We start from the raw sequence: 72089 nt of genomic DNA on the forward strand, positions 1-72089 counted from the left end.
CCCCTCTGAAAGTCGAGAGTGAATCCGCAACCGGCATAACGCAGTTGGGAGCTCACCCCACGCATTATGGGGAAGTCGCGAATTCGATGCCCGCTTCCGATGATAGTGGATTTTTCTCGACTGGTTTATTTATCCTTGCATCACGCACAAAAAACACAAAAAAATGACAATTAACTCTTTTATTATTTGGTGCTACGAAGCACCTTGAAATAGCGGAATAGCACTAGAAATAGGTACTGCATCTTTGATGTGTATTCTAATGGGATCCCTCGTCCCACACACACACACACACACACACACATATATATATATATATATATATATATATATATATATATATATATATATATATATATATATATATATATATATATATATATATATATTGTGAGGAGGACTCAGCGAGCAATGGAACGGAAGATGATAGGTGTAACATTAAGGGTCAAGAAAAGAGCGGAGTGGGTCAGGGAACAAACGCGTGTAAGGGCATTTTAGTAGATAGAAGAGATGGACGTGGGCAGGGCATGTAATGCGAAGGCAAGATAACCATTGGTCATTAAGGGTAACAGTGGATCCCTCGAGAAGGCCAGTGTGGCAGGGGGTGGCAGAAAGTTAGATGGGCAGATGAGATCAAGAAGATTGCGGGGATAGATTGGTCGCAGTTAGCACAGGATTGGCATAATTGGAGATTAACAGGAAAGGCGGGGGAGGCGGGGGATGCGGTAGTTCATAGAAACAAATGAAGAATTTTTTGAGTCAGAAAGAACGTGATGAAAAAATGCCCGCCGGGTGGGATCCGAACCCACAATTTCCAGAATACTGGTCTTGTGCGATGACCACTACGCTACCGGCGGGGCTGTTTCCCCACCACTTTCTCGGGTATTTATGTTAAAATGTTTTTGTTGTTTAACCCCACGTGATTGTTTTTCGATGTTTGATGGTGCAAAGTCCTGGGCATGGTTGTTGAGACGGGGAAGGTCTGGCCTGGTCGGAGAGAGGCGATGTATGCGAGCTTTACCCGGTCAGCGGCGACGACGTCTTGGCGACCATTGACGGAGGTCAGCCACGTAACCGGCGGGGTCCGAAGGTCCATCAGCAGGCGGAGGTGTGAGGAAGTAGGCCGGGAAACGAAGAGGGCAACCATACACCATCTCGGCTGATGTGAAATGCAGGTCAGTCTTAAAAGCCGAGCGTAGTCCGAGCAAGACGAGGGGAAGGTGGTCGGCCCAATGTTCCCTTGGCTCGTAGGTGGTGAGAGCTGCCTTGAGTTGGCGGTGTAAACGTTCCACCATCCCGTTGCAGACGGATGGTAGGAAGTGGTGTGTATGTGGCGTACTGCCAAGATGGCAGCGAGAGCGTTGAAGATGGCGGATAGGAATTGACGCCCGCGTCCAGAGGTGACAACAGGGCAGCCGAAACGGTACATCCAACCACCAACAAATGCTTTGGCGACTGTTTGTGCCGTAATATCAGGGATCGGGATTGCCTCTGGCCAGCGCGTGAAGTGGTTCACGCACGTCAACAAGTAGGTGGCGCATCGCGACGGTAGTAGTGGGCGGACCACGTCAATGTGCCCGTGCGCGAAACGGCTGTCCGGTGGATGGGATGGCGAGGCAGGAGTGACTGTGTGCCTGGTTAACTTGACACGTTGGTACTGGAGGCAGGTGCGTGCCCACCGGCGGACATCTGCTTTCATGGAAGGCCAGAACTACCGAGCTGAGACGAAGTGTTGAGTTGCTAGGATGACGGGGTGGCTCCTTCCGTGCAGGGCGTCAAAATCGCCTAGACGAAACGCCAGTGGAACAAAAGGCCGGGAGACGCCGGTTGATGTCTCACTTGTGATTGTACCTTCGGTAAACAGCAACGGCACATCTCTGAAAGTCAGCGTGGAGGTGTCAGAGCGGCGTTGCTAGAGCTCAGCGTCTTGTTGCTGTCCACAAGCAAGCTCTTCCATGCAAATAGGTTGGGGTGAAGTCGAAAGGGCTTCAACGCGAGACAGCGCGTCAGCGACAGTGTTGATCGGACCACTGACATGGCGGAGATCGACAGTAAACTCCGATACGAAGGAGAGGTGACGGATCTCACGCGATGAGTTCGAGCTGTGGTTGCGCTGGAAGGCGAACGTCAGGGGCTTGTGATCCGTAAAGATGTAGAAGTCCCTGCCTTCTAGGAAATGCCGGAAATGTTTGATGGCAAAGTAGACCGCCAGTAGCTCGCGTCCGAAGGTGCTCTACCTTGTCTCAGCAGGTTTCAGCCTGTGGGAGTAGAAACTAAGTGGGTGCCAACCGGAGACGAACTGCTCAACCACAGCACCGACAGCCACGCTGGAGGCGTCGGTGATAAGGCGAAGTTGAGCGTCAGCAACGGGGTGTATAAGCATGCCAGCGTCGGAGAGGGCCTTTTTCGCAGCAGAAAAGGGGGACGCTGCTTGCTCGCTCCACACGAAGTGCTCTGAATGTCTTTTCTTGGTGGCCAGTTGATTAGTGAGGGGCTGGATCAGTTCGGAACATTTGGGAATGAACCGCCGGTAGGAGTTCAGCAGGCCCAAGAATTCTCTGAGCTTCTTAATTGAGGTGAGCTGTGGAAAGTCCTTGATGGCTTTCACCTTCGTGTCGAGAGGTCTGATGCGCTGTGGAGTGACGAAGTGGCCCGGGAACTCGATGGTCTGCACGCCGAAGACGCACTTTTTGGGGTTGATGACGAACCCATATTCGTCAAGCCGAGTGAAAAGGGCTCGCAAGTGCACTTCGTGCTAGGATGGTGATAGAGCTTGCGATCAGGAGGTCGTCGAGATAGGCAAAGACTAAATCTAAACCGCGGGTAACCTCGTCCATGGCACGTCGAAAGGTCTGGGCGGCGTTACGCAGGCCGAAAGGCATGCGGAAAAGCATATTCGAAGAGACCAAGTGGTGTAATGATGGCAGTCTTCGGTATGTCTGCTGGCTCCACAAGTATCTGGTGATAGGCTTTGACCAAGGGCACCTTGCTGAATATCTTGCAGCCTCGTGCCAGATTCGCGGTGAAGTCCTGCGAATGCGGGAGCGGGTACCGGTCCGGCACGGCGGTGATCGCATTGAGGGCACGATAGTCCCCGCCGGGCCTGCAGTCACCGGGGTCCTTTTGGGGTACCATATGCAAGGCTGACGCGTAGTTGCTTGAGGATTGGCGGATAATTCCCAGTTCCAGCATGTGCTCGAACTCGACGAGCAATGGCATAAAGCTATCCGGCAGGACAACGCGCTCGAGCGAAGACAGGGGGTCTCTTCGTGACGATGAGGTGGGTGATAGTGTGCTTCACCGGGTACTCTCCCGTGTGGGGTCTTGTGATTGCGGGAAAATCTGCAAGTACCTTCTGGTACACAGAAAATGGCACAAAAGCTCGAGGTCCGGTCACCGTGGCAGAGGAGAGAACGCCATGTACCGAAAGGCTCGTCGTCATGTCCACGAGGCGTCGAGAGAGCACGTACACGACCAGGCTGTAGAAAACCAGGAATTCAGCACCGAGAATGGGCTGCTTGATGTCGGCAATTGTGAAAAGCCACCCGCAGGTGCGACGTCGGCCAAAATTGACTCTGAGCGACCGCTGGCCGTAGGTGTTGATCGGCGAGTTGTTGACGGCGAATAACGGGGAGGTCATTTTTCGGCGTCGTCGGTCTAGCGAAGAGGCCGGTATGACGCTGACCTCTGCTCCCGTATCAACCAAGAAGCGGTGGCCGGCAACCTTGTCGGTGACGGAGAAGAGGCGGCTAACTGCGTGACCTGGTTCACATGCTCCCGCCAGTGTCCGGTCTCCAAGTTTCCCGTCCATGAGCAAGGCTGGCTGCACTTGCGGACGGCAGCGCCGAAGGTACGATGATACCAACAGACGCCCGGAGGGCCAGGCTCACCGCATGCTGCGGAGGAGCGTTGTTGAGAACGGGACGGAGATGGGGAGTACCGTCGGTTACGGTATGCACGTCGGCGTCGGTGCAAGAGGGGTGCGAGGGATGACAGCTGATGGCTCGTTCATCAGTGCGGGCCTCAAGTCGACCAAGCCTGAAGTCGTCCGTTGCGGTGGAGGGCGTGTCGGCGACTGCGGCGATGCTTGCGGACCGGGAATAGTCCGCGATGCGGTCAGCCAGTTCCGCTCGTTGGTCGAGGGGCATGTCAACGACTGGCGCAAGTACCAATACCGTGTTCTGTGGGAGGCGTTGAAGTAAGAGCTCCCGAAGCAGTGGATTGTTGAGGTCCTGGCCATGATCGCCCAACAGTTGCCGCATGCGATGTAGCAACTGCCAGGGTCGTCTGTCACCGAGCTCCTCGGTGTTCAGAACCTGCTGCAGCCTACTGCGCTCCGACTCTGACTTGCGTTGAGTTATCGCTGCAATTAGGTGGTCGTACGGCGCTTCAGGATGTGGAGCGTCGAGGATGTCGGCCGGCTCGTCCGCGATGCTGCCTGGGAAGGAGGTCACGACGCTGTCATATTTCGTCTCCTGGCTGGTGATTTGATGCAGACGAAAGCGCGCGTCGACTTGCGTAAACCATGTCCGCGGGTTCCGAGTCCAAAACGGGGTTAGAGTAGTGCTGTGCACAGCCGCGGTTGTAGAGTGAGCAGGCGGACTTCTTCGTGGGTGGGTGGAGCTGCTTCCTGGGCGGGCGCCAGCAGAATCGGGCGAAGCCAAAGGGTCCGACATGGCGCGGTCAGAAGAGGCGAGTTCGGTCCACGTCACCTATTCATGTCGCGACCGGCGCAGACACAATCAGCCGCCAGCCGCGAGAGCGTTTGGGCTCGAACTGATTTTTATTTCTACAGCGCGAGCGCACGTAAGCGTGTGCCTCGTGGTTCCGCCTTCATCGTCGTCGTCTCGGCACGGCGGACCCGTGCCGTTACAACCCCCTATGGCGAAGGGGGCCATTCTGATGACCTAAGTTCACGCCACGACAGAAGGGTCGCTTCCGTAGAGAGCTTCTGTCGACTTGCTCATCTTTCGTACTACAATACATATATATATACATACAGAAAGAAATGCCGGCAGTCAACAACGGCAAAGAAGGCATAGGGGAATAGTTAGGCTATTTTTACCGTTAGGGACGTTACATTATTTTTTTTATTAATTACGCGAGAAAGAAACAAAGAAAAACACGCGCCCAGAGTGGGGACCGAACCCACGCCTTTCGATCCCCACTTCGGTACCCACTCTGGGCGCGTGTTTTTCTTTCTTTCTTTCTCGCGTAATTATTAGAAAAAAATGTAACGTCACTAACGGTAAAAAATAGCCTAACCATTCCCCTATGCCTTCTTTGGCGTTGTAGACTGCCGGCATTTCTTTCTGTATTTCCTAACGAGTCCCTCATTTCCAAACCTATATATATATATATATATATATATATATATATATATATATATATATATATATATATATATATATATATATATATATATATATATATATATATATATATATATATATATATATATATATATATATATATATATATATATATATATATATATAGATAATATTGTTTTGTCTCTGCCCCCTAAGCTTTTAAAGCTGCGTCATTTTTAAATGGAGCTCTCAACTGCAGTACATTGCTTCATTGAAATGAACTTCTAATTCATTAAGTTCGCAGCTTGTTCAACGAAGATTTCTTGAACAGGTCTGGCGAAAAGCCTGGATGCTCCCTCCGGGGCCACGCAGGAGGGCGGGCTGATCTATATGAAGGTTTTGGAGGCAACGTACTCTGGCAAGGACGAGCAGCGAATGGAGGACTTCATGAGGACAGCTGACTGTGGGGCCTTCGATGTGACAGAGGACTGGTTTGAGTCACAGGTGCCCCCCTATCGCATCAATAACCTGAAACTAAGTGAAGTTGGAAAGTCGATCAATGGCACGCTACTTGTGGAAGCCACATGGACGTCGACCGGAGCCCATATGATGTCGGGAATTGGTAAGCTTTGAATTCGCTTTTCTATAGTGGAGTGCTTTCTGCTGGAAGCGCAATGACAGGCACAGAATAAATTTTAAAGATAAAGAATCAGGTGCTGATGCCAAAGCACCAGCCCAGTGGAGCGCACTCCCATCGTCAACCGTACTAAAAAACATCACAATATCGTAATGCAAAGTGACTGCTTAAAAAGCATATTCCCCGAACCACCACGCGTTGTATACCGGCGTAATAAGAATTTAGGCGACTTTCTTACTAACTCTCGTATCAACTGACCCGAAACTACTGGCTGCATGCCCTGTAATAAACCCCGATGTAAAGTATGCCCACACATGACCACTACACAGTGCGCCACCAGCACGGCTTCAGACTACTACGTAAATATAAAAGGTAACTTTAACTGTGACTCCGCTAATGTAGTATACCTTCTAGAGTGCACTGGTGTGTAGGAAACAATATATCGGCCAAACTGAAACGCCCTTCCGAATACGGTTAAATAATCACCGCTGTAATGCAAAAAGCTGCCCTTATTTGCCTCTGTCAAAACATGTGAACAGTCCCGGGCATGTATTTGAACATCTTAAAGCAACGATTTTAGAATCCGCCTTTAAAACCCACCACGACCGCGAGGTTCGGGAATCTTATCTCATTTATAAGTTTGGGTCAGCGACGCTTGGGATTAATAAGAGTTATGGAAAACTAACGTGCTTATCCCTCGATTAAAATTGGCGGCCTCATATTATTTATACTTTTTATAACTATGTTCTTTATTCCTACCCTTTAGTTTCCCATCAGAATTCGCAGAAACTCTCCAAATACAGCAGCTTTATCAGCCTAATGCGACTCAACAATCCAATTGGTCCTTGAGAAGGAGACCGCGTGGCCACCACCCATAGCTCGGCAAAACTGGATGCCACTCACTCACACTCACTCAAAAAAATATATTTATCCTAACGCCCTCACTCGCACTCGCACTCGCCACTCCGACCTCACCATGCGCACTCACTCGCACTCACGCTCGCCACTCCGCCCTTAGTACTCACACTCACTCGCGCTCACGCTGGCCACTCGTCCCCACCACCCGCACTCACTCACGTTCACGCTCACCACTCCGCTCTCACAACTTGCACTCACTCGCACTCACACTCACCCCTCCACCCTCACCACTCGCACTCACTCCCGCTCGCGCTCTCCACTCGTCCCCACCCCTCGCACTTACTCGCGCTCACGCTCACCCCTCCGCCCCACCACTCGCACTCACGCTCGCCACTCAGGCCTCACTACTCGCACTCACTCCCGTTCACGCTCACCACTCGTCATCATTCTCACTCACACGCACTCACGCTCGCCACTCCGCCCTCACCACTCTCACTCACTCCCGCTCACGCTCGCCACTCGTCCTCACCACTCGCACTCACTCACTCTCACGCTCGCCACTCGTCCTCACCACTCGCACTCCCTCACTCTCACGCTCACCACTCGTCGTCACCACTCGCACTAATCCGCGCTCACGCTCACCACTCGCATTCTACGCTTACACTCCCTCGCACTCACACTCACCACTTGCAATGGCCACTCACACTCACTCGCAATCACCACTCGCTTCCTCCACTGACACACACTTTCCACTTCCATAACCCACTCACGCTCATTCACAACCACCGCTAATTCATATTCAAACTGACTTTGTTTTTTACAGCACGGGAGTTTTAACTTTGCCGTTATTGTAAACCACACGAATCGTTTCATTTTGCGGTGACCTTCAATACAGCCCAATTGACACCGACACCACTATGTTACGTGAATCTAGAAAAAAAAGTGGGTCTTTTAAGAGATAAGCTTCACATTGGCTATGAGGCATGCCCCAAAACAATCATTAACTCCTACCAACTTCATCCAACTGTCAAAAAAAAGCCTGTATTGGGAGAATTAAAGCTCGAAGCTGTCTCCCGTGCACCTGAGTCAAAGTCACAGTTTAAAATAGAAACTGATTCAACAGTGTTAGGATAGCGCAATTCGATAGAAGTCGGCTTCATATCGCGGGAAACCCAGGTTCAATTCTTACCAAGGGAAAGAAAGGTTTTTCTTGAGGGCGCTTGATGTGCCTTCGCTTAGCATCATCGTTTTCTGAAACCCACTGTGTAAAGTTGGGTTTTCTACGGGGCTTTTACTCAGGCTCCGACGCCATCAAAGAGGTGTAAAAAGCTTCACATAAAAAAGTGGCGAAGTTTGCATTAACTTGCGCAAGGCTTGCACGACAACGAAGCTGGATGATTTCTTTCTCTGTGTAAACATTTCTTTCGATGTAAACACCACGACGCATTGCATTAGGCTTGAAATAGTTTATTTACCTGTTGCATAGTTGCTTTTCATTGCGTAAGTAGTAGCCATTGTCATATCCATCTATACCGTTCTTCATGCATGACTGGCAGGGTCGTTATGTCCGCAGAAAAAACCTACTACACGAACTGGGCGTCTGTAGCGCGAGCTGCCTTGTGCTCCCCCCTTGATGCGCCGACATACGTGAACTGTTGTCTTGGTTTTTATTTTTGCGAGCGCCATGCGCAAGCCAGGATGACGCCGGGCGCTCATCGTGAGACGATTGCTCGTGCGCTCGGTAAACAGCCGGAGTAACTATGACGAAGTTTCTTTTGATGACGCCGCACACCGCACACATTACGATCAGCAACAACAGCCTCACTGTCAAACGTACACGCTGAAAAAGGATTAACACGTAACCTCCCAAAGCGCAATGCAGCTAGTAAAGATCCGTTTCCCCGAAGTCCGGTGTCGATCAGGAACCCAATCGCCCGGGCTCCGACTGATTTGGCAGTAGGCTGGCAGGGCGATGGTGTTGAAGTTCTTGGAGACGACGGTCGAATTGACGAACTCGAGGCGTTGAGGTTGATTAAATGAAACGGAAGTTTATATAAAGCTATTTACAGTAGGAAAACTGGGTACATGAGTAATGAAAATGAAAACTCCGAACTTCCGCTAGACGCTAGGTCCGAGTGCGCACAAATCACTCGAGCTCCTCAGCTTCGTCTAACTCTCCTATTCTCGGAGCGTACACAAACCGCTCGAGAAACAACGGCCGACACCCTCTCTCGCCGCAAGATCCGTCTAGTTGCCCGGTACGGCGCTGTACCCTTAACCTCCGACGCGATCTCAACCTCGACTAGGGGGCTCCTATATCCCAACCTAGCGTTAACGGTCGAGACTCCTTGTCCCGCCGGGAACTGCCAGCTCAGCGCTCAGACAAGAACAATTTCCAACGGCCAAGTTCGGCCTTATAAAACCTCGAGATCACCCTCTCTCGGGAACGCCCCTGTAGCGTTCGTACACGCGTATGGGAGTGCCCGAATTTACGTAGACACCTGTCACTCAGCACGTCACGGAATATTCAATGAGGCGCCGCTATCTTCGGGTCAACGGCACGCTCGCAGACGAGTAAGTTCGGGCGACCCCGCGGGTTGAAAGCGAAAGTCGGTGACCGTGCGTCATGCTGACCAGGGCGCGACAACAATGGAGACGCCGGTAATCCCCCCACCTCCGCGCGTCGAGCCGATGTTCCTGGAATTCGGCGGCGCCGTCTGCTTTCTCAATGGGGGATTAACCCTGAGGTATACGGTGGGCAAGACGATCCGTCTCCTGTGCGCGCTGGGACGAATTAGCGTCGACTGCTCTGCAGTGTTGGCAGTGCTACCTCGTCAGACAGGGCGGCGGGTTCCCACGCGCAGCCCGGGCGCATGGCCGCTAATCTCATAAGTGGACTTACACAGCTGCCAAGCGCAACAGCTAAAAAAATATTTCTCTATGGCGACAGTCTTGCAGCTCTAACGGCAGACTCCAGGCAGTGGCGTCTGCTACATTTCTAGGCCGAGTATTCCGCCCCCAATACATAAAAATGAATTTCAGTTCCGTTTGGTAGAGTGCGCTTTAGGTTGCATGGTGAAAAAAATTGACACAGGAAGTGGACTGTGTGAGCGCTGCTGTAAATTGATTTATTACAAGTACATTATTTCCTTGGAGACGAAACAAGTCGGAAGGGTTACAAGATACAAATAGAAGGGTTGGAGGGGCAAGTGCATGAAACATTTTCACTAAAACTCGCAGGTGACCGGCGGCAAAGCATCATAACCTGGTAAAAGGCACTTTTCCTTTGTTTTAATTTTTAAGTAGCAGTGTATTCTCTGCAGGGCGCTTTTGATTTATTATATGGTTTAACACGCCGAAACTACACAGGTTATGAGGCGCGCCGTAGCGGAGGGCTCCGGATTAATTTTTACCACTTGGGGATTTTTAACATGCGCCTAATATCGAAAAATCAGGCGTTATTGCTTTTTGCCTTCACCAGAAAAGCGGCCGTTGGGGCCGGGAATCAAATCCGCGTTCGTGGCGCCTTTTCTTTCAATGTGTCAACTCTCTGTAAGCTGCTTTTAATTAGGTCAATCTCAGGCGCGGTCAGAATAACTGAGCATGAGTTCACGTATGCGCTCTGCTCGCTATATGTGTAATAGACTTCCCAAGTTTCGGGTGTGGTTGTTCTGTTATTTTTCCACAACAAGAATTTTCAAACATTGGTCTACACTCTCAATAATCCAGTGCAGCGACAGATTGCCTGTGGGGGCTGTTTGCTGGCATGTGTAGCGGTGTTCTTGAAGCTTCTTATTGAGGCATCTTGCTGTCCCTCATGATGTCCATGCAAATATTGTACTGGTAATAAATGAGTTAAATGCTGCGTTTGTGCTGTCCCCTTGGTTCGGGTGATCTCGCTAATTTTGTGTACCATGAAACCTAAAACGCAGCCCACAATAATACGAACCCAACTAGACCTCTCCTTGCCATTGCTGACACCTCTTTCACAACTGTTATTCCCCTCGTCACCACCGATTTCTCTTTCACAAGCTTTTCAATCAGCTGATAACGGCGGTAGCGTCCTTATGAGGCGTTACCAGAGCAACTTGCCGGCTTTCAACGCCAACGTCAGTCGATAATTTTTCAGCGTGAGAAGCTTTCCGCGCGACATTTTCGCCCGTCTGTTTTACGCCTAAGCACGGGGCCATCACCGATTGCCGGGGTATGCGTGCACTGGTTGGTGTGAAACTAGAGAGGAATCTGGCGCTAGCGTCTATGCGGCTCACATCAAAGCCGTCTGTGTCGTCATGGGCCGCATTATACATCGCGCTCGCCTTAGTTTCATCATTGGCTTGGATTGAAACGTTTTAGTGACCGAAAATTTAAACAAAGTGCCACAAAAACGCGAGGAATATTGGGCAATTATGTAAGTAGAAAATAAAAACAGGATATTTTAAAACCAAGGAAGTAAATAGTATTTTTGCCAGAGCGGTTGTGCCTGACATTCCGCAGTCCAAGGTTGTAGTTACGAACAAGGTTAATATTTGGGGGGGGGGGGAATCATTAGAAACTTCGATTTTATTAATTTTACCATTATTGCAAATATTAGGTTGCTTGAAGAGTTTGGAAAGTTCTTTTGGAGCGTGCCTATTAAAACGTTGCCTTCGTGGGGAACCGGAGCACCGCCCGCCAACTAGTTTAACAATGAAAAAGAAACCGTGGCGTTAAAGGAGCCATGAAGAGAAAATACAACTTCGTTTAATTTGAAAGAACTAGGATTCAGTATCTCACTCAGCTCCATCACAGCCCCAAAAGGTGTTTTTTAACGAACGAAAAAGCAAGAAGTATTTAAAAACTTTCAAATTTAGCGCCACATGCAGTGATGTGTTATGAGCAAGAATGACGTCATACAGGCCAACAATAAAACATAATTTTCAGTGCGTTAACTGCACGTTAGCATTCAAGTGATGCGGTCAAATGGAACTAGAGGCCCCATTACAGACGTACAGTAATGTGTCGTCACGACAGGTCAGTTAGGCGGCCGCCAATCGCACAAACAAGGTTCGGTGACGTCATAGAAAAGTTGCGAGAAATTGGCTAGGGCGTCGCGACTGCTTCACACGTTTCCTTTAATACCTCCGTTATTTGTTCGAAGATTGCGATGATATTGGTATCATTGTTATCGGGACTAAGCAGTCTTTCTAATAAACCGAACTTGTATTTTGTCTTCATGGCTCCTATAAAGAGTCGTGCACGATGACAAGATAGGACGCATACAAGCGCCCGTATCTGTCGTATCCCTGTGGTCGTATCTTGTCTTCGTCGAAGTACGTTTTGTTTCTTCTTTTCGTGGCTACAAATTTCGCGGAGGCATATTACCCACTCAGTCATGCGTCCTTAATTCTTATTTCTGTCCTATATATATATATATATATATATATATATATATATATATATATATATATATATATATATATAGGACAGAAATAAGAATTAACGAGTGTGTGTGTGTGTGTGTGTATAATAATCGAGTTGGCAGTCAAGAAAACCGTGGTTTTCTTTACTGCCAACTCTTATTTCTGTCTTATTTTCAACGAGCCCCTCATTTCCTATTCTGATTCGCTACATGCATAGCGAGGGCCTCTGTTCTGGCAGTCTTGGGGTATAGGAAGCTTAAGAGGGTTCAACGCTGGTCGACCACTCTCGACATGTCGTAGACACTCGATTCACGGCCCGGGGGTTCAAATGAAGGTCCCCGTCACCCCGAGTAGTCCGAGTGGCGCTGGCTACCACCCCCAAGCATAGGAAACAAAAATACCTTAAAGGTGTACTGATACCAAATTTTGACGCCTAAAAAATCACATATATAAAAATCAGTAGTTTGTACAGATGCCTCACAGAAATTTTTGCAGCGATCCGTGGTCGGAATCACATCTAAAACCGATATTGATTGTCCCGGCCGCGAGCTTCCAGAAATCGGCAGCACTAGCGAAATCGCTTTCGGCGTGACCAAACATCGGCCGGCGTGTCTGGCTGGTTCAGGGTGACGTCATATAGTCGTTTTCGGAACCGGAACGGTGACGTCATATAGTCGTTTTCGGAATATAGTCGTTTTCGGAATCCGGTGTTGTCGGTGGTATTCGTTTAAGCAGGAGACGTGGATGTACCTGTGTGAACAATGCTTGTAAACTTTGCGCCCTTTGCGTGTTCGACGTCTTTGCTCTTCAGTTCGTGGCCGGCGCATGGTGTTCCCTTGCACAGGTGCCAAAAACTGCGCGGTGCCAACCCCGCGTGGTGCGCGATGTCGACGCGCATCGCGGCGGTGCGCGTCACCGAGCTCGCCCAGGTTGTGCTTGGCAAGCTCGCGGAATGGGAAGTACTGCTCGTGGAAGCCTGTCCGAGCAAATCGACGACGATGCCAAGATGCATTATTTTCCACGCGACGACATGCAGCGCTAAACGTGGACTGAGTTCGTGCGCGGCGGCAGCCGCAAGAACTGTTGCCCAAGCCAGCGGGCTCGGCGTTGCTCGGGTCAGCTTGGGTGTTGGGAACTTTAGGCTTAGTATCGTGGGAAATTTTTGATCGTCGGTAACTGTACAACTGCGATTGACCATTCCTTGCACAACTTCTCACCAAACTATCATCCCCTTTTTCGCATATGGAGCTTTATTTTGGCAATAATTGCCGTTTCAGCGATCGGTGACCGAAGCATCTGCCGTGGCCTGTTTTGATTCTAGCGCGCAGGTGGCGGCATCTTTCGGCCGCTCGCCGCACCGCGGTGCCGGCACTGCTGGGTCGGAGCGCCGAACCTCCGCGGCCGGTCAGCGTAGGCTTACCACCGCGGCAAATATCTGAATGCCACTTTTAAATTCTGCGCTGATAACACCACCTAAAACAATTTTTACCACACTAACATCTACTTTCTCGCATGTGGAACTTCTTTTTCGCGATCAGATTGGTTAGAAGAGTGCCGACAAGCTGTTGCTATCACGGTCTGCGCCGGTTGGAGCCGCAGTGATATTAAAAAACGGACGACGGTGATGACATCGCAGGCCTAATCGCCTGGCCAAATAAAGTTATTCTGTCTGCCTGTCGGGTGGCAGCGACTCATCCGAGTCTGACGATTCAGACGACATGTCGACTGCGCGGGCGAGTGCGGGCCATGTGCAATCGTAGCAGACGATGCGGCGAATGTCCCTCACGTCACGGGTGAGATCGTGACGTGAGACTGGCCCGCTTGCAGGCTGGCCTTCGAACGGCCATTACCCCACGCGGCGACCGAATTTGAAACTGGTTGCAATACACGTGCTATAATTAATTCTATGTTGGCGGCTGACGGCTTTCGGTTCGATTTTCGTAATTACTGAGCCAATAGGTATTCTTTAAAACATAAAAACTGAAAGCGAAAAATTTAGTGTCAGTATTCCTTCCAAATAAATACCCCAGAAAGTGGAGGGGAAAATCGCCCCGCCGGTAGCGTAGTGGTCATTACACCATGACGGTACTCTGGAGGATATGGGTTCGGATCCCACCTGGCGGGCAATTGTTCTCCACTTTCTTTCTTTCCAAATTCTTTATCTGTTTCAATGACCTACCACATCCTCCCCTTTCCTTTCCGAGGTTTCCTTGACTGCCAACTCTTATTTCTCTTATTTCAACGAGCCCTTCATTTCCTATACTGATTCGCTACATGCATAGCGAGGACCTCTGTTCTGGCAGTCTTGGTGCCATAGGAAGCTTAAGAGGGTTCAACGCTGGTCGACCACTCTTGACATGTCGTAGAAACTCGAGTCATGGGGGGGGGGGGGGGTTAAAAAGAAGGTCCCCTTCACCCCGAGTAGTCCGAGGGGCGCTGGCTACCATCCCCAAGCACAGGAAACGAAAATTCCTTAACGTAAATACCCCAGAAAGTGGAGGAGAAAATCGCCCCGCCGGTAGCGTAGGGGTCATCGCACAAGACCGGTATTCTGGAAGTCGTGGGTTCGTATCCCACCTGGAGGGCAGTTTTTCTCCACTTTCTCTCTTTCCAAATGCTTGATCTGTTTCAATGACCTAGCACATCCTATCCCTTGGCTTTCCGAGGTTTTCTTGACTGCCAACTCATATTTCTGTCTTATCTCAACGAGCACCTCATTCCATATTCTGATTCGCTATATTTATATATTCCCGTAGAAGACTTGTCTCGAAGTCTAAACCTCGAAATAAACCCTCCGCTGTTGCGGTTACCGAGGTTTCTTACTACTTTGTATATATATATATATATATATATATATATATATATATATATATATATATATATATATTAAATTAGAGTCACCACGAAAAACATAACAATATTTAATACGACGTTTCGGCTGGAAACCAGCCTTTTTCAAGTGAAGAACATAGGTCAAATACAGGGTATATGTAGGCTCGCAAGGAGCGCTGTGAGCACGTGGGCACATTATTTCAAAAGTGTGCAAGAAGGAAATACAGCAAAAAACAAGTAGACAAAAAAAAAAAAAAAAACGTACTGCACGACTGGGCGCGCAGGTCATACATCTCAATATACAACGCGGCGAAAAGCAAAAGCGAGGCACTTAGGAAGCTTGTTTCCGTCAGCCACCGCCCACCCACGCACAGCAATATTAAGAAAAGTAAACAAATAAGGAAGGGGTACTGGGCATCTTACTCCAAAGGAGCGGAAACAACCTGCCGCATAAGGCGGAAGCGTAGAATCGACAATTAGTCATCCAGACACTGGGGAACGCAAAATGGCAGAAGGCGACGTTCAATTTCAAGAATGCAGGTGGGAGGATTAGCGAGGGGGCCGCGTCCTCAAAGGAAAGTGCCGCCGCTTTGGGAGGAGACCAGATAATAGCCACAAATGGCTTATCCGCGGCCCGCGTCCGGGGCACAAGGCGGACAATGACGACTCCTCGAAGGGCGCCGACGCGGACAGAGCTGTGCGTGAGCCACCCAAGAAGAGCGCAGGCTGTGCGAGGATTTTGAGAAATGACACACAAGGCAGGAAATAAACAAAGAAAACAGCACACAGAAAAAAGCAGTTGAACGAGCCCCCGGCTCATGACATGAAGTGGATAGATACAACAAATTGTCAGCTTACATTTGATATTTTTGCAAGTAACATGGGTTTGCACATTATGAAAAAAGTAAAAGAAAGATGTGGCGCACGTACGAGAACAAATCTCCAATGATCTAGGAAAAAAAAAAAAAAAGACACTATGTAGCTAGTCATCAATGGCAGTATAAATTCGCACACAGCATTCTTTAAACAAACTGACAAACGTAAGAATACAAAGAATACACGTGTACAAATCGTAGAACATGGGGAACCATAGCAGTGAACAAAAATAGCTTACAAAGTGACATTTCGGGCAAAAGAGCAATGAAGCATACGGAGAAAATAAGTTATTCACAACACTAGACCAAATAGTGCTTGGAAAGTGTAATGATGGGATACAGCAAGATTTCGTGCAGGAGAAGCATTAAAGCATATATATATATATATATATATATATATATGTAAGGGGTTAGTACAGACCGAGACACACGAGAAAGTCGTAGAAAATAGAAATAAGTTTACTGACGTTTCAGGAAGAGGACTTCCTTCAGACGAAGTCCTCTTCCTGAAACCTCCGTAAACGTATTTCTATTTTCTACGACTTTCTCGTGTGTCTCTTTCTCTACTAACCTGATTTTTTCGCGCTCTGTGTGAGTTTTTATCTTTCTAGACTATATATGGATATATAAACATATATATATATATATATATTATATAGATATGTGTGTGTGCGTGTGTGTGTGTATGCGAAAACGACACGCGCCAAGAAAGGAATTGTTTTTAATGGTCCCGGCCTTCGTCAGAATAACGTTTTAGATGCGACGCATCTCTTTAACTCGCCTTGTCAGTCCATGCATGCATCCTGCGTCCATCCGCACTCCTCTCCCCCATCCTCCTCGCCACGCCAGCTACGCGGTAACGCCGCTCTCACCGCAGCGCCATCTTGCGTTAGCGCTCGTTCCCCTCGCCATGCCAGCTGTACGTCAGCGCGCGTTAGTTCTCGGTTAACACATCCGCATGCGCTACTCTCTCTCATTCCCCTCACCGTTAACGCGCGGTACATATAAACGCGATAACTGCGCTGCTCCGCTCAGTCGCTCCACCTCCACAGCTCCAATGACATACGATGGCCACCGATAATTTGAATGGAGACTAACGGGTCTGCTATCGCGATGGTCGGCGCAACCGTAACAAGCACCGCCCAGATGCGTCTCATCACCCCATGGTTTCCCCCGCGGAAAGATGTGGTCAATTTTTTTCTGGTTATTCTGACGAAGGCCCGTCCCACGGCCGAAACGTTAAACACCATTCCTTTTTTGATGTGTCTTTTTTTCATAAATTTGGCCGGTGTCCAGAACACTGTTTCTTGCAACTATATATATATACAGGGTGTTTCACCTAACTTTAGCCAGAGTTTAAAAATATGTCGATGCACTCAAGACGACGCAATTAAATGCATGGTGCTCACGTTTGTATATAGTTTCTCATGCTATTTTTTGTAGTTTACTTAATTTGATAATTAGTCAATTTTCATTACCCAACTTTCGAACTAGCAAAGCTAGACGAAAAATCCCAAAAAGAAAGTTGCGGAGCGGCTTCCAAAACGTCCCAATGAACAGTTTGTCGTTTTATCTAATAAGTATGAGTGTTTTTCAGCTTGAATCGACGTCCGAGTCTGAAGACATGCGCATTTTTGCAAATGGGCATCTTTGCACTTACCCTAAAAGGCTTTTGAGAATGGCCGTGGCCCGAAAGCGTGAGCACAACTGGCGCTATGTATGGACAAAAAAAAAAACACCTTCTTCCCGTGGGGAACCCTGATGAGGATGCGAAGCATCGTGGCGGTTCCGTGTGGTTCCATTGTGTTTCCGTTATGTTGAGGGCAGATTTTTACCAGGGCAGGGCAGGGCGCAGGGCAGGGCGCCGGGCAGATTTTTACCAGCGCCAGAGAGAATTCCGCGTCCGGGTCCACACCGGTGGCAAAGGCACGCAAGTACTGTTGTGTTACGGTGAGTAGGTGGTGGTTCTCGAGGCGCCGAAACTCGTCCATCATGTTCTTTTCGATGTTGTCTCTGTGGTAGAATCGGTAGTCTCCGTCAGCTTTGGTGAGGTAAAGGTTGTTGACATTGGTGCACCGGCTGAGAGCAATGTACACGACCTCCTCTTCACAGCTTTCTCTTCTCCTTCTTCTTCGGCGGTTCCTCTACGGGAAGATGACGACGGTGGTTGAACGCGAACCTATCTCGTGAGGGATTCTTTGGTTGGCCAATCCCTATGGACATCCTGCCACAATCAGCATCAGAGGCGCTGCGGACGGGCTGGTTGAGCTGCAAGGCGCGTGGCGCTTCCCGCCACAGCTTTCCCACGGGATATTCAACATCCTCCTCTAAAGTTTTCAGTTCGTCGTTTCCGTTGACGTTCAGCTTCGCGTGCTTTCGTTGTATCAGCAGCTTCTTGACGTAGTTTGAATAAGCCAAGGACATAAGGCGCGTTCGTAGCACTTGCTCCTGTCCAGGATTGGTAACGTAGAGTGAAGAGCACCGCGTACCTCCCGTTGCGACCAGAGAGTCGTGGGATCGAAACCGGGGGCCGCTAACTATTTCTTTTTTTATAGTGTAGTATCGCGCAGCTGTGGGTGTAAGGAGAAGAGTTGCGCATGCGCAGTGTGAGTGCGGACGCCGACGACGCCGACGCTGACGCGGGACAGGCCACCGCTATAAGATGCTCCACATCTAAAACGGACGCATTTTCGCCCGCCGCACTGACTGTTCCGATGCCGTATCAATTCAACATGAAGGTGACCTCGACAAAATATTCAGGGAAATTCGAAGCGAGCACCCATAAAATCACCCAGTCCGTTCCTCTTGTCGTGTGAAGATATGGCGGTTTGCATTCTCCCGAAAGATTTGCCACATATCGTATCAGCAAATCATGCTGTAAAGTGGTTGAAGTTAATTCACTTCAATCTTGCCTAAGCGAGACGAAGCGTTTTTTTTATTAGAATCTTGCGGCATCTCATTCGATATACCATTTTTCACGGAGACGTGGTACACTGAAGATTCTGATGACGTTGTACTGCCGGGCTATAGCTATTACCGCTTGGATCGCTCAGACACGAGGGGTGGAGGGGTGGCCATTCAAAGCGCAGTCTCAGGCTTTGAAATTCTTAAAGTTCACACTGCAATGACCAACGACTAGGAAGTGCTATCAATCAAGAACAAAAAAAAAAACTATTTTTACGGTCCTATACAGACCACCGAACGGAAGTTTCTCAGGATTTTTAAGCGACATTGACAGCCCGCTTTCTTTTGCTGCAGAAAATCAGTATGCGCTTTAATGATTGGGGGGTATCTAAACAACGATATGACGAAAGACACCACTCTCTCTCTTGACGTTCTGGTCATTTTGCAATGCGATAATTTCCGCATTGCCATAGCTACACACTAAACTTTTTAACACCCTTAAAGGTGCTAAAAGGGTGCACTCAACATTTTGCACCCTGTTTGCACCTTTTAAGGACTAAAACATTGCTCCGGCACCCAATCATGAGGGTGCCACATATTAAGGGGTGTAAATCTTAACATTTTTACACCCTTTAAGGTGCAAGGAGGGTGTACTGAACATTTTGCACCCTTTTTGCACCTTTCAAGCACCCAAATATTGCTCGGGCACCCCACCTCGAGGGTGCCGAAATTCAGGGGTGTAATCAACAGTTTCATAGGGTGCTACGACCGTTACAGGGGTGCTAAAAAGTATTTCTTCTCGATTGGGGTGTTACCACGGCACCTTATCGTTAGGGTGCCTAAAAGAACGGTGTGTGAATGCAAGCATGCAAAATTGCACAAAAACAGGCTGAATGTTTAAACCGCACATTGCACTATTTCACCGCCCGTTGAGAGAATAAATATGAACTCTCCACATAGACCAGGGGAAAGGTTCTAAAATTGCTGTTCGTAAATTGAACAAAACGTGCTGAATGTTTAAATTCCACTCTGCACTAATCTACTGCTTCGAGTGTATCACAAGGTTCGTTTCGATGTCTGGCTGCACGGGAAGGAAAGGCTACAAAATGCCTCTTGTAGTCCTATAAATAAAACTTTTACGCGAGGCATCGGTGTCCTCAACGAAATCGAATTTACCTAAGAATTTGTTCCCGTATTATTATGCCCCGGGCAAAAATTCCAACAAGACTTTCTTGTTGGGCTCACAGCACGCCTGTGGGGCCAATACGAAGTTCTGTCGGCACTCTATCGTTCCAATAGCCTAGTCTTCCAACAGGGAGTTTAACCTTGATGGCGTTTGTGGGGCCAATAAGAAGCTCTGTCGGCACTCTATCGTCCCAACAGCGTAGTCTTCCAACAGGGAGTTTAACCGTGATGGCGTTTACCGGCTCGCCAACACGATAAGTCAACGCCAACAGACGCCTCGTTCGTAATCAGCGGCGCGAGCGCGCCATCAGACAGAACCGACAGACGCCCTGTAGGTGGTTTTTAGGGCCTAAACAGCAGCGTCTATGTCTGGCATAGACGCTAGACGTCAACGTTTGTGTTCTGAATTTTCCCTTCAGTAAGTAACAGTCAGACGGACGATAACATAACTATGTGAAGATATGCTTTGGCTCATACCACGGCAAGCGCAATCGTTTGTGGCTGCAGCCTCGGTTGCTCTTCGTCCACAACAAACTGAATCGGCTGTACAGCTTTCTTCGAGGGCGTGTATGCAGGGGTTCTATCTTCCTTTTTTGCGCAGGCCGACGGGGGCGGTCGTGTAAAATCATTTTCGCTCGTCGCTTCCGTAGGGTTGCCACCTTCCTGGTTTTGGACCGGCCCGACCGGTTTTTTAAACAGCGGGCCGGTTGCCGGTCCATATCTAAAACCAGTCGTCATCAGCCGGTTTTTTGGCTTTTGTGCCGTGATTATGCCCGTTTTGGCGTTTTATAAGCGTCAATTCAACAACTAAGACGATAAATACGTGTCGACAAGCATAGGCGTGCGCACAGGGGGGGCAGGGGGGGCGGCCGCCCCCCCTAATCATCTGAAGGAAGCGCCAAATTTGCCCCATGCCTGCCTTGCCGATGTAACACATGAAAGTAAAATTTCTGCTCAGAAATATTTTGTGTGTGTTGCAATTCCATCACATTGAAATAAAAATTTTATAACCATCCCTCTTTGCACTGCGTTCGCACCGCAAGGCCTTCAGTGAGAAGAGGTCGGGAGTTGCTCTGGGGGGGGGGGGGGGCGCAGCGGTAAGACTTTGCCCCCCCAAATTGAGAACTCTGCGCACGCCTATGTCGACAAGCTGCGCAAAGACACGCGAGCAGAGAAAATACGCGGGCGAGCGCGCTGCCTCAGATGGAGGGGGACCTAAGGGAAGAACAAAATAACAAAATTCTACCGCCGCGGTCAGCAATTGCGGTTACTTTTCAGTGAAGCACATGCAGAGCGATTAACCAAGCTCTCAATCACTTTCAGTACAAACGTTATGTTGATTTCTCTCTAAGAAAACACTACAATAAATGGCACTGCATGTTAAAAAACATGGCGTCTTTTTTCAACACAATCCCCCCTCCCCCCCCCCTCCCCCCCCCGGAAGACGCGTTTTTTTTTCGGGGAAAGGTTGTAACCCTACGCTGCTGTTCTGCCTACCTGCTTGCTGTACCTATTACGTCGCCGCCACCGCAAATCCCCACTTGTTACAAACTCAGAGGTTTTCGCACTGTTAGCAGTCGTTTTACACGATGGGTTTGATGCGCCTGACATGCCAGGAGTGACATCGCTTGTAGTATTAGAGCGACGTTGCTTGTCTGCAAGACGGTGCCGGTCAAACAAGCGTTATCAACGCCATAATTCTAACGGCACATTCCATTTATTTCGAGGCTGCCGTGGCTTGCGCAGAAAAGGTCGGGTTGACTGCGATAGCTTTGCTTGAGTCAAATAATGGAGCTTTGGCTCAATCGCTTGCAGCGCTAGCAATGCGGCCTCGTCTGCAAGACCGGTGCGTGAGAAACAAGCGTTAGGACAGCCAGAATTTCAAAAATGCAGCATAAACTAGACCATCGTTAAAGGAGGCGATGACTAGACACAAGCAACAATATTCGTTGACAACTTACGTAAGTATAGAGTTGTTTTAGGCGTCTTGAGCACGCCCGCCGACATAGCTGTTTGTTAACGCGTCCGTTTACTGTTTTGTAGGTCAATGGTTCGATTCCTCGTCGAACGTTTTTTTTTTCTTTTTTCTTTTTTTTTTTTACGTGAGGGTTTCATTAGCTCCTTTTTTAACGACCAGGGTAAGCACCTGTTCCTTGCTTTCTATCACGCCGACATTTACCGCCCTCTTCCTAAACCCAAAGTAGCTCGTTTTCTCGCACGTTCTCTCTTGAGAAGCCCGCCGTGAAAACAAAACCAAAACAAACGTCAAACCTCTTTACAATATCAGTATATATGTCAATTACTTTATGTGTATTCACTTTTTGTGTTTAAAAACCTTAAATTTAAGTTATAAACACATTTCAGACTTTGAAAGCAGAAAGATAATTACCAACAATACAGTAGTAACACAATTTTCGTCAAACATCGAGGTGCTGCATTTGAAGTCTGGCAACTATCTCTCACTTTTGTGTGTGTTTTTTCATGGCGTTTTGTGCCGAGTGGTTGGTGGCGTGATTTAATCTGTTTTATCTATTTCAAGCTTAAATCATAGTTATAGAAGCTTTATGGGTGATGTCTACCCTTCTAACCTACGCGTGTGTTGAACATGGGGACCCCGGAAGAACGATCATCGCCGGATAAAATACTGCGCGTCAAAAGTGGATGACATTGCATCAGAACAAAGCGTGTTCGTGTGTCCGCGAGATGAAGACGACAGTGAAGGAGAATTTTACGTTGGAAACATCGTTTTTGCTCGGGTAAGTACGCATTTTTTATTATTCTGTATTTGGTTGGAATGAGTTCTGGTGTTTATGGGTCAGTAATTCGCTAGACCCCCATCTCGTTTGCTCTGAGAGCCTACGTGAGTTAGTATACTTGTTTGGCGCCCAGTCCACCGTTTCCGCAGAAGTCAGCATCAATTTACGCTGAAGCTAGACCTTGGCTACGATGCTCGCGCTATGGTACACGGCTGCTAATAATTTCACATCACGCAAGGCTCTTTAACACCGGGGCGTTTGTTTATGTGTCTCTCAAACAGTGCCTTTGCGGTTGCAGATCGCAGTCGCAATTTCGCGTGAGTGGCACAACGCTGTGATTAGTCCTCCCTCGTGAATACCCGCGGTATACCAAGAAATAACATGAACAGGAGGTTCCCTGGAAGTGCATGTGAAAACGCTTACACGTGATTCCATGGCTGGCGTCTCGTAGGTGTTGTGAAATCTCTCCCCCCCCCCCCCCCCCCCCCCCCCCCCCTTCACGAATTCCGTGCAGTGCGCTTCGCAGCTATTGCGCTCGCGAGACCGGCGACCGTACGCCTCGCGGTCTTCGGGCCGCGATATGTGTGCTGTTCTCGTGAAGCTCGACAACAGCGAAATTGCCGTACTCGCTCGCCAACGCGCCCCGACAGCGTACGCGTCGACCGGGTGCTGACGGAGTTGTGCTGGAAGAAAAGCAGGCAAGAGATGAGGGCGCACGAGGTGTAGTTAAACATGAGAATTTACAAAGTGCAAGGTGGAGAAAATAGTATGCAAGGGCCGGAAACGGTGAGAGAGTTCGGGCCGCGTGCCAGCGAACGAGTGCGGTAATTTACGTTGCCGAGTTTCACGAGTCCGGCACGAATATGACGACGCCCGTCTGAGAGTTCATAGAGGTATAGAATTCACATACGTGCAAATTGAAGGTGAAATGCGCGCATGTGGCCTCGCAGGGAGTTAGCATAGTCTCGGGGTAGTGGGGGAGATTTCACAACGCCTGCGAGGCGCCTGCCGATTCTGTCAGAGTAGCTCTCGTGAAGTCTGGGGCTTGATATCAGAGGCATATGTATTGTTTAAATTAGTGCAGAAAATTGAGCCAATTCGCAAGTTCTCATTTTCGCAAAACCGCAGGCCATACAGAGACTAACAAAAAAGCTGTAGGCACTCACTCAACTCGATTTATATTGGAGAATTGAACGTGCAGATACAAGTCAGACATTGAAATGGAGGAGCCTCAACTATCACACACCAGTTCTGATTGAAAGCAAGGGATACAGATGAGCTGCTAGCCTGCGTTCCATGCAAATTAGCTCAGGAGTGAGCTTTGCATATATCATGCATACCCCACTCACAGTACCTGCGGGTCTAATAAATACATTCTTACTGTGACCTAAATTTCACTTGGGGTGTTCCGGGAACGTTCTTATTAGTGCCTTGGAGGTTACTGTCTTTAAACGATTAAAAATCTACTTGATGTAAGCATTCGTGCTTTGTGTGTGCTCTTCTTGTATTTCAACAAGTGTCAGCACACTCACAGATTATGCACCTGCAGGTGCTGCTGCTGGCTGTCCTGGGTCAGCTGCCTTCCAGTCCAGTTTCAAAGGCTTTGCCAGGGCCTCCCTTGGCCAACCGACATTGCACCTGCTGTACCCAAGTACTGCCTGGCCTTTCGTTGGTGCTCCGTACGCTTTGCCGCCAGGAATGGTCATTCATCCATCATATGGCCGCTTGGACCACCCGTTCAGAAGTCAGCGCATTTGCTCGACACATCGGTCCAGGCACTGCTGCCATATCGGTGCACCCACCGATTATGTATTTTCAGGTTAGTTATTGCATGTTGTGGAACTTGCCATGATGTATACCTGTTAGCAGTGCTGTGGCCTCTGATTATTTGAAACATTTTCATGAAGCAGTGCTGTGCGTATGGAGCGTGTCATTGCTTAGCAGAGATATTGAAGAGAATCTGGGGCTGACGACTAAAGGGCAAGAAGAGAAATTGAACTGACTTTGAAGCAAGTATTCGTATGTAATCAAGCCAAGCAAACATTTAGGATCTTTCGATATGGTTTTAAACTTGCAATACAAACTGGTCTACTTCAGATCATACTGGTAATAATCATACTATACCGAAAAGTACATCCCGCAGTCTGTAGAATTCTGACAGCGCTTTTTTCGCAGTCTCTCATGACAGGCACTAATCTCAATGGTTGGAAGATAGTCGAGGTAGCACCAGTCTTTAAATCAGGAGACGGTACTTCACCATTAAATTTCCCTAACAAGCACCATATGCAAGGTCAGGAAACATTTCATCCACTCTCAGGTCGCTAATTATTTATAAAATCACAATATCACATTCGAGTATCACCACGGTTTTCACAAGGGTTACTTGAGAAACACAACTTTCAGGATTTGTTCACGATCTACATTGATCCATTGACACAGGCTTACAAACTGCGGTAGTTTTTCTCGATTTTTCTAAAGCATTCAATCGCATTGCACACCACAGACTACTTCTCAAACTTCACCCTAATGTCCTCACTTGAGCAAAAGATTTTCATTCTTCTCAAATGCAGTTTACTTCTAATAACTATATACTTCTTTTGCTCGTGCCACTTTGTTGTCCCCCCAGGCAGGTTGCTTGGTCTATCTTCCATGTTGCATATCCTCCCATGTAAGTCTATTTGCAGATGATGTTGTAATTTATCACACAATTTCTTTCAACTACTACCGTCAATGCTTTCAATCTGATCTTAGCACAATTAACTCCTGGTGCTGCAAATGGCTAATGTCGCTTATCTCTAAAACAAAGTGCATGACTTTAACGGTGGCAAGTCTCGGATTGTAAATACTTACTTCATTAACAACAGCCTGATTACCTCTTGAGACAAAGGTGTTTTGGTAGGCCGGTAGGGGAGGGGGGATTGCATGGTGGATTTCAAAAGGTACATCGATTGGGAAAATAAGACGTGTGATTAATATTTTCATTTGCACTCCGAAACTCGCTTTATTTCATATGTTTAACCCACTGCCGTGGCTAGGGTGGTGTGCTGTGGAGGCGAATGTCGGTTAGATACCGCTTGGTGTAGCCGCTTTTCAGATGGAGGCAACACGTAAAGACGCCCGTGTTTGGAGATTTCGATGCGCACAAAAATACCCAGATGGTCAAAATTAATGCGAAGCCTTCCCCTACAGTGCTCCCCATATCCCAAGTGTAGCTTTGGCGTGTTAAACCACCGTTTTTTTTTTCATGTTTTTGGTATAGTACCAGCTGCTGTAGCAGGTGCAACTTAAAGGTAAAATTATACATAATGTTTCCAAGAGCTAAATATAAAGGCCATATTGAAGTGCGTTTATGGGTCTATCTCATAGCAGTAGTGAAAGGTTATATACTCTGGTGCAGGTTAAGAACGCCAATGGCTCATGTGGTGTAGTCCAGTGTTTGACGGAATGCCGTGTAGGCAGGTAGAAGCATTATTGCAGTGATGAAACGTAGGTCACCGACCAAGTCAAGAAAGCCATTTAACGGTTTGTTGCTTGTTCACGGTGAGCATGTGTCGTGGAAAACGAAGCTATATATTGGGCATTACGCGGCGCAATGAGTTTGCATAGATATGGTGCAGATTGCCATCCATTATGTTGATAATGTTGGGCGTCGTCTGAACAATGAGGGACTCGAGCAGTAATCGAGAAGATAGATTGCACTCAGTTGTCAGTAATTTTGTCTTGTTCCAGTCGACCACGTGTCCCGTCCTCTCACGGTGCTCTGCCAGTGGACTTGTTTTTGCATGGCCCTTGTTCACTTCGTTCCAGTGCTGCATTAATCTTCTGTGCAGATTGCCCGTTTCGCCAATGTACACTGATTTGCATTCAGCGCATGGAATCTAATAAACAATACCCGGAAGCTTGGAGCGTGAGAGGGGGTCTCTCACGCTGACAATGTCAGAACGCAGCTTGCTAGTGGGCACATGCACAATGTATGCACTGCGTGTCTTGAAAATGTGTGCGAGAGTTTCACCGATGTGTGGGACGTAGGTAATTGCTGCACGTTTTGATGCAGTCGTTGTCCTGAATATAATGCCTAAAGCATTATATTCAGAAAGAAGCGAAGAGGGCGACTAGCAAGAATCCACATTGACATTAGCAGGCAGAAGCGTCCACAAGGCCTGTGTCAAAACGTGCTGCAATTCTCGTCCTACACATCAATCAAACTTTCGCACGCATTTTCAAGAAACACATTGTGCACATCGTGCAGGTGCCCACTAGCAAGCTATGTTCTGACATTGTCAACGTGAAAGACCCCCTCTCACGCTTCAAGCTTCCAGGTGTTTATGTTTTGAACAAAAAAAGTGCCATTTAAACGTGACACCTCCTTCCTTGGCGATTTCTGATGCCTGATTTTTCAGTTTGTGGGGATACGTTTAGCAGATTGCTCACATGTCTAACCTGTATTTGTGCTTGAGCAGTCAAACGCTGATGTTAGCAGTGAAGTAGGGGAAAATTGTACTTTGATTGTAGTTGTGTGCAGATTACCTACATTGTGTTAATTCGTAGAAAAGCAAAATTGAGGTAACCCTGCTAACTGTTCTGCATTGCAGCATTTTATTATGCGAACGTTAAGGAGTTCAGCTACTTGTTAAAGGTGAAATAAACAGTGGTACAAAAAGAAGAGCATCTACTAAACAGAAATATCTTCACAATCGCAGGATGCCTACGGTCCGCCTACCAACTTGTGTCCTGCATCGTTTCTGCTGGCTGGAGCGGTTCATGGAGCATTTTCCAGCTTCTCAAAGTTTGTGGTCAAGCGCTCCTCCAAGTGAAAGATGCCGCAGAGGGATCTTTTGTTTTAATGCCACAATTTCACGTGCTCAGCAGCAAATTTACTCGTAAGGCTTTTTAAATATTCATCACCCAAGAGGGCATGTTACCTTCGTCTTCGGTGGAATGTGTCTGCACTCAGGTTATTTGTGACAGAAACAAGTGGACCACGTCATGAGAGTCATTGAGGCCTTGTTGATTGTGCATGCTTCTGAAATGACATTTTCATTAAGCTGAATACTTTCCACATATTACGATTTGTGAACAAATTATGGTAAAAGTCATGATTATTTGTACTACACTGCAGGAAGGAAATGCCAACATACGTTTTAAGCACATCTGATATTTCAGATCGTTGGCTGGTGAGCAATAAAACAAAACTGAAATTTTTTTAAAGTAAAATCAAATATTCGTTGTCACCAGTGCATGACCATAGTAAAAGCTATCTAGTCACCAAATTTAGAATTAGACACGAAATGCCAAGAAAAATAGGGAAATAAACTAGACAGCTGGCTACAATAAACCAATTCGTAAAATTCCTCAATGTCTATCAAGTGATGATTCAGGCGGGTTAGTTAAGATGTCAGTGGGTTTACACACCCAACTTGCAGGGAAGCACATGAGCTCCCAATATTAACATGTTTTTAGTGAAGACCGTCTTCCTTCATTAAGCTGCTTTGCACATTGATGCCAGTCTGATAAATGTCCTGAATTTTTGTTATGATCAATCTTTGTATGGGAACCATATATTTTTATATGATGTCGCTGTGTATTTCTGAAACTGTATCTAGTCACTAATTCCAATTTGTCGTGGTCAGGTTTTTCAACTGATTCGTAGCTTTTTTAACAATTATGGTATATTTTGTGTGCCTAAAGGAATGCCTCATTGCATGTTTAGCCTATGTAGTGTTGAAAGCGGACATTTTGCTTCAAAGTGGAATGTCGGGCTAGCAACAAGGTACTTCGCGTGCTGCTCACTTTCATTCATGCCATTATTTTTTATATTATCATTTAAAATTAAAAGCCAACCAATTTGCTGTCGTTTTAATTTTGTCACCTACTTTATACTTTCTTTTTTTTCAACTTTGTGTAAGGATTGACTATCCATATTTTTATGATACCAAGGCGTTGGACTGGGCTAGCTGGTACATGTTTGAATGGATGAAAAACCATAGGAAAACCCAGGACACAGAAGAGAACGACGGGACAAACTTGTGCCGTCATTCTGTTTTAACTGTTTCCTGTGTTTACCACTGGTTTCTTATGCATTCAAACATTTTTTATGAGTTTGTTGAACAGTGATTAGTTTAGGTGTGTTCAAACAATTGTTGGCTGTGAAAGCTCCCTGTAGCATTTGTATAAGTGCTCTCTGCTTTTTTTTTTGAGCCAATACCCCACCACCAGTCTTCATGAGGTGGTCTTTTGTAGAAATAAGTTGAAATAAATATTTGTTTGCATTGCTTTACATGTTTTGAAAGAATTTCTTGTTCATTCTTGTTTCATTCAACCCCGTTTCAGAATCCTGCTTAAGGCATTTCCTCTGTTATTTTTTTTCAGAACCAGGAAGGGTGCTCATCCTCGGTTCTTGCTGAAGCAGCAGTATCCATACTTCACACGTGAGCTCTGAACACACAGTAATTATGGTATGAAACATTCCACCAGTATAAGCCTGCTTTGTAGACGTCATTGTAGATGTCAAAGCTCTTGACAGTGTAGTCCAATGTCTGGTGTAACGGGCAATGTCTACAACTTGTAAAAATTAATTTTGTGGCTATAATGTTTGTGATTATTTTAAAATGCACGTCAACTACTATTTAGAATCGCTGTCTAAATTGGCAGCCATTTTCCTGGTGGATACAGAAAGTGAAAAAGCGCATGTGTAGCGATTTCAGTGCACCTTAAATGTCCCAAATTTGCTAAAGCTAATCCAAAGCCCTCCTTGTGGTGCACTTCATATCCCATGTACAGTTTTGCGTAAAAACAGCGAAAAATTTATGATCAATTTAAACTTATTTGAATGTTTTTAAATGCAAATATTCTCAGTTTAAGCTGCCATATTTAGAGTAAAATATTTTGTAACAATTATATAGCTACCAAAGGTTTACAGAAAAGCTTTTTGCTTTTGGTTGTGCACCTTCTTATCAAAAGAAAAATGTTGTTAAGAAAGGCAGAAGAAACCCAACTATGGAAATTAGCAAACCCTAAAGCTGCGGATAGAATGAATGTTTTGTAGAGAATCTTTTGCTGATTTCAGTTCTAGTCAACTCTAAAAAAGTCTATCGACGTAGAATACTTACCGTGAGGCACCTCGTAATACTAGCCAAAACTAATGGGCCCTGGCTGTTGGCTTTTCATTTGCAACAGTGACAAGTGACCCCACATCCACCGGCAGGGACATAATGCAAGGCACCATGTACAAGCTAGCCTCATGATAAAATAATGTTTTCTGAACAATGGCATTACATTTCAACCATGGGCTTCACCAGGGAACTTGTATGCATTGTTCTGTGATGTTTGCAGTTCTTGTTATTGCTATGTGGGGTCATTTAGTCTAAAGGTATGTTTATAAAACTCCAAATACCACCAAACCTTGCAAGTGCTGTACCATATGAATATTTTTCCGTAAAGCAAAAACAATAATGCAAACGAAAATAAATGGCTTGGGTACCCAACTTTTATAAGTAGATTATGAGCCGCAGTACGGAGGGAACTATATTATGAGCCGCATTACGGAGGAAACTATACATTTTGCATTTGGTCTTCCTTGATATTGAACCTTCCTGCTCAGCTCAAGAATAAGGCACTAAACATTGCAGGTAGCTACCTTGATTGGAAGTTTGATGCAATACTAAGAAGCCAAGGGTTTTAAGGTTCAAGGAAGTTTTGTGTGGTTGAAGTGTTGCACACCTAATTGCTTTCACTGCACAGCATGGTTAGGCTCTGCAGTGAATCTCGAAGGATGTGTACTGCAGTTCGGCAAAGTGAACATATAATTGGTTTTTTACGAAGTTTTGGGTAATCAACTACCTCTAAAGTTATAACTGTACTGAGATGTGGCTCCTGACTTTTTAAATTGATGTTTTAACAATCGGTGACACAAGTTCAAGGAAATTATCAGCTGATGTTGAGCTTCAATGGAATGTCTCACAGAACCGAGCTTGGAAAGCACGAATGTTTCATACCATAATCGTGTGTGATATTGTGCAATATGTGGTCTCACACCTGCTGCACCTGTGAACCGAGGATGACGCACCCGTTTTGTACCCCTTTAGGTGGGTGCTTTTGCAGAAGATGCTCCTACAGATTGGGGTGCTAAGTAGCACCCTAGGATACTTTTAGGCGGACAAGGGTGTTTATAAGGCACCTGTCTTCTGGGGTGCTTCACAGAGGGTGCTCCTGCGGCGACAAAATCCAAGCACCCTAAAGGGCGTAAAATATTCAGTTTTTAGGGTGCTCCTGTGGCGACAAGCTGAAGCACCCTTTTGGGCGTAAAAATTTTTAGTGTGTACGCTCACGCGTGTTTCTTCCATGGTGTCATCTGTGCTTGATCTGTTTATCACAAATGCACCTTCAGATAAACCCATGTCAGGTACAATACGCGTCGACATCAGTGACCACTTGCCTATGTGTCTAATGTTAGAACGCAAAAAATCATGGAAGCAAAAAAAAAAAAAAAAGGAAGAACGTTTAGCGCGAAATATCATCCACCACTCTGCAAAACTTCCGTGAGACGCTTATGCAGGACGACTGGCAGGCCGTAACGACACTATGTGGTGCAAATGAGGCATATGAAAAATTCCTCTATATATTTAAACCCCACTATTTTGCGTTTTTCCCTCTAAAAACCCGCCAACCCACGAAGTCCCGGAAGCCCTGGGTAACCAGGGAACACATCCGATTAATAAATGAGAAATTAAGACTTTATTGATCTTTTATTCAATCACGTGACCCAACTAAATTGAAAAAGTTTAAGGCGTTCCGAAACAAGTTAAATAAAATTAAACCAAGCAAAAATAGAATACTACAACCGCGTTTTGGACAGCACTTGCTTACGGAATTCTGAAGTGGTATTGAAAAAACTAAACAACATTATTAACCCCAACAAAGGCAATGATCCAATTAATAGTCTTGTTGTTGACAGCCAAGAAATAGGCGGTAAAGAACTAGCAGATCGTTTTAATGACGTTTTTTTCGAAATAGTAGAAGGCGTATACCCTCCCGAAGCTGCGGCCAACATTTCAAGTTTAAGCGGAAGCATATTTTTCTGCCCAACCCACCCTTATGAAATAATAATGTTGTTTCAAAAGATTAAAAACAGCTATTGTTGCGATGCTGATGACGTGGAAATCAAACCAATAAAGCATGTGTTGGACTTGATCGTCCCGACACTAATGCATGTTTTTAACGCGGCACTTTTAACAGGGGTCTCTCCTAACAAAAGGAAGACTGCGAAGTTCGTAATTATCCACAAAGGTAGAGACAAAAACATGTTTAGCGACTATCGCCCGGTCTAAATTTTGCCAGTTTTCTCGAAATGTTTAGAAAAGATATCATTATTGTTCGCATTGACAGTTTTTTAGGTAAGCATAATCTCATAAACGATTCTCAATTCGGTTTCAGAAAAGGCCTCTCCACAGAAAGCGCTCTTCTGGCCCAAAAAGAAATAATATTAGAAAATTTAGAAAATAAACTTCTGACACTAGGAGTGTACCTTGACTTCAGTAAAGCATTCGATCGTGGGGATCATTTAACTCTAGTTGCCAAATTACAAAACTACGGTTTCCGTGGATTAGCTCACAGCCTAATTCAGTGGTATCTCTCGAACCGTTACCAGTTTGTAGAAATAAACAAATGCAAATCAGAGTTGAGAACTATTCAATCAGGTGTCCCTCAAGGTAGTATTCTTGGACCGATCCTTTTTCTGTTTTATATTAATGATATTGTCATGCTAGATAAAACTTGCAAATTTGTTTTTTACGCAGGTGACTGCGCAGTGTTCACTAGTGGCAAGGATATAGAAGCAATAACACGAATGGCTGGTAATTTCTGCCACCAGCTGCAAGAATGATGTCGAAAAAAACAGCTTAACACTGAATCAAGCAAAAACAAAATTCGTATTGTATAGGACCCAAAATACCGATGTATCCGGTTCAGACAGTATTACTCTAGGCCCCTTCAGTATTGCGGTAGAAAAATCTATAAAAACACTGGGCGTTACTTTTACCCAGCACATGTCGTGATCACGTTAGGAATTTATCGATAAGGCTCAGCAAAGTAATCGGCATGTTAAACCGCATTAGGCACTTGCTACCATGTAGGATTAAAAAAGCTCCTGTACAACCCACTTTTTTACTCGAAACTCTGTTACTGGGCACTAGTGTGGGCTAAAACAACTTCATCTAAACCACACAGAATTTATTTACTATGAAAAAAAGCTATTCGCATTATAGCAAATGTTCCATACCTACACCACACAGAACCACTCTTTGAAAAACATGCGATAATGAAAGCGCAACATTTATATGCATAATCAGACTTTTGCGTACCTACAAAAGTGCCGCACCAGAGAAGGCTGTACATGTTTCTAGAGCATGCTCAGCTCAATATACATAACAATATATGTATACACTATACTACACTACCACTACCTACACTACAGACCATCATGGCAGATACCATTTTCTCGCACTACGTACGGAACGGAAAGAATTCGGCACGCATTACCCGCTCCACTTAACTACCTGGATGTAAGATGCATAGACATCCTAAACACGCCTCGTAAATGTATTTTTGCATTGTTCTTATGAGGACATTTGTCAGTAAAAAATGTCATTTTTATTTTTACCAATTTATGCTTTCATCACATGTTTGAAAGAATGTATAATGCCTGAAAATACTTTGCTGTACCGCAAGCATCCTGGAGTATACCTTGTCACGGTGCTCAGTTATTGCTCTTGTTTTGTTTGTTTTCTGGTTGTTTATTGCTTGTTTAACGAAGTTATGTGAGTTGTATGCCCTGTGACATTCTCCGATATTCAATAGCTTGTTTGAATGGCGTGTGAGTTGCGGCACTTGCTGTATATATATATATATATATATATATATAGCGTTTGGAAATGAGGGGCTCGTTAGGAAAATACAGAAAGAAATGCCGGCAGTCTACAACGCCAAAGAAGGCATAGGGAAATGATTAAACTGTTAGTGACGTTACGTTATTATTTTTTATTATTATTAATTACGCGAGAAAGAAAGAAAAACACGCGCCCAGAGTGGGGACCGAACCGAACCGAAAGGCGTGGGTTCGGTCCGCACTCTGGGCGCGTGTTTTTCTTTCTTTCTCACGTAATTAATAAAAAATAATAACGTAACGTCACTAACGGGTTAATCATTCCCCTATGCCTTCTTTGGCGTTGTAGACTGCCGGCATTTCTTTCTGTATATATATATATATATATATATATATATATATATATATATATATGGTTTGGAAATGAGGGGCTCGTTAGGAAAATGCAGAAAGAAATGCCGGCAGTCCACAACGCCAAAGAAGGCATAGGAGAACAGTTAGACGATTTATTACCGTCAGTGACGTTCCATTATTTTTTTATTTTATTATAATTACGTGAGAAAGAATGAAAGAAAAACACGCGCCCAGAGTGGGGACCGAACCCACGCCTTTCGATTAGATCTCGAATGCCTTACCAATTCGGCTATCTGGGCGACTGTGTTCTCCTTCGCTTTCTGGGCTATTTATATTCACTACAACTGTATCTGACGCTTGAGGATGGTAGCCAGCGCCACTCAGACTACACGGGGAGAAGGGGACCTTCTTTTTAACCCCCGGGGCGTGACGTGAAGGTCTACAGCCTGTCATTAGCGGGTAACTGGCGGGAAACCCTCTTATGCTACCTTGGCATCAAGGCTGCCAGAACCGAGGCCCTCGTTAAGCTTTCGCAAGATAATATGGTTTGGAAATGAGGGGCTCGTTAGGAAAATACAGAAAGAAATGCCGGCAGTCCACAACGCCAAAGAAGGCATAGGGGAACAGTTAGACGATTTATTACCGTTAGTGACGTTCCATTATTTTTTTATCAAGGATGAGGGGGTCGTGACGACCTCAACAGCTCGACTCAGTTCTTTCTGGAGCTGGGGGTCCGAACGGCCTAACGCCTCTATCCACTGGTCAGGGGAATTAATGGGAGGGAATGGGTCCTCTGCACAAGCCAAATTTGGTGCTAGACCGTGGCTCTTTCACCGCCGCAGGAGCAGAGTGAGGGTGGGTAGAGGGAAGGGTGTACATGATGGACGGCTCGGCAGGGTAGAGATTACGTGTGGAGTTGACGCCAGAGGCGTTCAACCTCGAGAGTGAGGGATGAATGAGCGGGGGGAAGCTTGCGGTTGGAGAGGCGGTAATGCTCTGTAACTTCTATATGTGAGGAGACTGTCCCTGGTCGCTCTGGCTCCATGGAGGGAAGTCCACATCGTACGCCCGGGTGACACGTGCTTGGGCTACCATCCGGGCTGTCTCTATCCCTCAAATGCCCGTGTGAGCCGAGCCGGGAGCCATTAGAGTTTGACCGTGTGGGTTGGCGTATTTAGGCAGATAATGTTGTGAGCCTGGGCCAAAAGCAGACCTTTGGCGAAGTTTTGGACGGCCGTTTTCGAATCGGAGAATATAATTTTCGGGGTGGGCCTTCGTGTAAATGGCAGCGCGATTGCCGCCTCTTCTGTTATATGCGTGTGACGGGTGTGAAGGGGGAAGGTGGCCAGAAGAGATGTGGAGGAATTTATAGCAATAGCGAATGCCTCTTTGTGCTGTAATTCGGCGGCATCGACATGGAGGGTCGCTCAAGAAGGGGGACATTTTTATCTAGTATCGTGGGTCGATGAATCCACCTTTGAGTGTGAAATGTTGGATGCATGATTTTGGGAATCATTCGGGCGCCTATATGATTTCTGATTGATAATTTGATGCAGCTCACTGATTCAGAGCTTTGAGCCGGGCCCATCGTGAGTCTCTGCAAGAGGAGGCTGCCGCTGGAGCAGCGCATAAGGTGGTTGTACTTGGCTAGTGCGGTGACCTTCGATTAGTTCTGCTGCCGTATTGTATGTCCTTGTTGCCTCAGTCTGGCAGGTGGATGCGTTCGGTGGTAACTGCAAGGCGGTTCGGTATGCTTTGCGGATGAGGCCGTCTACTTTCCTCATTTCGCTGTCATTGAGCGGAACATGGGGAAGAGCATATGTCAGTCGGCTGATAACAAACGCTTGTACGAGTCTCAAGCGGTATTGCACTTTCAGGCGGTGCCCTCGGGTGATGAAACTACAGAGCAGGACAATTATTTGGGTAACATACGGCGACAGCTTTTCGATTACCCCCGTATTACGCCGATTACTGTGTAGCATATGTTCTAGAATTTTGGGGCTTGTGACAAGCGGTACAAGCTTTCCGTCCACTAAAACATGGGTGGAAGCCCCTCGCGAAGGTCCAGATGTTTTTGCTGGCAAGACAAGCATCTCTGATTTGGTTGGAGAGCATTGCAGACCCGCTACTCGGGCTCCTTGCACGACGGCTGTTGAAGGGTTTCTTCTATGTATGCATCACTTCCTCGAGTGACCCATAGGGTTATATCGTCTGCATACATGATGTATTGAACGTCGCGCTCTCGATCCAGAGCGGAGGCTGTGTGACACTGCTAGATTAAAATGTACGGAGACATGACCGACTCCTGTGGTGTGCCACATGATGGTAGTGGTATTTCAGGAGATTAAGGAGTGAAGACTACGAGAGGGCCGGGGGGGAGGAGAGGAAGAAGGAAGGAAGGGTTTAAGTTATGCTGTAGTGGTGCCGGGGGACTTCAAAAAAGGCTTCCGGGAAATCGGGGGCCAAAGGGGCGCCTTGAGGGTGCCATTGCGAAGATACTGAAACGTGTTTCAGAGAGAAAACTCGTAAAAAAGCACCGCCCGTATATACCGAATAATCCGAAGAAGAATGCCATGTGGGAAGGCCAGTTTCTGTAGATTAGAAGGGGCATCCCCAGGTCCTACCCACGAGAAGCTTTGCAGAAGGTTTAAAGACCTTTTTGTGCATGGGTAAAGTAGATAATAAGGCGAAATGCCGAAAGCCGGAAGGAGGCGAGTATGCGTGCTATTCCGGAATATGTTAAGAGAAGATAGGGAAAAGGCAAAAAAAAACGGTTGTATCAAAGTAAGTCTTGGGAATGGGCGAGTGCGTTGTTACGATGCTAGATGCCCACTTTTTGTAAGGGCCTTATTGTTCTGTCTGATAGATACCGGAAGGTTTATAGGCTGCCTTTAGAAGCATTGACTTCAGCAGGGTGAAGGGAATTCAATTGATGGATTAAGTGCCATTCTCTGTATTTCGTCTCCCTTGAAGGCTTAAAGTTTGACTGCACAATATAGACCTTGAGGACATCGAAATTTGGTTCGGCTGGTTAAAATGTTGCGCCACTGCTATGGACGCCCTGTTATGTCGGCCCAATGTCCATTCAGGCGTACGTTCATAAGCTGACTCCTTTCTCTGTTGTACTGCTTTTGACAGAACAAACATTCCAGCATATACACAATTTTGGAATAACTGCACGTGAAACTTCAATTTTTCTTATGAACCTATTCGCTGGCAGTGCTATTAACAATGTAGTCCGTCTGCAGATGTTTGCAAGTCTTGCATCTAGGACAGAAGCAGGGGCTTATGCCTGGTTGCAGGGAAGCAGCAGTTGTTGCATGCACTAAAATATCTTGTAGCTTTTTATTTCTTCTGCAGCTGACTCCTGGTCTTTTTAAGAACGTCTTTATCAGTCGGTCATTACGGGACACATTAGGGTAGTATTTCGCAGGATGTTGTTTATCTTAGGGAGCGCGTTTGTGAATTTGGTTATTAGGGCTGGTGGCCGGGCACTTCCATTTCAACGCTCTTGAAATGGAAGCTGACCGGGTGGTTACTTCTGGCCAGGGTGGATTTTTGTTCATTGATATGTTTATATAGTCTCCGTGATCATTGCATACTCTTAGTCTGATAGCCTGTTCTACAAAGATACATTGTTTGCAGTGTCGTGGGTGATGGTGGGTTTAGTGTAGGTACTGCTGCCTGTCCGTCGGTTTCCTATAGAGCGTGGTTTTCAGTTTACCATTGTCTAGAACGAGAGTAGTGTGTAGGACGTTCGCTAGTTTATTCGAGTACTGGCATGAGAATGCAATGGTCGGGTGCTTACAATTAAGCTGCAAAATGAAACTTTCTAGGGCAGGGTGTCCATGCTCCCAAATTGTGAATTTGTCATCTATTTATCCAAGGTAAACTTTGAGATTGTGGGGGAAAGACTAAGAGGGAAACTTAAGTAGCCCCATAAAAACGTTGCGTTAGGTTGGCGCGAAAGGAGTGCACATCCTGGTTGTAACATTTGCAAGTAGTAAGATGAGTCAAAGTCGAAATAGTTGAGGGCTGGAACTAATTTTCGCAATGCTGTGTAGACTTCTAACGCATGTTCGTGCCCGTTTTTTGAGAAGTCCTTTGATGCAGCTGTTTGTCACAGTGTTGTCTCACACTGAGAGGGAAAGCAAAGCACATTTCAAAGTGTCCTGCCATTTAGCTTCTAGTTCAGGGGGAGAAATCCAGGGGAACAAATAGCTTCTAGGCGGAGGCCATTGGGAATTTTCTTGGTTTGGAGGTTAGATGAACAGTGTTGACGTGGAATTTGTAGTGCGTTTCTTTGCGGCGAGTTTTTTAACTCTGAGGAAAGTGCAGGATTGGGGGGGCAGGGCATCCGGTCTACTCGGTGTAGGTCATTCGCGTTTCTTGCAGGCGGACCTGCGGGAAGGGTCTGCTTTGTTAGGAGTCGGTTGTTTAGGGGGGCTGTTGGGGGCGAAATCCACGTCGATGTCTGTTTGGGTGCTTGTTTGCGTTCTAGTGCGCGTTGGGGTCTGCGTGAACACTGAGCGGGATGTCCTCGGTGGGTCGGGATGTTGTTCTACGTGCTGGATGTTGTTCTATAGTTGGTGTTGTACATGCGTCGCATGTGGTGTTCTTAGGGGGACGGGGTGTTTCGCTACTGTTGGAAAAGTCGTGTTCTGTCTGCTGCTCAGTGCTCGCCACTGATGGGGCGGGGATGCATGTAGCGGGAAATGTGACATCCAATGACTTCCTCAGCCGGTACTTGATGTTTTTAGACATTAACCAGTTGCCTCGGAAGTTCAGGTGTAAACCGTTTTATAAAATATTGCGGTAAAGGAGACTACAGAAGGGGCACACAGACATCATGCTCAGCGCCTTGTCTGTGTGCCCTCTCTCTAGTCTCGTTTCCTGCGCTGTGTCATAACTCAGTTATGTACCAACTGGCCCGCCTTCAACCCGTGCCTCGGTGTAAACCGTGTTTGGCCAGATATCGCTGGAGGTCGTGCTATATTTCTGTGTGGTGGTATATGTAAACGTTTTGTTGAGTCAGTTCTAGGTGAAGGAGAGAGTTCTTGAACTTAACTGTTCGCTCTTAGTACATGTGTATATATATATATATATCTTGCAAGGGCCTTGAAGAACAGCTGCCGCAGGACGTTTATTAAAGGGCTGGTGAAGAGCTTTTAAAAAAACTTTTGTTGGGGACATTACATTGTGATTTTCCTGACGCTGATTTCGAAAAACATGTTTATTTGATGTGTAAATACACCCAAACCATCTTTTTTCGTCAAAACGAACGACCCCTGCCCGCGGGAGCGGTGGGAGCCCTGGCTGCCTTTCGCGATTGGCTTTTCGCGATATTCGGAAGTGCTGGCGCTTCGGGGACAGCTCGGCTTGAAGATCTCATTCTGTTCTTGTTCACATACGGGCTAGAAGGTCCTCTGGTGAATGTAGGGCTCACAAAATCTTTTCTTACAACAGGATAGCCTGAGGGAAGTATAAACGCAACAGGTTCGCACGCGGCGAGCTTTAGAAAGGGGTTCTCCCCCGACGACTCATGGCCGACTTGTTTCTCGGGTGCAGGGAAGTTGAGCAGATATTGGTTCGCCGCCTTCACTGCCAGCGCTAGTCAAGATTCCTGGCACAATTTTTCAACCCACCATCATCCCCATCCTCAGGTTACGTGGCCTCAACTACGTGGAACCTCCTGGCTCAACACGCCCCCAACAGGAAGATCGACATTGTGTGGACCCCGGGACACTCCTCACTAACGGGCAATAATTTTGCCCATAGACAAGCCTGCAAACTCTCCTCCCAGGCCTCTGACGAAACACCAAGTCTCGCTCCCCTTCTCACATTTCAAGACATCACCCAACATTACCGCACATCAAGACAACATTTTCCCCCTCCTCACGCGCAGCTTACTAAAACAGAAGTAATACTCCGGAGGCGTCAAACAAACACCTTTCCTCACCCAACTTGGCTACATTGGATGTACCCCACCCTATACCCTGCCACATGTAAATTCTGCCCTAACCCATGTACCCCCATACACATGATGTTGGGGTTCGCACACAACCCAGCCCTCCCACCTTTACCACTTCCCTTCCCCTCCCTGACTGTGGGAGAACCTGACGACCAGCGCCGGCTTGGATGCACAGCAGCTCCTGGTGTCCAGGGCTGAGACAGCAAGGTCGTCCCATGGTCTCCTGGACCGAGGAGCCACTCTCACATCACCACGCTCACAATAAAGTTTTTCCTCCTCCTCCTCGAATGTGAAACTTTGTTTTTACATTTGGAGGGGCCGCAACAAGCTCCGTGCATCGGCCTGCGATGCGCACAGGCAGCGCGGCCGCCGCCGGTCGCCGCGTAGCGCAGAGGTGCTGGTGCCGGGTCGCTGCTCGGCCGGTCAGCGGAACGTGGCATTTCTGCACATACGCATGATTTAGAATAGCGGACCCATTTGTTGGTCGCCCCCCAAAAGGTAGAGGAACCCAAGCGCAGCAAGCTGGTCCCCGACGAGCTTTGGAACGCCTTCCCCTACAGCTCCAGCCGGCACAGGTTGCACGGATCGCCGCTGATGTTGGGAACTTTAGGCTTAGCACCAAGGGAGATAGTTGGTCGCTGCTATCTCTACAGTTGCGAATGACTATCCTTAACACAGTTTTTCACCACACTATCATCCCCTTTCTCGCATGTGAAACCTTATTCCTACGTTGATAGTAGTCATTCTAGCGAACGGTGCTGTGCTCATTTTTGCGCGCAGGTAACGCCATCCATCGGCCTCTCGCCGCATCTTGTGCTCGGGCAGGTTGGTTTGCTGCCATCGACGAGCCACCGCGACCGGTCGGCGCTCCGCATCGCGATACAAATTCCATCACCTCTTTCGAAATCACCTTGGATGACAACCCCTAGCACAAGTTTTCACCACACTAGCATCCTCTCTTGCACGTTTACTTTGCTTTCGCGACGACCTTGATTCGGGACGTGGTGTGGTGCGAGCCGTTTCGTGCGCCGTAGGGCCATGCACGACCGGCGAGTGTGCGGAGCGCTTCCGCGTGCTGAAAACGTTTCATACTTTCAGCTTGCTTGATTCCTTCTTAAAATCCAGCTATTCAGCTAAGCTGTAGTCACAGCCAACAACGTTGATCGGGAAAACGAGCAAGAAGTTCGGGAATCCCAGAGCGCTGTAGTCCCACAAATTTTCTAATTCCCTTAAAATAATGCATCAGGAACTTGGGGTACCTCCGTATTTGTTGGAGACCGTCGCTTCGCGTATGAAGCACAGAGCAGCCGACGACACGGCCGGCCCCACGACTACTCGTGAAGGCAATGTATTAGCCACGGGCGCTCGGGTAGGAAATCTCTGGCATCTCGGAGTCGCTTTAGGGAATCACGCAGTAGCATTACGGTTAAAATAGACGCGGAAGCAACTCTAGAAAAGGATGATTAATAAAGTGCATATTACACGCCTGCCTAATTCGAAACTTCGCCCAGAAAACTGGGACACAGCGAAGCGGCGGCGCACGGCGCTAGCCGTCTTCCGAATATGGCGCTACTTCCGGTCACTGCCGCCCAGTTTCTAGCTCTTCCGGCGATGCGGCATGGAGCAGTCGGCGGGGCGTAGGGTCAAATTTAACGACGAATACCGCTGTCCCCAAGCTAAAAATGACGAAAAAAAATTTACAGGCATAAACTGACCCATGTAATAATTGTAAAAAGCAGAGTTTTGCCCGCTTTTAAAAGCGCTTCAGTAGCCCTTTAAGCGTAGCAGCCCTCGCGGAACACACACTCAGCTGACGGTGAAGAGAAGGACACGAGCCCAAGGGATGGAAGGTGATGATGAGGATGACTATCAGAGAAAGATGACGTACGGGATAGTAGCCACTGGGTAACTGTAGGAGCTGTCACGGTCTCAAAGGGATGGCGCATGACTAAGTGCTCACAATATATATAAAGCCACTGTCCTCGATGCGCCCAAATAGAGAAACAATAAATTAATAAATATTCGGTTATATTGTACTGCAACATAAAATGATGCTGCAGCATGCCAGTACAAAGTCGCGGAGAACTTGCTCCAGTGACTGGAAGCGAATGCAACGGCTGGTGGCCATACCAGTACACGGCCATAAACCAAAGCAATGAGTTACGACACAGACGTTTCCTCAGTGACCAGAGCAGGTTCTTCTGAAGTAATTTGGCGTTCTTATGACAATTTCTGAGGTTGCGTGTCCCCAACTCATAAGTGCAAGCGGCGGGAAAATTTCTTACAAAGTCAGCACACGCACCTTACGTAGTATTACAGTCTACGGTGTGATAGCGGTAATCGTTGTATCCCTGATGAATTGCCAAGGAAATGTTCCCAACAAAGACTATAATTATGTGGGATTCTAAGCCTGTTAAGATAGTGGTGGAAAGGTCGCACATTTCAGAATTTCGTAGTTATATGTATATATGTGTCTCGTATCATGCTTGACCCAGTATAGGCCGGGGCTTCAATTACAATTTTTCTTTCCATCTGTCTGCACCTTACTTTCTGAAGGAAAGGTTTATTTCTCTAGCAATAGATTTCCCAGGAACAGTAATTCTTCCAACTTGCAATCGTACTACATACTTATCAGAGATTTACCTAAAAGCGAAACATAGCCCATTTGAAGCCACATTCCAAGAATAAGTTGATAAATGACGTCAACCTGAGCGAGCTTTCATGTTAGTTTCAATCCCGGTTTTTTGAATTCCTCATTTTTTGTGGCACTGCAGGGTTATGGTCATCCTTACTTTTTCCGAGAATTGTACAACAATGCGTCTTTCTTTGATACCAGAAATAATCAGCATGATGTACATGCTGCGTTTAATTCAAAAAATATTTTGCGTAAAAGCTGCCAGCTGCAACTCTGTTTGCTATGAAGACGTGCTTTTGCCAACCTAAATGAGTTTTTCATTTTTCAGCCTCTTCTGCAGAAATCCGAGCCAGCTGGGATTTCGACAAGCTGAAAGCAAACTTCGAGAGCGGAACTCCAATCCCGCAGGCCAACATTGTGAAAGGGGACTTGAACCCGCGGCCGCCTTACACCGAACACAGAGTGACATTCATCACACTACCCCAATTTTCCGCTCCTGGAACGGATGTTTATGACACATTTTTCGCAGTTCGCGTCTCAAACAGTGGTGGTTTTAAGAGTGTGTCGAACATTGCATTTATTCAGGGAGTGCCTAGTGATGGAATACTGAACATAGTGACACCCGAAGACATCACCACGAGCGAAGCTAGCACAACCGCTACCACGAAGGACCCGACAACCCAGTTGAACATAGTGACAACCAAAGACATCACCACGAGCAAAGCTAGCCGTACCGCTATCACGAAGGCCCCGACAACCAAGTCTACCAAAGTATCCGAAGCAACAACGAAAACGTCTGCCTGGAAACAAAATCAAAAGCAGAAATCATGGGTGGCGATAATGATTGCCGGAGTAATCATGCTCTTCATCGTCATCTCTGTGACATTTGTAATCAGACAGTACTGCACGACACCTGTCCTTGATCAGTCTGCATGAAATTGAATTGGAACTGCCAAGGGAAGCCACCCGTCCATATATAGTGCTGCACAAATTCCACCATAAAATAGGCCCCGAATAAACCGGTGGTTTGTTTTCTTTAGACGGGTATTTTCTTTGTTGTTATATGGTATACACACAAAGGGGCTTGAATGGCATTTACGTGTATATATAGCAATATTTTAGCACTGTCTTTTGAGTCCCAATGATACCTTGTGGATGTTGCAATAATAAAAATGTGTGCAGGGCTTCGATGCCTGCGTCTGATGTTAGAGAGACAAGCGATTTTTGTGAAGTAATTTTCTTCTAGCTCAACTAAAAACTCAAAGTTTTATACCGTGGGATAACCACAAGAATTTCTGAATAACTTATCTGAAATATTTTGAATTTCGTACTAAACCTTCGGAAGTAGGAAAGGTATGCGGTGCGTGTCTAAATCTGACGCTACCGTACGTTTAAAAACGCCCATGTCGATATCAACGCGTAATTCAACAACCGCATAACAGAATGCAAAAGGCTACATTTTATTACTGTTTCAAGTGGGGACCAGTTTTTAAATCCCACTTTTCATCTTACATGCAGTGAATTGTATGTCGGTGCGCGGCTCAAAATGTAAGGTTGCCAGCATTCCTTTGTGCCGCCTACATCAAGAAATCCGCTTTCAAACGATCTATGGCCCTATGAAGAATACTGTGTCGGTTAAAGGTGTTTTAAGTTATCCCTTTAAGCAATAAAAGCATAACAATGATAGAAACGGTATACTTTCCATACTTACATCTATGAATTGTTTTTCAACAGCGCAGCCGTTGTTATAGGCCGTTAATTCGGGCCCGCAGAAAACTACCCGAGAGGAACGCTATCGTGCAGCAGTGCGCAGCTCTCGGAATAGCTGCTAGACAGTGGAAAGGAGCTATTGCAGCCGGCGCAGCACTGGAGAGGGGTGTTGGAAATCGTAGAGGAAGATGATGTGGCTCCTGGCTCGAGTGCACAAGTATCATCATCATTGTAACCAAGTCCTCGCCATTAAAAGGGTCGTTTGATCAGGGGTCCCACGGATTCGTTTCCTGGCGGCGCACCCGCAACGAAGTGTCCGATCCGTAACAAGGGGTGTTTCGCCGTAATTCGTCACTATACCTGCTGGGAACGAGAAAGGCACGCCATAGCGTGTGCCCCCGGGGTTCGGTCTTAGATGCGCCTCTCCTCGTGTCGTCGTGCGCATGCGCTCAGCATCGTATAAGACGCCTTCGCGCGCCAGCGTCTGCTCAGTTCTCTACATGGGCCGGCGCGGATAGTTTGCCCGGCCGAGGAAGAAACCCGGATTTGAGAACCTCGGTGTGCTACATACCGGGAACGACAACGTCTACTAAGAAATAAACAATGGTACTGAAACATAACTATGCTTCCTTCAATGCTCACCTACAACTTCTCCATTCAAGTATTGGGCTTGAGTGCAAGCTACCTCTGATTTTTCTTGAATTCGGAACCAGAACACTGAGAAGTTCTGCCACATGTCACTCTATTTAACGTGCGGTAGTTTTTTGATCTGCCATTTCGAATTTGCTTTCTCTACCGCTGTTTTGAAGACATTTTATCTAATACGTTCAGCATGCATAATCAGGAATGAAGGTTATACCAAACTTTAAAGGTGCGTGCAAAAGCAAGGATCGCAAAGCACATGCCCCGACGAGGGAGGTGTGTTTGTGCTTCTTTTTAACATCTGAACATTTCTATGGCAATTGTGCATGTAATCGTGGCTACAAGCTCAAAGAAATGTGGAACCCATACGGTGCTTCTTGCTAATTTCGTACGAACAACCGTCGTGTATAGGTAGATTTTAGCAAGCACAAACAGACCTGCACATAAGGTCACACTCTGATCCAGCAAACGTCATCGGACCGCTCTAAAATGCCAATGAAGTGGGGCAACTCCTAAAATTAAGGGTAGAAGGGTGGCGCTGCGGTCGCCGAAACGAGCGAACGTGTGTCGCGTTGGCTCCGTGGATTATGCTTAATTGCGCAGTGCTAATTAGCCTCGCCGATGGAATTCTTTCACTAGTCGACGCAGGTCAGTGAGGGGCATCGACCGATACCAAAATTTGTGAGGTGCACAGAATTTTTACCGGATTTTCTGAGTGTGAAAGTTTCCCAGCGCGGTTGTCCAGCTAAGCCTAACCGAGTCACCTCTCGGTCTCGGGGCTGGGCGGGCCGGAGTCGGCGGCGAGCGGCGGGAGATGGCTTCTACGGACGGCGAAGCGGCAGCGATGGACACGGGTGTAGGCCCGGTGGACGGAGACGATTTTCGACCCACGACAACGAACGTGCGCTACCACGATGGAAGGACAACGGTGGTGGTTGACGGCACCGAGTTGCTCTCCACGGACACGGAGGGATGGCAAGCGGCCGGCAAGCGACTTCGGCAGCGAGCGGCCAGCGCGGCAATCGGTCAGTCGGTTCCTGCTTCCCATGCAGCCCCTAAGGTTAACAATGCGCAATTCGCAAAGAGGGTATCGGCTAGGATAGGCAGGGCAGCGCGCATGGCGCGGACGTTGCCCCGCGAGGAGATTAAGGTTGTACTTCGGCCGCGCGATGGGCTCAACGTGGGCCGCACCGAAGTGTCCAGGTTGATGACCGCAATTTTGGCGGCGGCGGGGACTACGATTCAGGAGTCGAAAGAGGACACCATGTGTACAAACGTGGCGCAGAATATCATAGTCATCAGCACCCCGCACGAGGGAAGGGTAACCAAATATGCAGGGATCCGGTCGCTCCGGGTCGGGGACAACGACCACGAGGTTAACGCTTACTTGTCCGCGCCAAACGGCACGGCGAAGGGGGTCATTCGGGGGATATCCCTGGCTGATTCGTGCCAAGAGCTCCAGGGTAACATAGTGAATGACGCTAACCCAGTCGCGTTAGACGCGCACATGATCGGGAACACCACGACGGTGATTGGGGTGTTTGAGGGCAAGAAGGTGCCGAATTATGTGAAGTATGGTGCTATGCTCGTAAAGTGTAGTCTGTACGGCGAACAGGAGGCTGGCGGCGGTGGAGGCGACGACGGCCGACATCGTCGTACGACTAACGAAGCTGGAGCAGATGTTCCAGGCGGTCCAAGAGACCCTGGTGCAAATGCAAGAGGCCATAGCAAGACTAAGCGCGGGATTCCAACAAATGTGCCCTGACCAGCGCCCAATATGGCCAGTACAGCAATAAGACACGAACTCGTAGTGTGGCAGTGGAACGCGAACGGCCTGCGCGGCAAGAAGGCGTCGCTACAACAATACATTGAAAGGGCGAGCCGGCGGCCGGACGTGATTCTACTGCAGGAAACACACAGCGAGACGCCCCCGAGCATGCCGGGGTACCGCTCGTACGCAAGCCCCCCCCCCCCACCTTAGCGCGCGAACGCTCGGGAGGAGCGCCGGACAAGGGGTGTGCACGCTGATCAAGAAGGGACACATGTACGTGGAGCACGAGCTGCTGCGCAACAGCGCGGTGGAGCACCGAGCGATCGAGATCGTGGTAGGCCGCAAGAAGGAGGAGAGCGTGTTCGTGATAAATGTGTATAGTAACCCGAAGCAGTTCCAGCAGAAGTTTCGAACATTGGTGCACAAGGTGGATCAGCTAGCGGGGCCGACGTCGCACTGCTGTGCGGGGACTTTAATGCGCCGCACGTGGCGTGGGGCTACCCGAAGACAAGAGCGAAGGGGCGCACACTGTTTGAAGAAACGACGGACGCCGGGTACCAACTGCTGAACGACCCGACGGCACACACGCGACACGGGACGTCGGAGCACGGGAGAGAGGTTGGGTAGTGACCACTGTGTGTTGGAGATGATGGTGCCGATGCGTGGGAGGGCACCGCAGCCACGAAAACAGCAGTTGACGGACTGGAGTGCGTACAGTGAAGCTCTGAGCGAAGTGCCTGGGGAGATTGGCGACATCGACGAGTGGGCAAGCGCGATCAACGAGGCGACGCGCAAAGCGACGACGGAGATAGAGGCGGGCGACGAGACCCCGCAGGTGGACAGCCGACTTGCGCACCTTATGGAGGCGCGGAACTCGCTGAGGGAAAGATGGAAACGGCAACGACACAACCGGGCGCTGCGCAAGCGGGTGGCCCAGCTGAACCGTGAGATAGAGCGGCACAGCGCGGCTCTCTGCAGGCAGCAGTGGCACGCGGTCTGCCAGGAGGCGGACGGTCAAATTCATAAAAGTCGCACCTGGCAGCTGCTGCGCCACTTGCTGGACGAAAGTAAGACGAAGGGAACGCACCACCACATCTTGGCGCGCATGTTGCACAAGGCGAAGCGGGAGCTCGGCGAGGCCGAGGTCCGGAGGCGATTGAACAACAAGTACCTGCCAGTCACCCCACCGGACCCCCTCCCGAGCTACACGGGCACGGCCAACAGCCAGCTCGACGCAGACATCGAGGAGTGGTAAGTCCGCGCGGTGATCCAAACAATCAACGGCAGATCGGCGGCGGGGCCGGACAAGGTGTCGAACAAGGCGCTGCGGAACCTCGGCGACGCGGCGGCGACTGCACTGACGGGCTACTACAACAAGTGCTGGCGCGCAGACAAGCTGCCGGAGAATTGGAAGGACGCGCGGACGGTGCTGACCCCGAAACCGAGCAAGCCGCCGGACATTGACAACCTGCGGCCGATGTCGCTGACGTCGTGCGTCGGTAAGGTATTTGAACATGCGCTACTCAACCGCTGGCAGACGTACCTGGAAGAAGGGCTCTACCCCTACACAATGCTGGGCTTTCGGGCCAAGTTGAGCACGCAAGACGCGATGCTGTTGATCAAGCACGAGGTCCTGGACCAGCACATCCGTTACATGGACAACAAGGCGGTGCTGGGCCTGGACTTGCAAAGCGCGTTTTACAAGGTCCATTACTCGGCAATCCTGAAGCAGGTGTCTCGACTGAACATAGGAGAGCGCACGTTTGCCTACATCAAAGACTTCCTGACCTACCGCACGGCGACGATCGTGGCGGGCGACATCGAACTACCCGCGGCGGCCGCTTTTCTGATGGAGGCGAAAAGCAAAAACGCCCATGTGTACGAGATTTCGGCGCACGTTAAAGATCCCCAGGTGGTCAAAATTAATCCGGAGCCCTCCACTACGGCGCGCCTCATGGCCTACGTTGCGTCGGCGCGTTAAACCCTACGATCAATCAATCACATCGAACTACCGAGCAAAACGCTGGGGAGCGTGGGCACGCCGCAAGGCGCCGTGATCTCGCCGGTGCTGTTCAATCTGGTAATGATCGGGGTGGCCGAGCGCCTGCAGAGCCTCCCGGGAGTCAGCCACACGATATGCGCCGATGACATAACGATATGGATGACGGGCGGCAGCGACGGCGAGATCGAGGCGCCGCTGCAGCGGGCAGTCGACGAACGAGATCGAGGACCAGCTACGGGGAACGGGACTTGTGTGCTATCCGACAAAGTCGGAGCTGCTGATCGTGCCACCGCGAGGAGTAAGAAGGAGCAGGACGGCGGAACCGGACATCACACTACGAACGAGCGACGGAACGACCATCCCAGGGATGAAAACGCTGCGAGTGCTCGGGCTGCACATGGACGCCAGGCGCAGCAACGGACTAACGATTGCAAAGCTGGACGCGAAGGTGTCGGCGGCGATCCGATTCTTCCGCAGAGTGTCGACGAGATATGCGGGCATGAAGGAAGCCAGTCTGCTAAACTTGGTACAATCATTTGCAGTCAGCCACGTGACCTACGTCGCAGCTTTCCACGACTGGAAGGCGGCGGAGCGCCAGAAGGTGGGCGCGCTTATACGCAGGGCATACAAGGCAGCGTTGGGGCTTTACACGTACACTAGTACAGAGCGACTCTTTGAGCTTGGGGTCCATAACACGCTGGACGAGGTGGCCGAGGCGCAGTGGACGGCGCAGCGGGTCAGGTTAGCGAGTACCAAGACTGGGCGGTACATACTAGAAAGAGTGGGATATCGCGGAGGGCTGCAGGGAAGTGCGGGCCGATCGCCGTTGCCGCGCGGTTTGCTCAGCTCGTTGCAGGTGCCGCCGATCCCGCGCCACATGCACCCAGAGCTGGATCGAGGGCGACGGCTGGCGAGGGTTAAGGCCCTCACGGCCGCGCATGCGACGGACAACGGAGCACGATACGTCGACGTGGCGAGGTACCCGGACAAGCCGTGAGCCTACGCCGTGGCGGTGAGTGCGGCGACAACCGGAGAGCTACGAGCGTCATGCAGCGTGCGGGCGCGAAGCCCGGGACAAGCGGAGGAGCTGGCCATCGCGTTGGCCCTGATGGACCCACACTGTACCACGGTGCTGAGTGATTCGAGGAGCGCGATCATGAACTTTGCAACGGACAATGTGTCCCCGCGCGCGGCCAGGGTGTGCGGGGCCCTAAGACACAGAACGATGCCGGTCACCGTGAAGTGGTTACCGGCCCACATGGGGCCGGTGACCACCGGAGGGAACCGAAATGAGGGAGCGGACCGGGCGGCGCGTGCGCTCACAAGTCGCGACGCGTGCCCGAGCCCCCGACATGTGGAAGACGAAGACCACGACGAGGTGCTCCCGATCACCTCCTACCGGGAGGTGTTGGAGTGGTACCGGGAGGGCAGGCGAGTGTACCCGCCGCCCCACCGAAAACTCACGAGGCAGGAGGCGACGACGCTACGTCAACTACAGACCCGAGCGGTGTGGACACCGGTAGTTGCAAAACACGTGTGCCCTGAGGTGTACGCGAGTGATGTGTGCGCGGTGTGCGGCAAGGGCCTGGCGACCATGGCGCACATACCGTGGAACTGCAAAGTGAACGAAGGGACTACGGACGCGTTGCAACCGAGCCTGGAAAAGGCGGTGGCAAAGGTTGACTAGGACGCCCAGCGCGAGGCCGTGCAGCAGACGTTGGTGGCCCTCGAGCTACAGAGGCCGAAAGCGCAGCCCTGCGAAGGGGCGGTGCGAATAGGCAGCTGAAGCCGAGCGGCCCGCCAACGTGACATTTAGGCCGCGTCACAACTTGCCGGAAATAAAGATGTTGTTTCTCTCTCTCTCTAAAATTAAGGGTAGGCGGTGCATTGTACAGTCACGAACAGAATAGGTTGAAAGAAAATGAAAGCACACGGCTGATACTCGTAACACGGCCCGGCCACCAGAACGGAAAGCTGCAGCGTGATACAACGTGTTCGAAACATAGTTTTATAGTAACATGCACTACAGGGGAAACTGGCGGTAGTGTCAATGCAAGCCGAACAAGGGCGGCTTCAACACCCATAGAGGTGGCCATGCCTAGACGATGCCTAATTTCCGAACTTGGCTTGACGCAGCCGTCATCTAGAGTTGATTCAGTGGGCTTTATTTAAATGCAAATGTGGACTATAGTGTATAAATTATTAGTCGTTAAATCAACTTGTACTTTGCAATAAATTGAAATTGAGGTTTTAAATTGTTTTTCTATTACAGGGGAAGAGATTTATAAACTGTATACACGAATGAATTTAGCGGAGGCGATGAAGTGCTTTTGTTTTTTGTGTGCGAGTTGGCGATGGCGTGCGACCGAAGCGGGGAAGCTGTGTGGCGTTTAATTTCCATCTGGACTTTCAGTGGCGCTCTTTGCTCTTAGTTGGGCTTGCGCTATATAAACCCAACCATCATCACATCACCTTCTGGAAGACTGCGAGGAGGGAGCGACACTTCAGATAACCCCAGGTAAGTAATCACGGTTGTTATTCATTTCCGCTCACAAGTGTGTTATCGCTTCTCTTGACGTGCGGTCGACTTGCTGGAAAAGTCGTGAATAGGCGCATTGTTTACGCTGAGCAAAAGATGATCGTTCAATCTGGTGCTTTAACGAAGCGATGACGGCCAGCTCGAACATATGCGCCACTGCTTTTTGGCAATAACATGAAGACGATGTTTTATGGAGTGGATGGCTCATCTTGGTTTTTGTTTGTTTGTTTGTTCTACTTTTTGTGTGTTCTTGTAAGTACTGAGTCAGTGTTGAGCCGTTGCTGTGCCCAAATGTTAAGTTATAAAGTGATAGCGATAAACGTAGGATGCAGGTTACGTTATCTAGGCCGACTGCAAAAATTATGTTCGTATTTCTTCGTAACTTTACAAGCGAAAGTCGCCTCTTGTCAACGGAGGCAGGCAGGCAGGTTGTTAAATTTGAGGAGAGGACTGCAATTTACTGGAGTTCTTAATTTTGCCAATATTCTCATGCGTAATGTTCCATTGGATGACCAATGATGCCCACTCCTACTGCTAAGCACCACGGGTGTGCATTACACACCCACAACACTGCTGTCCTGCGATAAGTGCTCAAAGACTGCGTGGCATCGATGTTTCCCGCCCATGTGTAGCCAGGCGCGCGTTTGCTATTGAATGCTCACGCTATTTGCCAGTGCCTATCGTACAAGCGTTCCGAAACGAAGGAAAAGATTTAAGTTAAGTACGAAGCTGTCAAACATGTAAATGTTGCTGATCAGGCAATGCTTCCTTAAATAGCAAGAACTAAACAGTGCTTCTGCAATATCGTTTTCATGATACACAAGCTGCCTACTTGCACTCGTTATTCTGAAGCTGTTCCGGAATAAGCTCAAAACAGCTCCCCAACTTGTGTGGTGTATTTTTAGTCTTGAGTAATCAAAATGCTAAATTCATGTCTTCTTGAAACCACAACCCTTTGGCAACGTTTTTGGCCCTTTGTGTACTTTCTGCGTGTTTTTTTGCGATTCTCATAAGAAAGCCAGAGCCATTGCATATCTTATGTTGCTCGATCCCGTTGTGCAGATAAACAAATTAGCGTGCTAGATGATGAAAGAGTATAATTGTAATATAAACATCTGTACACACATCTCTGGAAGCGTAAAACCATGCCATCCAGTTCGCTACAGGTACCAGCTGTCTGGGCAACAAGCGGACCAGCAGACAGCGCAAGAGGCTGCACCAGGCATGGTACCAGTTTTCAAGGCAGGATCATTAGATGGATGACAGGCAGTGCAATAAGAGGCAGGCATGCCGCCAACACGGGACAAAAATTAGAATTCTAGCAAGAACCCCCTCAAGGAAAAAGCCAAAGGGCTTGCGGATAGGTTGATGGCCGCCTACGATATGTAAATAGTAAAACAATTCCTGTAGATTCAGCTGTGCAACAAAGGGTAAAAATTGGTGAGGAGAGTGTCTTGCAGTGCCATGGAAAATGTTCTCTGAATCAAGTGTTAACCACTGGGGTAAGTGCTAGGAAATTAGTTGCTGAAGACCATTCATTCTATAAATGACTTATAGCAGTGACTTCACTTTGCGATATCCTAGGCACAACACGATACCAACTTCGTCGAACTACTGGTAGCACGAACAACCATTTGAAGACTTGTGGACGTGCTTACTGCACTGAAAGAATAAAGAGGAATTATTTGCGTGGTATTTACTCTATTGTGTTTCCCAAGCGTTATTCACATGACGGACCCTGCTGCGGAGGGATGTGCATGGTGGCAAAGCTTTCACCCCGTGAATGTCGCTTGAAACTGACAGTCTGCGCTGTGGCTCTAGCATTTTTGTTATTCATCTGTGATACATCTGCACTTAATGAATTCAAAGATGTTAAGCTTCCCTCTCCCATCTTGAACTGGTCGAAAGGTTCAAAAGATTCTCATCACAGGGCAGTAGGCTGCCTCACGTACTTCTGGGTGTTGTTAAATGGAAAATTGTGTCCACCCATGGCTGCTCATGGTGGCTAGATATTGCCGTGCCGAGTGTACGCCGGTTTGAGAACCTTGTTCTGTTCGAGGATCAAATAACACTGGCTTGTTTCTATTGCGCTGGCAGATGCTGGTTGGTGCTTAGTTCTAAGCTTTTTCAGGGTTCCTTTCTTTTTACCGTAGCCTAGCATACGCATATTCTCACCGCTTAAAGTAACCATTTTGTGGTTCCTGCAATAAACCCCGGCTTCCATGGTTATGTTTGGTGCGAAAATGGATATGCAGGTAGGCAGCCACAAAGTACATCCTGGTACCGATATATTGATGGCCGCTCTTGCTTGCACGATAAATACACCCATCCAACCGCATCTGCTCGCACTCAATATCACTGCGTAGAGCGCGTATTTGCTGCTTACTAGCCTTAAAACTATCTAAAATCTTCCCCAAAGTAAGTTGGCCCTCTTCCTTTTCTTGTAATGAAAGGGAAGGTGAAGAGGTTTTAGAAATAAAATAAAAGTTGACTAGCAGCAACTACATATTGAATAGTTCCAGTGTACGAAATATTTTCGCAATACATACAATAAAGTGGCGCAATACGCAAAAAAAATATGGCACGATGCCCTGCCCCCCATCTAGGCGCGTGATGCCGAAAGACTGAAGAGCGGAGGCGAAAACCAGCAGGAAAACGTCATACCTGGACTTCCGACCGGATCGGCCACCTCTGCCATGCACTTTTCGCCGTGTTTCGTGTAGAGGCTCGCCACAGGAACAATGGTACTTGTAGTTGTTGTCGTTGATAGCAGTTATCTAAAATTTTCATGTTCAAAAAGTATGCACGAACTCCAAACGAGGCATACGTTACCATGCCGTATTCCTAAGCAGGATAATATCATGCCGGGATGTTTATTAACATGTTGAAGCGACAGCCGAGGTTGCTGTGCTTGATGACCGAGAATATACTACATTACGTGAGATACTTTGTAAAATGCTCCAGTTCTTTTTCCGATTTTTTTCTATTTTGCGACGGGCACGAATGTTCACATTAAATTCTAGATTTACGAAGGATGGTTAATACTGCTGTACTTTCAACCGGGATGCTTCATTCAGTTCCATAAACCAAGTCGCATTTGTTCTGGAAATACCTGTTTTATTAAACGCGTCGGTTGTTTTTCCCTATGGGCTTAGAACAGTGTTCAAAAACCCAATTTTTTGAGAAACTGAAACAAGGTGCCAATTCTGATAGTTCTCTCCCGGGTAATAGGTAAACAGCTAGTATTCCTACAAAGTAAAAGAACCAAGACCACCACATTACTTATTTCGAAAGTATTCATGCCACGAGAAGGTAATATTTGTCTTTGTCAGGAATGAAAAAACACCGCTCCGAACCACCACGTACCATAATTTGTGAGTGACTGCGGGGGCCTTATTCTTTGCCCAAGATTCTGTGTACCTGCATATTACAACCTGGCAAGCACTTAATGCCGCTGAACCTCAACTGTGCTCCAGCGATAGTCGTTGATATATATAACGATGATACTAAAAATAGTAGGCGCGAAGAGTAAATATACGGCCTTTGTCTGACTAGCGAGGTAAATGCTTAACTCTAGAAATGTTGAAACAGGCCAATGATTTATTATCACAAACGTTTGGTGATTGTTACCTAAAGTAATGTAACTACAACGTAACTGGCTTGTCCGACTGGTCTGTTAATTATAACGAGGTGGCCGTAATATTGTAGGTGAAAGTGCAAAGCACACGCGAAAATCAAGCCCTACTAGAGCCGATAATGCTGCGGAGGCACCAGTAAGCTACAATGTTTTCAGAATAAATGCAAGTTAAGTAGTAAGACGCCACTCATCGAAGTGAAGCTAGCGATCAAGGAGGCGCCTTAGCGCTGCTGCCCAAATGCGACACGCGAACGCGTGTGGGGGTGTGTGTATGGGGATGAGTAAGCGGGGGTGTGGTGGGCGACAACGAACAAAGGAAATTCGGAAGCAGTGTCCGCTTGTTGGCTTATGGGTGTACCGGCAACATATATCTCGCAAATACGTCTACAGCGCAAGAACGCGATGCTTTCGCGCAGTACACGTACGTGCTTTTCTCTGGTACACTGTTTATAAAATGCCGCTTAATCTTGGGCATAAATGGCTTCGTATATGGTAACAAACAGTTCAGGCAGTACCTAATAACATGAGGAATACAAATCCTCTATGCTGGTTGCCCGGTTCAGAAATATTCTGATGGGACCCTTTAGCCGACGCCACAGTCATTGCTGGGGTTCTCGGTCGTGATGATGATGATGATGATGGTTAGATTTTTTTGGCGCAAGGCCAGCTGGGGAAAACAGCGCCAAACAAAGGTATACTACATAAAACTGTGGCTACTAAAATGTGTAAGCCAGAATAACAGTAAAATCAATTAAAAGCAATGGTGATGGCTGGTGTATTGGGTCAGTGTTGATTACGCATGATAGGATATGAGGTTTAAGAAGTTAACATCAGACAAATATTTAAAAACGCGTTGCACAAAAACCATGGCATTGTCACCCAAAAACAAGGAAGGGTGTAGCGGAATGTGTTGTCTGTATAATTCCTTGAAGTGTCTGTGTCTTGTGTCGAGTGCCTTGCATGTGATTAAGATGTGGACTACGGATAGGCCCTCCCCACACCTGCTACACATGGATCTTAGAGAGCCAGTGAGCAGGTGTGAGTGTGTTACACGTGTATGGCCTATCCGCAACCTAGCTAAGGTAACTTCAAGGTGTCTGTTGTGTGAGTCAGTAGTGTATGGTCCCAAGTGTGGTTTTATTACGTGTAACTTGTTATCGTCTGTTCACTCCAGTGTGTTTGCCATGCGTTGTGAAGTTGGTGTCTAATGTGTTGCTTTATGTCTGCGTACGGCACTGTTGCTATGTCCACAGTATTCAAGAGTGTAGCAGCACTGGCCATCTGATCTGCGGTTTCCTTCCAGGCTATTCCACAGTGGCCTGGAAACCAACATATTGTTATGTCAAGACTTGAGGCGTATGCCGACATAAGGGCCTTAAAAACAAGATTGATTACATAGTTTTTTTAGCGTTTTCTGGATAAAAGTCACGTACAACACTAAGAGAATCTGTAAACACGATGGACCTTGAAATTTGATGTCGAAAGATTTGATGTAAAACAAGTAAAATGCCCTGTGCTTCAGCCTTAAGATTGCTGTTGTGGGAGTTCATTCTTTTTGCCACGTTAAAGTTCATTCGTGCGCAGCACAAGACACAGCATCAGCTGTCTTTGATGCGTCGGAGTAAAACTATGCACACTGGTGCTTGTCCTCCAGGAAGCGGAAATTCTGCATAATAGCTGCCCTTGGTGTTCTGTGTTTCTCGAACTGCACAACGGACAGGTCACAAGAAACATCCCTGACCGGCCATGGTGCAATAAACTCAATGATGGGTGTCTTGTGGATGTATGAAAATGACACCGCTGGCTCAGAAGCCTCTGCTCTCACTCTGAGATGGAACGGCATGGGACTAGATGGACGGTTTAAAAAGCTGCTGTGAGGATGCATCATGAATGGTCGAGTCGAGAGGATGATTTGTCAGAGACATGATTGTAGAGGCATACAACAAGTCAGTGTATATCCTCTGGTGATACTGGGTCTGGGACCATTTGTGGCACTCTGCATAGAGGCTTTCAACAGGGCTGGTGCGAAAGGCGCGACAAGCAAGGCGAAGCCCCAAATGCAGAACTGGGTCAACCATTTGAAGTGCCGTTTTTGTTGCCGACCCATACACAACGCTGCCGTAGTCCAAACGAGATCCTACAAGTGCAGTATAAATACCCAGGAGGAGATGCTTGTCTGCACCGTAGATTGATGAGAGACCACTTTCTGGATACTCATTGTTTTTATTCATTTTTGCTTAAGCATTTTCAGATGCGGAAGAAATGTTACTTTGTTGTCCAATATTAGGCCTAAAAACGTGTGCTCCTTTTAACAGGAATCGGCAGGCCGTTTATAGTAATGTTAGGGTTCACATGGATCCCGCGCACACGGGTGAACACAACGCAAGCACCTTTTACGGGGTTCATCTTAAAACCGTTTTGTTCACGAGCAAGTTTGTTCACGCCGAGCTGGACTTAACGTTCACATATTGACATATTACATGATTTAAAAGATATTTGGACATCATCTACATAAACTAAACAAGAAATGGTTGGTGGCAATGCCTTACAAAGCGAGTTCATCTTCACTATGAACAGTGTGCAGCTCAAAACACCGCCTTCAGGCACGCCAGTTTCCTTAACATGTACATTAGAAAGTAAACTACCAATTCTTACCCGGAACGTTCGTTAAGACATGTAGCTAGAAATAGTGTTAAGCATGTTGCCCGAAACACCGAATGAGTGTCTGTGTATGAGTTTATGGGTGTTATGAATGAGCACCAACTATCTCTTTTTGCCTGACGGCGCACACGTTTTCCGGACGCCTTGGCCCGTTTGAACAAAATGCGCTTTCCCGACGAGGGGTACCGACGGAGGATGCCCCACGCCTTCTTCTGGGCCTCTTGCGCTCGCCTACAGTCCTCATTCCACCACGGCCTCCGCTGGTTGCGCGGGGCACCAGAGGCGTGGGTAATGGACTTTTCGGCGGCATCGAGGATGTGCACCGTGAGTAGTTGAGCGGCTTCATCTACGTGTGGGTTTCTTATGGTTGTATACTGTAGTTTCTATGTCTCTGTAAATGTCTTCCAGTTAGCTCGGGCTTCATTGAAACTATTATAGGAAGATGAACTGCTTGGGCCTTTACCTATATATGTTAATGAGGTGGGGAAGTGGTCACTTCCATATGGGTCAGTGCCCACACCCCACTCGAGAAAAAGAAAAAGGACCGCGGAGCCAATAGCCAAGTCAAGATATGAGTATGTGTTTGGTCTTATGTTATGGTATGTAGGCTGTTTACTGTTGAAAAGGCATGCTCCAGATGATGTTAGAAACCTCTCTATTAGGTGACCCCGGGCTTCCGTACAAGAAGAGCCCCAAAGAGAATTGTGTGCATTAAGGTCGCCTGTGAGGATGTATGGTTCGGGCAGCTGGTCAACCAGCACCTCAAAGTCAGAGCTCGAAAGTGCAAGATCAGGAGGAATATATATGGAGCATACCGTTATCAACCTATTAAATATTATTGTTCGAATTGCTACAGCCTCAAGGACAGTGTTCAGAGTGACAGGGGGGGACGCTAAAGTTTTCGGGGCTATTACGGCCACACCTCCAGAAGAGTCCCAGCAAGCCACTAACATCTCTGCGACGTCCCAAAAAGATCCGAACGTCTATGTCCCAGCAGTATCTCCATTAGACGTCCGTACAACGTGCAATATTTTTATGAAAATTTTTGGATGTTGAGATAACGTTTCTGGTACCTTAATGTGGGACGTTATTTCAACTATGCTGAAGACGTACTCTAGATGTTGCTGCTGCTTCATTTGTGGACGGTATTTAGACATATTTTTCTGACGTTGTTCAGATGTTGCTGGTATGTCTGCTTGTTACTTCGTACATGTCTATTACAGTTACATATTTTTAGCTATATCTGCTATACCTTATTTTCAAACTCTCCGCAGCCGCAACCTTTTCATGTTACCGAGGGTTTTGTATGTGTTTTGTGTGGGTTTTGTACCGAGGGGTTTTGTGCAAGTTTTGTTATCCCCGAGTATTGCTTTTACAGAAATATAAATGCGGAGGACATAATAAATAAATTATCATCAACATATGCCTGAACAAAATTTGATGCCTAAAGGAGTTTTCATTCACTGAAACTACCATTTTACTTGGTCCTTGTGCTCGCTCTCTCCGATGTTTCTTTGCGCGCGGTTGAGATTTTGTGCTTGTCAGCAGCAGATCTCGCGTATGCGCAACTTTTTTCGTAACAAAAGACTTAAAATAGCGTAAACTAGCTCAAGGCGGGATTTTAAGTATAGTTTGTGATACCGCTCCGGAAAAAAACATTGCCGGCGTCGCCCATGCATTGCTGTGAAGCTGGCCCCGTGAGGAGCGCGAAGAGTCTGAGCTAGGCGTCAGCCTCTGTATGCGGCTGTCTTTCAAACAAACGTAAAAGCCGGGGGCTGATAACCGACAACAGCGAAAATGGAGGACCAAAACAAATTCCAATCCTTCAGGGCTGTCGGCTTTGGCAGAAGGCATTACGATTCCAGTTAATCGTATATGTAAGGTAAAACAGATTTGGCAACCTTGCCTAACGCTCGAAACTATTGTATAAAGTCACTTTACGTTGTCACGGCATGAGAGTGTGCCGACATGCACTATGGGGAACAAATAATGTAGGTTGGTTTCCAAACAACCTTCTGTGTGTATAGGCGCGTGCTGGTTTTATACCAGGGAGTATGCAGGCTTATTGAATATGCGGTATGCAGGCTTATTGAGCAAGACGAGTAACCGGTATTGCAAACATACAGTAAGGCATTTTTGTTCAAATTTGGAGGGATATTTTGGTACATTTGCCACAGCCATATTATCCCAATGTTCAGGTAGGCGTTATAGTAGAACTGCACTCAAGAGGAGGAGGACAAGCCGGAGGAGAAAACTTTAACAGTAAAATCGAGCTGGTTAGTGGGCAGGCTCCTCAGTCCCAGACGAGAGAGAAAGATTAATTCTTCAATTCACCGAACGTCACCCCGAGTTGCCCAGGATTTGTTCTTTGCGCCTGAAGTGGTTGGAAAACAATAAAAAGCTGCCTGGACTTATTCATTGGTTTCGAATTGTGTTATACTGAAAATTGGCATGTACACTATTTATTGCGTTGGTTAGCGAGTATATCAAGTTTTCAACACCGTAATCATGGCATAACTGTTCGGGTTGAGATTGAGTTCGTTACGATAACGATGGTTCGATAGAAATTAGGTGCGCAAACGCTTTTTTCGAGTACTGTGGACAACATTATCTGCGGCGTAGCACAAATCTCATTGCATTGCATATCCACACGAACTTTGTGAGCCTTGAAAACATCTCCAAACCTCCTGGGACGTTTGGGACGGTGGAGAAAAATGAATGCGTTGGGCACAGAAAAAAAAAAGTTTCATCTAACACAAGTCAACAAAAACGAAAGAAATGGAAAACACCCGTTTTCTTTCCTGCCGTGCGCCCCGCTGCTTCATACGTAGCATTCATACGTAGTCTTCATACGCTGCTTCATACGTAGTCTTCATAAGAGCATCTCAGAAATATTTCGGGGAAGCTTACGCATTTTCAATACTTACCAAGGAGCTCTGAGCACTGAAACTCTCAGATACGCTAGGTGGGACGCGTTACGCACGATCGTCTGAGCGGTGCTCTCTGAAAGACGTTATCGCTCTCCTCGTGTGTTGTAAACTTGTGCGGGATAAAGCTTGACATTATTCAGAGCTGTCGGAATCTAAATAAAAACACGCTTTTTAAGGCCCCAGAGCATCAAAGCGGGCGATTTCTAGCAAAGGCACTGCTGCCGGACGATCGCGGCGCTTATGTAGCAGACGACAGAGGAGCGGGTCCCTCAGACGTCACGTCCAGGGGGCGCCACTCAAATATCTCACCGTCATTTCCCGCAGTGCCCAAAGTTGAGTATAAATTCCTCCCGCTAAGATAAAAACTACATAAAATACACTAAATGTGTACTAACGCTACAGTTCGACCTATTGAAAAGTTTATTGTTGTATATGCTGTTTTGAGACCGCAAAACCGCAAAATAACGACGGTGCTATAAAGCCAGATCATATGAGCCAATCCAATCCACTAGTCATGACCTTCGGCGTTCAACCGGTTCAACGAGTGCAACGGCCAGCCGCGTGCTGCGCCGTTCAGTTTAAACGTGTTACAGGATGAAAGCCTTGAATGTTACTCAAGTGTCTACTGTTACTACCGTGAATGAAAGAAGACTGTGTGCAGCCGTGTGAATTGTGTTGTGAACTCAATTCGTCTGGAAGAGCTCAGCGAGCCGAAAGTGCGACGGCAGTTGTCACCGATGCCACGCTATTTAGACCGTTGCAGTTGCGACCTTGTTCATCGCCTTCCCCTCGTGAGTATTGTGCATTTCAACGTCATTACTAATGAAATATCACGGTTTATTAGTTTTGCCAGCATATCTCTGAAAAGGCATATGGGTTGTACAGTGTGCGTCAGGCTTGTCTAGGGCAAGCGAGCGCACGGCTCCGGAGCGTGCTGGCGACATCTGCTGATAACTGCTGGGTTAGAGATAGCTTGCCATTGCGCGTGCGCGGATCTCGGACAGGGTCGGGCCGGTCGTCATTTCGCATGGGCCACTGTTATTTGCAGACGCCACCACCCACGAGGGGCACTGGTCTTCCCCAGTGCCAGCCATGAGCGGTGACAGGCCAGATAGACGCGCCGTTTGACGCGTTTATCGCAGGCAGTTACGTAATCGCATAAAGCAACGAGCGCCAATCTTCTGCATCTTAAGCGCACCAAACGGAAAGCACGCAACAAGAATTCACTGCAGGGATTTCGGTCGAACCTGTTGTGCGATTACGTAAGTCCCTGGGGTGATAATGCACCGCGTCAAATTACGCACTGATCTCCGGCGTCACCGCTCACGGCTGGCACGAAGAAAAGAAGCACCCGTTGCGGGTGGTGGTGTCTCCAAATTTTAGAGGCCAAAGCTGAACGACGACCGGCCAGGGCCTGTCCGAGATCCACGCACGCGCAATGGCAAGCTATCTCTAACCCAGCAGTTATCAGCAGATGTCGCCAGCATGCTCCGAAGCCGCGTGCTCGCTTGCCCTTGACAAGCCTGACGCGCACTGTACGTTGTTGCTGCGTTGTGGGAAACGTGCCTTCGAAATAAAGCGGTGGCGTTACAGACGCGGCGGAGCGATAAGCAGATAAACACTTGCGCTTTGTTCACCGCAGAAGCACAACGTCGCATCTCATCGCGAACGCGGCCACAACACACACACACCCACACCACTTCGTTGGCTGGCCTGGCTACAAAGCTTTGTTTGGACAGTCAGCGATGTCACGACGATACAGAGCTGTGCGAGGGAGATGTGCTAAGCACTCGTAAAGCAAGGAACTTTCTCCATCGGAGGCAAATTACTGTAGACAGAAAGGCGGAACCGTGGATGCTTGTCGCGCTACTTGCCGCCTGTTGGAAACGCAAGCGGCCTTACGTAGGCACGCTATTTCGCTTCCGTTCGCCAAATGCAGAAGCGGCTTAACGTACGGCGCATGCGCAGTGAGAACGACGCAAAGAATAAGCGTTCGCTAACTTTTTACATACGGTTGCGTACGTTATTCTAAAACTCTCTAGTTTCCGCCCCGTCCGCTCCGTCCGCCCCGTCCGCTCCTACGCCTTCCCTCGAACCTACCAGTCGAAGTTCAAACTCCTGTGAAGCATGCCTCAACAAAAGCAGTTCTTGGCGACGCGATCTTCAATGGATTTACAGCGCACGTAGACGAGAACATAAGAAGAGAAAATAGGACAAAGCGGTGAACTCTGAGTTTTATTCAGACACGAAAGACATAAACCGGGACACATCCGATAGGAATGGCAACACCACCTGACGTAAACATCATCTTGCGCCCTGCCAGCTACACCCGTTGCTCCTACTGGCTCCGAAATGCTGATTTGCCAAAGGGAACTAGCTGTGTGGAGGTTTGGTCCATACTCTTTAGCACAGCCTCGTTTCCCACTCGTGCGTGAAGGCACAACGCCTCAGAAGTGTCATCGGGATTTGTTTGCGTTCGCAGCGTAGAAGGCGCCTTTTGTACAGTCAGTAAAAAAACAGAACGAGAGATTGTGCACCTGAACGGGAAAACTCTGATGTGCAGCAGTGATTTAATGAACACGAGTAGCAGGAATTTTCATTGTTATATCCTGTGCGTATATATTTCTGCGATTTGGGCAGAGAAACTGTAGAATGACAAAATTTGTGCGATGATACTCAGCACGCCATGGAACGGAAGCACCCAACCACTAAGTGCGCAATTGAACGGAAGATGATAGGTATAACATTAAGCGACAAGAAGAGAACGGAGTGGATCAGGGAACGAACGCGTGTTAATGATATATTAGTAGAAATTAAGAAATGGAGGTGGGCAAGGCATGTAATGCGAAAGAAAGATAACCGTTGGTCATTAAGCGTTACAGAGTGGATCCCTAGTGAAGGCAAGCGTGGCAGGGGGCGGCAGAAATTAAGTTAGATGAGCAGATGAGGGGAAGCTTGCGGGGGTAAATTGATCGCAGTTAGCGGAGGACCGGGATAATTGACGATCTATGGGAAAGACCTTTGCCCTGCAGTGAGCGTAGATTGGTGGGTGAAGATGATGACTCATTCCTAAAAGAACGCAAAAAAACTCAGCTGAGCCTCAAAGAATGAAATTGTAACTTTTGTATTTTTAACACGCCGTTCTGCTTAATATAGCAACCTTGTTTTCGCGCAAGTTGGTGTCTCTTTTATGTCTAGCGCTGAACTGCAAATGCAACACCAAACTCGTAACGAGACTGACTGCCAACTTTCACTTGGGGAAGGCCTACCCCAATAGAATTGCTATACAGTCAATTCATCACACCTATGCAACGAACAAAGCCTGCTGTATGCCGTAAAATTGAGCCAGTATCAATTGCAGATTGCGTGTATCATGTTTTACTTCACGTGCGTCTTGTTTGCGTCCTGATTATCCCGTCTACCAGTCATGTTTGTTGGTCGCCTAAATGCCACCTAAGTCTTTATATTTTGCATGTGCTTCATTGCTGAGACGAATATTTTTAAACTTGTTTATCTCCTGGTGCAAGCCAATGCCATCCATGCCCCACCCTTCACTGCATTGTAGGATCGTGCGGTGTGGCCTCATTAACTGTATATTGATGCAAAGTTGAATTGTAAAAATATTCGGCTGGCTTGTGTTCAGGGCATAGTAGGTGCAGTAATAACCAAAGTGAGTGGGGGAATCTATTATTTTGGTTTCATTCCTACCTGTTTTTAAGCAATGCCGCAGCCACCACTGTCACATGTCTGTTGTTTAAACGCTAACGCCACTGAAAGAACATAAGCAAAATGCACTTCATTTAATGAAAGCCTGCCAAAACAACTCACTACAATAGAATTCTAACCTCAGAAATTCGAATACAGTGGCCACTGGAAATTTTACATAGAGTTTAAATTAAGGGAAGTCTATGTTTAACTTTGAGTGTGCAGTAAATATTTCTTGCACTACCTTGATGTTTCCTGCTGTACAACGTATATTTCAAATAAAAATGTAAGCCTAACAAGACAAGCGAACAGGACAACAGGACGAGTTTTTCAGTGATGTGGTTTTTGAAGGTTTAGTTCTGCATATATTCCAACTAGCCCACCTCGCCATTCTGCTGCAGGATGTATACGTCCATGGCAGTGACACTGTCCGGGTTTGTGCATGTTTCCTTTTGCCACATTTTGTGGACATGGCTTCATCCGTGTATCTATTTTCACTTCAATCAAAAAAGTGGTTAACATAGACACAGAAAAATATTTTGCAAGTTCAGGTCGGACCCATTGCTGAGCTAAAATGTCCTCAGAGTCCCGATTCACGAAATATAGTGCGTATAAATAGTGGTACCTCACATTAGCACTCATAATTTTAAGGTTGCCTTAGTAGTGCCAATGCTGCATTAAATTACATTGACTCCGCTCTCTTCCTTTCCCTTAATGTTACACCCATCATCTAACGTTCTACGGCCTGCTAAGTAGTCCCTAATTTCAGTTAGACCCTTTTATTGACCCTGGAAGTATCTGCCCCGTAGGTGAGTACTGGTAAGCTGCAGCTGTCATACAATGTACTTTTCAAGGACAATGGTAGGCGGCCACTCTGTATTATACCAGCCTTAAAAGCTGTATTAACAACATAGATTTTCCTGTACCCATGCCTAGATTGAAGAACTGGCTTGCAAGGGAGGTGCTACTGCAACAGTGCACAAGGCGCCTGCTCAAGCTACTGTTGACGGTCAACTTGGCGCAGGAGTTCTCCTGGTTTGGGAAAAAGAGAAGCACCCTTTTTTCCACCTACGAACGACATCCTGAATTTTGTGTAACTAGATATCTTCGTGTTGTTACAGACATCAAATTCTTTCATTAGACAATGTATAGGGCCCAGATTTTTATTGTCAGTCACATCCTGCGCAAATATCAACATTGTCGACAACCTGCGGCTTCTTAGTTTTTATTGCTAGAAGAGGCATTTAATTTCCTTCAGCCTTTGGATCATGAAATTTCTACTCACTTTCCAACCAATCCGGTCCGCAACTATTTTGACAGTTTTTGGCACCACAACGAAGAATGAAAACTGTTCAAGAATCCCTACCATAACTGATGATGGAGGCATGCACCATAGAACCACCATTGAATTCTTTCCTTGCTTCGATGCATTTTTATTTTGTGTTATTGTTCCTTGAGCGTATCACTTGGTGTGAATCATGTAGTTGTGTATATCTGTCTTGTTGTAAATATTACAGTCGAACACGGATATATCGAACTCCAAGGGGATCGCGAAATAGTTCGATATATGAAAAATTCGATATAAAAAATATGGGCTCTGAGACCTCACCTATGGCGGACGATCACTTACCGATCGTCGCATTCAAGAATGACGACTAATTCCGCACTCACGACGCAACAGGACGCTTTATTTCCGTAAAAAAAATCGCTGATCTTGGCCTGCTTCTTAGTCCTCGAAATGAAATTAAAGACGCTGTTCTTGATCTTCTCGAGGCTGCACAACTAGAAAATTCCAGCAGTACGCTGCGCCTTCGCACACCATGCACAACACACGCGCAAAAGAACAACGCGCACGTACCACAAGAACTTTGAAGGTAACAATTCCAAGGCTTTCTGAACAGACTCCAACAAAGCGCTCGCGATGGTCATCTCCGAGAGAAACAGTGATCTCCGTAAGGTGCGGGACAACTCGCCAAACAGCAGCAACCGCATCAAAATGCAAAAGAAGGAGGAGGCCGCCAGCGCCTTCGTTCCCTCTTCCCTTTCCCGAGACGACATCGGGGGAAGACAGACCCAGAGAGAGAGAAAAAAAAACTCTTTTTCGGCAAGCCGGCGAACGTACGCAGCCGCAAAAAAAAAAAAAAAAAAAGAAAAAAGAACAACAAATGGACGTGCCCAGTCGGGTCATCCCTACCTCGCACTGTCACATTTTCTTAGCGTTCAAGCTTGTGTGCCTAGAGAGATTTAGCATACCGGGCTCCGTCCGCTAACGCTACGGCGGCCGGTAGCGGGGCCTGACTGGGCAAGCGCAAATTCCTTCCGGTAGGGGGGATTAGTTCCGCGAGCCAGTCTTCGCCCTGCCCGCGCATTCCTCGACATCCTTCTCAACCTCAATCGGGGGTGCAGCGACCGCCGAAGAGCACCTTCCAGCTCGCGCGGCGTTCGATATACCCAATGTCGGGAAAAATACGGTTCGATATAAATGTACGAATTCCTATACTTTTACAGAGAATTTTCGAGGGGATAATTTATGAGTTCGATATAGACAATAATTCGATATACCCGTGTTCGATATATCCGTGTTCGACTGTATTCAATCATTTCCGTGTTCCCTGTTTTTTCGTTTGTTGCAAAATCATATCACTTTGTGTGAAATATTGAAATAGTGTAACATTGTATTGTTTTCCTATCCAGACTTGAATAAGTTGTTGCTAAAGTTTTTTGTTGTTTTATTGTTGTCCTGCCATTTCGCTAAGTGTGAATTATTTCATCACGTAAATTACTACTGCTCTTGTAACCGCCGTACACTCATTTCTGTATACTCACCTTTTCTAGTGTCTATAACCATTTCCCTAGATGTTGGTTTGTTTAAAGTATCTCAAATTTGTATGGCACTCACACCCACCACTCAACACCACGTTTGTGTTTCCAAGGTGCTTTTGGTGTATTGTTCCACAAATTGTTCACTAGATTTGAACTATTTAGTTCCGTAAATTTGCTTTGTTTTTGTAACCACCATTCAATCATTTTTTTTTTTGTTTCCACACTGTTTTTTTTCCACACTGCTGTTTTTCACCCATTTCACTTAATGTGAGATACTTCAAGTTGCATAACTATCTTGTGCTTGTACGCTAGGGTTTACATGTTTGCTTTTTTTATATTTTTGTCAACCTTTTTGCTGTGTTTGACTTATTTAATTTGTCATGAATATTTTTACTATTCTTGCAAATATACAATGTGTACCCTGTGGGCCAGGGCAAATAGGAACCAAAATAAAGTGGTTGTGTTGCGAAAGCATATTACATAATTTTGTGAAGTCAACATAAACTGTGTTACTGAACTCTTGTGTTTTATGTGTGCATTGAAAGCTTTCTTACTACCCAGCTGCACTTACTTACAGGTTGGCAAGACTGTCATTTTATAGTTTAATTTTTGAATTGTTTCCCTGATAGTTTATTTGCAGAAGGCCTGAACAGCCATGCTGGTGGTACAATTCGATGACGCTACTGTTGTTGCCTTAGTGTCAAGGTCACTTGTGCTGAGCAGGACTGGTTTGCTGTTACTTACTGCCATTTGTTTTCGATGCGACATTTCTTGTTTAGAGCAGTGCTTCATGTGCTTCTGCAAGAGTGTGTGGTCAGCTTGTTACCTCACATATAAGACTTCATGCAGTACGCAGCACTTCAAAAGTGGAAACATTATTCTAGAAACCAGGTGACAAGTAACAGCAAACAGTGCTGAATAGCTAGTAATACATGTATTTGAAATATTATTGCCTACAACACGTAGGCAGCCTTGAAAAGGGGGCTGGCCAAACATCCAGATAATGTATAAAGAATGTAAATTTCCATTATACAGGTTCATCTCTACAATATCATACTAACGTACACTAGTCATGAATATAACAAACTAATGCTTGTGCCGAAGACAGAAAAATAATGTAGAACAGACGTCTATAAACGTCTTGCATGCGTACCACTACAATATCCATACGACGTACCACTAAGGTAACGTCCCGCAAACAGCGTATAAAAGTACCATGAGACGTCTACAGTACGTAATCCTTCGTGTTATTTGGATGGGTTTTTGCAGTTGTGGGGACGTTGATTATATGTAACTCTGACCCCAACAGTACGTCTCCTGGACATCTGCAATGTCTATTGCTGACGTCTCCGGGATATCTGCACGACGTAACGTGGTTTGCTGGGGTGTGTGCAGCCATCCCTGTCCTTTCTGAAGACCATCTAACTATCCAAGAAATTTCTTTGCTTAGAATTCAGATGTGTTTCTTGAACACACATTACACTTGGCTAATTGATTAGCATGCAGTATTTCGTATACATCGTCAAAACTTTTAAGGAGGCCTCCACAGTTGTATTGAATCATGTTTTCTCTTCCCATTATTTAGTGTGAGAGCTACTGGAGTGTGTATGTTTATGTGTCGTTTTTCGGGCCTGTGACTCTAGTCTTTTTTGGCTTGTCGGGAGGCTTTAGCGTCGGGACGCGTTCCTTATGGTGCACCGCAGACAAAAATGGCCCGACGTCCATTTCATCCTCGGATATCCTCGGAGCGCCTGAGGGATCAGGCTCCTTGGACCGCGGACCCTTTGGGGCGCGCATTTCCTTGCCCGCCACCGCCGAGGGATCAGGAACGCCTCGGATGGCGCAGGCGGTGCGGTGGAGGTGGGAGCTGCCACTGCTTCCCCCATCTCCATCTCCTCCGTGCCCTCGCATGTGGTTTGGGACGGTGGAGTGGAAGTGGAGGATGCAGCATCACTCCCACCGGACCTTGATGCCACCACAACCGCTGCTGGTTCAGCGAGCGGTGCAGAGGCGGGTTGGGCTGCCAGAGGCAACCTGGTAGGGGGCGGAGCGGGACCAAGTCCGACTCGCGGTACTGGGTCCCTGCCGAAACCAGACGCCGCTCCGCCTCCCGACGAGCTGCGTCGGCGTACCTCCCCAGAGGGAAGGAGGCGAACCACTTCCGTGCCTCTGGAATGGTGATGTTTTCGGTTACCTTTACGTTTATGATTTTTTTCTCAAAATGAAACTTTTCACAAGCGCGAGAGTATGCTGCGTGTGGACCTTGGCAATTCGGGCAGGTGAAGTTGGTTGCAGTGCAGTTGTCGGAGAGATTATCATGGTGGGTGCATTTGGCACATGTTGTTCTGCCGCGACAGGAGTTGGTACCAAGCCCGAACCGCTGGCACTTGAAACAGCGCCGCGGTTCGGGGTGTACGGCCGGACAGAACAACGGATGAAACCTGCGTTGACATGCTCGGGAGAGTGCAGTGGTCAAAAGTAAGTATCAGGTGTTTTCTGGTTATTTCTTTCTTTTCTCTCCTAATGACGACGCGCCTTACTGCTGTCACACCTTGATCTTGTAGGCCTTCGAGCAGATCGGTCTCTGTCTAGGTTAGGAGGTCTGGCTCAGGTATCACACCCTGGGAGCTGTTAAGGCTGCGGTGGGGTGGTACTCTGATATCCAGGTCTGTCATGCTGATTTGGCTTATGAGAGTTGTGGCTTGCTGCGGCGTGTTGACCTCAACTAAGACCTCACCAGTTCTTAGTTTTTTAGCATTGCATGTCTTGCCAAGGATAGATTCAAGAAACTTGGATACAAGGAATACGGACTGTGAGGAAAGAGGCTTGGATCTGTCAACCGATTCAACTATCAAAAAACGGGGGTAGTTGTCGGGTTTCGGGGAGTTGATGGCAGGAAAAGGTGGAAAAGATACTTCTGTGCGGACCCTTTGCAGGGTCCAATCTGGTTTGGAGGGTGTTTTTTGATTTAACATATGGCATAGGAAAAAGCAGGGAGACGGGGGTACTTCCTTCGCTGGGGTTACCCTAATACCGAGAGAGGTCCCGGAGCTCCCTGCCTGGTAAACATACAGGGAGCCCATCCGCCGGAGCTTGACCTGGGCTCCGACAGACTCCGTTTGAGGTTTCTATCCTTCACTTTAAAACACATCGCCACGATTGAACCCAGCTTATGTATGGGGGCTCGGGGCCCGCGGTGTCGCCAACACCGTCACCAAGACTACTCAAGGTGCCCCGTGCAGGGGGTTCTCGGTCGTGCAAAGCAAATTCAAGCTCCAAGGTACTTGAACCAACAGCACGGGAAGTTGGAAAATGAACTTGCAATCATGTGCGTACACTAAACTGCAAGTTAAATTGCCAAAAAGGCAAGCGCCGCTGCCGTACGATTGTTCCCAATGCTTCCGACACCCCACGCGGCCGAAGGGTGTCCTCATTTAACGTCATGACGGGTAATCAATCAGAGGCGTCAAAGACTAAGAGCGCGCGTCTTTCAAACGGGACCGCGAGTTTTGCAAGATAAATGTCGGTTGGACTCATGTACGATAAAATAAATGTGATATTCTTAGTCAGCGCGCAAGAAACTTTATAAACATGCCTCTCATTTTTTTTAAAGCGTTTCAGCTTCCCGTTAACAATGCTGTGCTTATGCAATTGGCGTTAACACGGATGACTGTGGCGAGTGGTTTTTATAGAAGAGTGAAAGTGAGTTCCGCACTTTGCTGTTGGCACAATAAATTCATTCCTTCCGCTCACCAAATTTTTCTGGTCAACGCACCTGTCTCCAGATGCTGAGCTATAGCTCCAGTAATGGAAACAGTTGTCGCAGCAACACCTGTCACTGGATGGAAAAACATTATGACCAATGCAGGCTGACAGCGACCTAATTGAATAGCAAGCATGCAAGTGATCATCTCTTACAGTCCTATAGATTCATCAGTACATAGCTAAGTAAGCGATAGTTTATGGCTCAAAAGTACTGGTAGGCTACCAAGCAATCATTATGCCGTTCTGTTTCAACAGGTAAAGCCATTCTATTGTTGTATACATACATTTGTCTCTCCCTTTCTTGTATGGTTTAACGAGATCCTACTGCAGTATATTACAGAGTATTCATCTCAATAGATTTTTTTTACTTTTAGCTTCAAACACCATATGCGCCCAGCAGTGGAAATAGTCCACAAGTTTGCATGGTTACGGGCGGTAACAGCAATTGTGCGTGCACCCTATTCATACGGATGAATACACGCAGGTAGTTAGCAACTGAAGCTAAGGCGTTGCGCTGCTGAGCACGAGGTCGAGGGTTCGATTCCCTGCCGCGCCGGTAGCTTTTCTGATGGAGGCGAAAAGCAAAAACGCCAGTGTGTACGAGATTTCGGCGCACGATAAAGATCCCCAGGTGGTCAAAATTCATCCGGAGCCCTCCACTACGGCGCGCCTCATCGCCTGCGTTGCGTCGGCGCGTTAAACCCTACAATCAATCATCATCATCATCATCATCATCACCAGCCTATCTACGCCCACTGCAGGGCAAAGGCCTCTCCCATTATTCTCCAATTACCTCGGTCCTGTGCCAACTGTGACCAATTTATCCCCGCAAACTTCTTGATCTCATCTGCCCATCTAACTTTTTGCCGCCCCCTGCAACGCTTGCCTTCTCTAGGGATCCACTCTGTTACTCTTAATGACCAGCGGTTATCTTGCCTTCGCATTACATGCCCTGCCCACGTCCATTTCTTCTTCTTAATTTCTACTAATATGTCTTTAACACCAGTTTGCTCTCTGACCCACTCTGCTCTCTTCTTGTCCCTTAATGTTACACCTATCATTTTCCGCTCCATTGCCCGCTGAGTCGTTCTCAATTTAAGTTGAACCCTCTTAGTGAGCCTCCAAGTTTCTGCCCCGTAGGTGAGTACCGGTAAGATGCAGCTGTCATACACTTTCTTCTTCAGCGACAATGGTAGGCTGCTATTCATTACCTGAGAATGTCTGCCGTATGCAACCCACCCCATTCTGATCCTTCTAATTATCTCTGCCTCATGGTTGGGATCCGGGGTCACAACTTGGCCTAAGTAGAT

The 72089-nt window shown here is 47.5% G+C and overlaps 1 long non-coding RNA gene across 1 annotated transcript; it reads left to right on the top strand.

Annotated features, from left to right (window-relative positions):
- Positions 1 to 22125: 22125 nt before the first annotated feature.
- Positions 22126 to 29032, top strand: LOC144159041 (uncharacterized). The gene is made up of 3 exons (XR_013320231.1): positions 22126 to 22755; positions 24305 to 24574; positions 27456 to 29032. It is a non-coding gene; the product is annotated as an uncharacterized LOC144159041 (long non-coding RNA).
- The last annotated feature ends 43057 nt before the right edge of the window (positions 29033 to 72089 follow it).

This window comes from Haemaphysalis longicornis, unplaced genomic scaffold, assembly GCF_048455015.1.
Source record: "Haemaphysalis longicornis isolate Haplotype H1 unplaced genomic scaffold, Haemaphysalis longicornis Haplotype H1 scaffold_10, whole genome shotgun sequence".
NCBI lineage: Eukaryota > Metazoa > Arthropoda > Arachnida > Ixodida > Ixodidae > Haemaphysalis > Haemaphysalis longicornis.